General features: G+C 38.7%; 1 protein-coding gene and 1 long non-coding RNA gene across 4 annotated transcripts; one reads left to right on the top strand and one right to left on the bottom strand.

Moving 5' to 3' along the window:
* Positions 1–17,213: 17,213 nt before the first annotated feature.
* Positions 17,214–41,282, bottom strand: LOC120304372. Of its 2 annotated transcripts, none has more exons than XR_005555713.1 (2): positions 40,790–41,282; positions 17,214–22,243 (listed from the first exon to the last, which is right to left on the bottom strand). It is a non-coding gene; the product is annotated as an uncharacterized LOC120304372 (long non-coding RNA). The 2 variants fall into 2 exon arrangements; XR_005555712.1 differs by lacking the exon at positions 40,790–41,282 and adding an exon at positions 25,687–26,987.
* Positions 41,283–41,440: 158 nt separating this feature from the next.
* On the top strand, positions 41,441–53,348 carry SMAD5 (SMAD family member 5). Of its 2 annotated transcripts, none has more exons than XM_039334852.1 (8): positions 41,441–41,543; positions 42,312–42,419; positions 43,659–44,181; positions 44,746–44,997; positions 45,609–45,728; positions 46,799–47,020; positions 48,166–48,422; positions 49,306–53,348. In XM_039334852.1, the coding sequence occupies exons 3-8, from the start codon at positions 43,779–43,781 to the stop codon at positions 49,447–49,449; spliced, it is 1,398 nt and encodes a 465-aa protein (XP_039190786.1). In that variant the 5' UTR covers positions 41,441–41,543; positions 42,312–42,419; positions 43,659–43,778; the 3' UTR covers positions 49,450–53,348. The 2 variants fall into 2 exon arrangements, with proteins under 2 accessions (XP_039190786.1, XP_039190788.1); XM_039334854.1 differs by lacking the exon at positions 41,441–41,543 and adding an exon at positions 41,608–41,886.
* The last annotated feature ends 18,741 nt before the right edge of the window (positions 53,349–72,089 follow it).

Genomic DNA, 72,089 nt, shown 5'->3' with positions numbered 1-72,089 from the left:
CTCTATTGCAGGCATGTCAAACTCGTGACACCACGTGACATATCGTAACTTTTCCCCCATTGCTGGCAATGGGGTGGGCGTGGTTTCAGTATGATGCATCTGGCCCGCGGGCCAGCAGTTTGACATGCCTGCTCTATTGGATTCCTGTCTCTCGCTTTGGCCATGTCATGCAGGGGAGTTCACTGGAGCAAGCAATTATGTTGGAAGAGTTACTGGTAAAAGAAAACCAGGCCATCAAAGAATATGGTGGCTGGATACCATCAAAGCTGACACCAGCCAGAGCATAGGACAATTCAAAGAAGCAGTGCAAAATCAGAAGATGCAGAGAGATCTACCCCATAGAATCGCCAAGAGTTTTACTCAACTGAATTGATAACATCATCATCATCTTCATGGAATTGCTGACACTCAGCATTTTTGACAACAAAAATTCATAGTAAAAGCAGCTAGAAATAATAGACAAAAACAGTATTAGGTGAACTCTTTTATTTAAAAATATTTATTTATTTATTATCAGTAACTTGCATTCATCTTTAATAAACATCCCAAAATAAATAATAATACAAAAAACAAGACAATAACAGAAAATAAAGCAGAAAAAATATTAGAAATATAAAGAAGAAAAATAAAATCCATATGGTCAAGATTTAATTTGCAATTTATTAATACTTGGTATCATTGCATCTTTAACTGTTCTAGTAGGTGCTCTCATTTTATGTTTAAATTGTTTTTAAAGACTTTTTCCTTTAATGTTTGAATGTTGTTCTTTGTGAGCAAGTAAGAAGAAAAGACTGGAATCTCTCTTAATTGTAATTCCATGGACAATAAATCAGCTGTGAAGGGTAGGAACCTAACCAAAGGATAGAATTGTTTCCCTAGTTTGCAAAGCATCTTTGTATGATTTGACTGAGGCTCAAATTCAGTGATCACTTGAATGGAATAGCAACAATCTCCAGCAGATGCTTGGTGAATATGTACTTCGAGGTATCTTAGCCCTTGGTTACTAAACATGTAATTATAGGAGCAGTCAAATTCTTTAAAAAGACCACCCAGAGTAAAACAGTGGAAGGAAGGAAGGAAGGAAGGAAGGAAGGAAGGAAGGAAGGAAGGAAGGAAGGAAGGAAGGAAGGAAGGAAGGAAGGAAGGAGAAACAATCTCAAAATACAAAAGGTAAAGGTAAAACAAAGATAAAACTAGTCACATAGCTGAAAATAACATGGGTCTTCTACATGCCTAAAATATTATATTGATATTTGATTGTCAATAATCAGTGTATGATTGATGCCTTTTGATGAACAGCAGCTTTCTGGTGATAGAAATGGAGGCAGATAATGAGCATCTAGTTTCTGTAAAATGTCAAGCTTAGAGGAAAAGTGAGTGGTCACTTCAGGCCATTTCCGATCATCACACATTTCTAGTAAGGGGTCAGAACATCTGAGGTGTAACAAATGATTGTTAGGAAAAATAAATTATTGTTCCAAAAGATAACTATGTCCCCTTGGCACTTAACTGTACCCTTTAAGCTGAGAAGCTCATCTTCTGAATATTAAAAATAAAATATACAGAAATTATTCTTGAGTAGACAGTTCGTGGATATTTTTCATTATCTAGGGCAGCCAGTTCCCAACACAAGTTGATTTTAGACTATGACTGGTTCCTGAGATTATAATACTGCTTTTCTATAAGAACTGGAATTAAACTGGGGAATTCAGACAGTGTTTTATTATAGCATTATAAAAATACTCACTGTTACAGCAGATGGCAGCAGCTAGCTAAACTTGGAAAAGCTAAGTTGCATTGGACACGTTTTTAAATAAAAGACCCACCTAAAAAGTTCACAGCTGTAGGCCAGCTTGGGAAGTCACAAAAAATGCCATAGCAAGGATAATGAATTATTGTTTCCATATGGCTGCCAAGAAAATAACATGGGTTCCATTTATTCATCTGGAATCAAGCTTAGTTTTTGGGAGCCTTTACCTTTATAATATTCTGTAAATGTTCTTTGCTTTGGTCAGTCATATTTACTTCATCAACCATTGTGGGTAGTGACAAATCTTTCCATCTTTGTCCATACAATAATCTTGCTGCAGTTTTCATGTACAAAAACAAAGTTCCAGGACTTTTTTGCCTATCTCTTCACCAATCCCAAAGGAAAAACCATTGGTCTCAATTGTATATTAATGTTTAAAATACTCTGAATCAGTGTGTACATTTGAATTCAGAATTTCATAGCTTTTTTACTCATCCACAAGCATGATAAAATGTCCCTTCTTGTTGTTCACATTTTCTACATCAATTTGAAGTACCTTTATACATTCTAGATAATTTCTATGATAACAGATTATTGGGGGCAATGTGCTGACATTTGTAAACTGCTCAGAGAGTGCTGTAAAGCACTTTGGAGCAGTATATATGTCTAAGTCCTATTGCTATATATACCAATCATACATTATCATATAAACAGTCTCTTTAAGTTTATAACATAGCGTAAATTTCAATCATTTCAATGACATATTTTCCCATTGTTCCATCTGTTTATTAAAATCAAATGCCCACTTTATCATATATTCTTTCAAATGTCAATAAAAGTGGATATATTTTAGTTCTTTCTTATGGTACAGAGTCATAAAAAGGGAGGGTTTTTTTATGATTCCAAGAATTTGGGAGACACCTGCCTGAGCCACCTCTGAATGTTACCTCATAGCACTCGACTTAAAATATGCTTCAACTCCTTTTGCCTACGTAACGGTTTCTGCATATTTCTACCGAGGTCATCCTCCTTAGTCTGAACAATCAGTTTTGTTGACTGTTTTGTAGAGAAAGCTGCTTAAACCATGAACCTGGTTCTGTTTTTACCATGGCTGGATAATAGGCATTCTTTAGGTTTTGCTGAAGTCCACCCCTCATCAGCCTAGCTGACATGTCCAGAGATCTACAGTAGTAAGAGCTCGTGTTCAAACACTGAGGTAAGACTAGCCATCCTTGCAATGGATTGTAAAAATTTATAATCTACCCAAGAAATAGCAATGTTTTGTGGAGGATCTTATTCAACATAGAAGAAAAAACTATCTAGGGTTCACAGTTCACTGTTTTATACTCAGAGCAATGGCAGAATCCACAATTAGATCCAAGAACAAAATATGAACAAAGTCATAATAAATTTAAAATTCTTGGCAGAGGAATTGACCCTCCTCCTACAAACCATTTGTTTACTAAGCCCTCTTTAGTAAATTGTCGCAGTGGACAAGAGGATAAAAGTTTATTTTCAGGAATGAAAGCAACTACTTTCGTGTACTGGCCAGCACTAATTTATGGCACTGGTGGTTAGAGATTTATTATACAAAATACTTTTATTTCTATGCAAAAACATCAAAACTGGATTTCCAAAAGAAAGTACATATAATGTTGCTACTAAGAAAAATATGTGCAAAATAAATAGGTAGTTTAGTCTTTTGAAAGAAAAAGAAATCAAGATTATTTCAAGTAAATCAGGTGCTTATAAATGCCAGTAAATAGTGCTCCCAAGTGCCTTTGAATAGACATTATTGGTATATGACAAAAAGTGCATTCAGAGCTCTTGGTGTTTACCGCAGTGGAATCTGGTTAACAGATGTTAGCTCAGTTAAAGCCTGATAATTTATTAACATAGAAAGTAGGGTAGCTGGATGTCGGGTTTTGTAACATCTCATTAAGAGTAATGAGATAAGTTCATAGCAGCTTATGGCACCTTCCATCTCTGAACCTGAACAGATGCCTTTGTTGTCTCCTCTACTGCTTCTGACTCCTCTACTGAAATATTATATCTTTAATGTTAAAAAAATTATAGCTCTTCAGAATAAAGTAAATTGATTACAAAAACTCTGTCATGGTTCCAGTAGATGAGACCAATTAAAAGAACTTCAAGGAAAGGAATTCTTCCTCAAAGAACATTTTTATTTGGTTACAAAATAACAGCACATACAAAGGTGAACCCAAGATTAAATTCCCCTCCCCTTGGTTACAAAGTTGCAAGTTGCAATTCCCACCCCAATTTGCTGTGATAAATCACATTCACCAATTGTTAGAAAACGTGGGCACCCCTGCCAGCTCTCCAGCCCGCCAAAACGTTATCAGCAATGACCTTGGTTCCCATACATTTGAATTGTTTTGGCTAACTGAGAACTATACCCCCCTTCCTTCTTCTAAACTAAATATGTGGCAACGAAGACAAAATGAAAATGGCTTCAGTTCGGTTTGTCACAGCATTGACATTCGGCTTCCCTTAAAAGAAAGGAGAAATCCTGCAAATTAAACAAGAATAAAAGTTAAGAACCCCCTCTTGGTTTACTTGGATGTTTATCATAGAATTTGCATATAAGTCTATCAGCTTTCACATCAGTACTCTTCACCCAGGTGGCTTCTGATAATGGATATCTCTTCCACTGCACTAAACTAAATATGTGGCAACGAAGACAAAGTGAAAATATCTTCAATTCAATTTGTCATAGTGTTGACAAACTCATCTTCACCGCTTATTAACTCTTTTCATGAATTTCAGCTGAACATTTCTCTAGGTCAGCGGTTCTCAACCTATGGGTCGCGACCCCATTTGGGGTCGATCGACCATTTTTCAGGGGTCGCCAAAGGTGGCGATCCGCCATTTTCTCCCCTCCGGGGGCGGCGCCACGCATATGCGCTGCGCATGCACGCGCCGCCGCACATGCGTGCCACGCATGGGGGCGCCGCCATGCATGCGCACCACGCATGGGGGCCATGCATGCGCGCCACACCGCACATGTGCATAACGTTTGTGTGATGGGGGTCACTGTCACACAAACGTTGAGAACCGCTGCTTTAGGTCTTTCAGAATTTAAAATAATGAAATGGCGATTCAACTAGAAAGTTGCAAGTGACTGTGAGCAGACCTTTCAGAATGCTTTCTGATGCTTTTGTTTTTATTTTGGAATCAATCACACTCTGCTGGACTTGAATGAATTTTGTGTGGAGTGCAAGGACCCATGGTCTTGGAGGGCAGGTCTTCACCAAACCATTTTAAGGCCATTTAAAAGTCTGAATAAATTGAATATTTTATTCATTTCACCTTTCGCCCAGCTTCAAAACTATTTTGGATGATAAATAAGCACCAAATACTGGGGTGGAGGGTGGTGGGGGAGGCTAGTTTTGGAAAAACTAAGTCCTGAATGTATATACATTTTTCTGGTTTCAGAGTACACGATAGAGTTGAACTGCTAAGGAGATATTCCTGGAGTGTTTCAGAGACTTCCTTGCCCCTATTTTATGAATTTCTGGAACTGATTTGTATGCCTCAGAAAAATGTAATTCAAATCTTGATCTAAGCACAAATTTCTGGTTTATTCCATTAATTTAGTTTATTTGTTTGATGTTATTTATCATGAGATTTTGTATGCAACATGGATTATTAATCCACATAAACAGATGTTCAACCACAAGGTTAGTATATGGCCATTTTAAAAGACTCTTGAACTTTTAATGGCTCCATCTCTCTTCCTTTATTTTAAATATTTAATTGTGGAGGACTTTGCTAAAACATGCTTGTTTAAACTAGTGTCTAAGAGAGGCCTACTGAGTTTATTAAAATCTATCCATTATTATAGGGGTACTTTTTCATCAGAGCTCGGCTTAGTAATTTTAGAAACAATTTCCTCCTATTTACTACAAATCAAAGATTTTGTTCTCTTTTGGGCTTTCCTTTGCAGTTTGTTCCCATTTGCAATTTTTTTTTAAAAAAATGTGGTCACTATTTCTTGAATTTATTTCCTGAACAAGGGATGTTTCATATTAAGGTAAAAAAACCCAACAACAACAACCTTGAACACTCTTAATTCTAAAACTGGCACAACTTTGACTCAGAAGCTATCAGCTCAATCTCACCCGTTCCCTTTGGGAATCATTGCTGTAATTTGTATACAACATCAAGAAGTGACACAGGTCAGCAGTATTGCACATTATGTTCAGTTCTGAGAAACTATTTTTTCCACCTTGGAAACTAGCACACGTGTGAGTAATTCTTGAGTAAATATTTATTTTTTCTTATTGTTGGAAAAAAAAGGTTGAAAGCTGGGAAAACTAAGCACAATGGTTTCTGGAATTTTGAGTCTAGCTGCAGTAGGAATTCTGAGTGGCCCATTTTGGTTTTGTCCTGACAGTGTTTACAGAAATAAGGGGACAACATGTAAGTTTAACATTTGAATTCTACTCTTCCTTAATGATAACACAAGAGAGTAACAATGACATTGATTAGGGTAAAAAAAGGATGGCTAGCTGAAAGTCACCCAATGAGTTTTATGTCATACTAGATTTAAATTAGTGTCTCCCTAATCCATTTTAATGTCAGCTCATCACAGTTAATAATAATAAACCCTTTATTATCAAAGTATAACATGTATACAGTGAAATTGGCTGAGCCTCCCTCTGTGCCCCCCTCACCACAAACTCATGGTGACTACAGCCCAACTTATTTCACTCTGTAAACTAATTGCACATCACGCCGGCCTCACGCCGGCCTCTGTCATGCATAAAGTTATAAAGTTATGTCCCATTCATAAGCCTGACGGCCCATGGATAAAAGCTGTTCTTCAGCCTGTTGGTACGGCTGGCTATGTTTCTATATCTCCTACCCGATGGTAGGAGAGTAAAAAGGTACCAACCAGGGTGTGAGTCATCCCTGAGAATTTTCCTCACTCTGCCAAGGCAACGGGCCCTGGTGATGTCATCCAGTGGAGTCAGGGAACAGTCCACGATGTCTTGTGCCGTGCTCACCACCCTCTGCAATACCTTCCTGTCTGCAGCTGTCGGGCCAGCATAAACCACAATACAATATGTGAGAACGCTTTCAATAGTAGACCGGTAGAAGAAGGTCATGAGTCGTCGTTCTACCCTGTTCTTCCGCAAAACCCTGAGGAAGTGGAGTCTCTGTTGGGCCTTTCTGGCCACCTGGGCTGTATTAGTTTTCCAGGTAAGATCTTCACAGAGGTAGATTCCCAGGAATTTGAAGGAAGAAACTCTCTCCACACAGTCCCCTCTGATGTAAAGTGGGGCAGGTTCCTCTCTTTCCCTCCGGAAGTCCAGCACCATCTTCTTCAGGTGCAGGTTGTTCTCTGGGCACCATGAGGATTGTTTTTGTACTTCCCCCCTGTATGCTGTCTCATCTCCACCTGTAATGAGACCCACCACAGTGGTGTCATCTGCGAACTTGATGATCGCAGTGAATGGGTCGGATGATACACAATCATATGTGTACAATGAGTACAGGTAGGGGCTAAGCATGCAGTCCTGTGGCAAGCCAGTGCCAAGCTTCAGGGGGGTAGATAAGACAGATCCAACCCTCACTGTTTGTAGCCGGTCCCTCAGGAAGTCATTAATCCAATCACAGATAGAGGGATGAAACTTCAAGTCAGTCAGCTTTTCAATAAGAATAGCTGACAGAATAGTATTAAAAGCCGAACTATAATCAATGAAAAGCATCCTGACATAACTTCCAGGTTTCTCCAGATGACTTGCTACCAAATGTAAAGTGGTAGCTATGGCATCATCTGTCCACCTACTTCCCCTGTAGGCAAACTGGTGTTTATCAAAATCCGGTGGGAGGCATGTCCTAAGATTTTGGAGAATCAATCTCTCAAAGCACTTCATCACTACAGACGTTAGTGCAAATAGGTCTGTAGTCATTTAGGCAACTGATTGCTGTTTTCTTTGGAATTGGGACTATGGTAGCTGCTTTCAAGCATGATGGTACACAGGCTGTTTGCAGGCAGACGTTAAAGATCCTTGTCAGGACTAATTGGTCAGCACAATTCTTTACCACAGTCCCCAGTACCCCATCTGGGCCTGCAGCTTTGCTGGGGTTCACAGCCTTCAATACAGCTCTCACCTGATGTTTGTACAAGGTGAGTGGCTGAGAATCAGAAGGCCGGCCAGCAAGGGCTACGTTGTCTGGTTCATTCACCTCATAACGAGCAAAGATGTTCAGCTGTGGCACTTTGAAATAATCTCATGGATCTCAATGAGAATTTCTTTTGCATGTAAAGTTCAAAGCTCTCTGCAGTATATCTGCTCTCATAAATTACTAGCTAGATGTACATTGATTCATAATGTTCCTTGAAACCATGTTTTGTTGAAGAAACCTAGATGGTTGACTTAGTAAGCAGAGCCAAACAAATAATATGATGTGGTGTGTTGATAAGGTAAAAAGGCAGTGATGTACCAGACTACCCAATGACGCCATGGTTGAATAAGAATTTGAGTTCATTCTAAATTAGGAATGGGAAATATTTTGCTCTCCAGGTTAATGGTAATCTCCAAATCACAACTGTCGCTTTTACTAGACTGACTAGGGTTGCTGGAAGTTCGGTTGTTTCTGGAGGTGGGTTTCTCACTAACATTTAAATCCATCTGATTAAAAGTATTTGGACTAAGTGGTGACCTGTTGAACAAATGGCAGTCTCATCAATAAAGCAACTGCAGATCATGAATTCACTCAGGTTGTCCAGGATTGCCATTTTGAATAGACTGATTGGCATGCCTGATGAAGCCTATCCAGCTTTTGACTTATATCTTTGTATCTTTGGTCCTGCCTGTGACTTGTTCTTAACCTTTCTTTGTTCTTTGGCTTTGGACAGTTAACTTGCCACAGCTTTCTACAGTTGCTGCTAATGAGCTACTGTCTGGTCATTAAATTATGTTTGACTTAATTAACATCTTTAGAAGAAACCTTGCTTTTTACATACCTTCTGTGTGAGATCTATTGTAAAGATTGACTATGTTGTTTCAAAAGTGTTAATGTAGAATGGGGATACACAGCTGGTGGGGAGGCAAGGCTATGGTATCTGTGCTTTTATGTTTCTGTTTTATGTTTATATTGATTATGCCCTAATCCAGTGAGACTGTTTCTTTTCAGATTCTTTACCTGGTTAATTTAGATTGGAACTGTAAAGGGTGGTTGTTGTTTTGGTTTTTTTATGAAATACAAGCAGTTCAAAGCTGCCTGGGAAGAAAATTTGGAGGAAGTCATTCTTCGTCAAGTTTCTGTGACGATCAAAATATAACATTTCTCAGATAAAGGGCAGTCAGGAACCAAGAGCTATTCCTGCAATATATATTGATGGGGAAACCATTCAGATTCTTGATTTAAAGGCAACTTTCTCACCATCATTCAGGCAAGAAATATGCATGAAGGCCAACTGAACAGAAGGGTCAAATATAATTTACTTTACAGTAAGTTTGATCACTCATTTGTTCCATGGCTGGAAGTTTCCATGGCTGCTTCACAAGTAGAAGCAGTGGCATGAGTACAGCTGAGTCACACTCTTTCCATTGTTGAACAACACCTCGGCAGCTCTTTTGCTGAAGAAAGGCCCCTGGAACAAGCATTCACACAAGATTCTTAACTTGTTGAACAGAATCCCCTGTTCTGATATCTAAGTCACCCTGCTAGCTTTCATGGCTAAGGCAGGACTACAATCTCCCAATTTCTAGCCTGGTGCTTGCCTTTGGAAAGTATCTATATCTTCAGAATGTTCATATAAAACTATCTTAAATAATAGAAGGCAGGTTTTGGTTGAATGCCAGGAAAAACTTCTAATAGTAAAAGCCATTCTACAGTGAAATGAGTTACCCCATAAAGTTGGTAGGTTCTGCTTGGTTGTATGTTATCAAGCAGAGGCTAGACAGACATTTGTCTGGGATGCTGTGATTTCAATTCCTGCACCAAGCAGGGTGCTGGACATGATAGCCTAAATGGTTTCTTCTAACTCTGATTTTATATCTCAATTTTCAAGCTGCATGCTGCACTGCAGTCTGTATTTTAAAAGAAAAAAAGAAAAACTTTATACAAGGCCTAGAAACGTATTTATCTAAAAAAAAAAAAAAAAGCTGTGGTAATCACAGGGCTAAAAATCCATGTTCCTGCAAAAACAATCAGTCAAAATAAAGTTCATAATAAATTCTATATTGAATGTTCTAAATGCAATTGCAGGTTGTTTCTCATAGATGTTCCCAAGAAATAACAAAAGTACCTCCAGTTTCAACCACAAACCAATTGTATCACAAACACAATCTGATTTTAGACATAGTAGCTAGCATTTGTTTTAATGAGAAAAATAAGTCCCACTTACAAATTTTAAAATATCAACATTTTAGTCTCTAACTCCTTCAATATATCTTTGTATTATTTACCCTCATCTGGAAATACCTTATGGGCTGGAGCAGTGCTGAGACTCAGTGCTGAATCTAAACTTACCATTTGAATGGAATAAATGTCAAAGCTTTAAATCAGAAAGCCACAAGGCTACAGTATTTTTGTGTGGTTTTTGCTGGGCAAAACTTTCACTTATCCTCTTACAACTCATGAAGTTGGCTGGATTGGTTTGAGCAAGCTGCTCTCTCAAACCCCAGAAGTAGTGTGCAGACAACACTGAAGTATCCTTTCTGTTTTACTACAGTCTTCATAAGGAAAGTGTTTATGAACACATTAAATATATTTTTATGGTAGTATGAACATATAAACGCCTAAGCAACAATATTAAAACCCTGATGCTTTGCCATCAGTTAGGACCTATGTGGGCAGTGTATACACACGTTCCTTCTTCCTTTATTGACCCAACAACTCTGTCAAATTATGCAGTTAATTGACCGAGGTGGCGCAGCAGTTAGGGTGCAGTACTGCAGGCCACTTTAGCTGACTGTGTTCAGCAGGTCAGCGGTTCAAATCTCACCGGCTCAAGGTTGACTCAGCCTTCCATCCTTCCGGGTAGGTAAAATGAGGACCCAGATTGTTGGGGGCAATGTAAATATATATATATACATTGCTTACTGGTGTACACCGCTTAGAGAGTGCTTGCACTTAAAGCGGTATATAAGTCTCATAAATAAATAAATAAATAAATTCAATACAAAAGTAATACACAAATTAATAATCAGACAATCTGCATATAACAATAAAGCTATGTAGGAGTCAATAATCAAATGTACCGTAATGTTTGACTGATTAGGTGCCATCGAGACATTTTCACTTCTAGTGACCACCTTAATTTTCTCCATAATCTGTCCCTAACCTGGTCTTTTAGGTCTTTCAACAGTGCATTTATCACCACTGTAATTGAGGCCATTTACCTTGCTTCCGTTTGTCTTCTCTTTCCTTCCATCTTTTTCCAGTATTAGAGCCTTTTCCAGAGAGCTGGGTCTTCACACAATGTGTCTGAAGTAGGATGATTTGAATCTGGTTATTCGTGTCTCACATGAGAGCTCTGGGTTGATTTATTCAATTATAAATGTAAATGTGCACACTTTTTTTTTTAAAAAAAAGCTAAATCATAAAATAGCCTGGAATGGTAGCCACCCTGAGTAAACTAAAGACAAGATGGTGGCAAATAAATTTAACAAATAAGAGGAGAAATTTAAGTGCTGCACTTAAAAGACATTAAAGGATGCCATCCTTTTTTCACACTAAGCTTCTGCAATTGGGTTAGGCCTCTGAATCTCTTTTCTGACCAGTTAAGGACATAGTGGAGGAGGATCACTAGAGATGTTGTCAGGTTTTACAGATGTTTATTGGGCCAGAAATTGGCTACATATATGTCCACATATATAGGATTTTTCTTCTTTAAAAAACAGAGGTTTTTTTTTTTTTAAATTATGGAGCATGTTAAACAAACATCAGTTTAAGCTCTATGGGCAAGATCTCCACCAGTTAAATAGCTTTTCTTACCATCTTCATTGATCAGCCTCTAAGAGCAGCTCTTTCAATATCAGTAGTTCTTGAATTATGACCACTCACTTAGCAACCAGTTGAAATTATGACCTACTTGAAAAAGCGGACTTATGATCCAGATCTGACATTCTGATAGTCACCCCACCCCATGGTTATGTGACTGCCCTTTGGACATTCAGCAATACAGTCACTTATGGCCATTTGCAGTGTCCCGCAGTCATGTGACTGCATTTTACATTGGTTTGCTGAAAACTGGCACTTCCAATATTCAGCAAAACTGTACCATAGTGAGCAATGGGTTCACTTAATGACCACAACTTTCACTTAATGTCCGCTGCAAAAAAAGTCACAAAAATGGGTTGATCATGTGACTGACCCTGTTTACAACTGTTGCAGCTTACAACAGAGAATGAGGTGGCTGGATGGAGTCACTGAAGCAGTAGGCGTGAGCTCAAATGGACTCCAGAAGATGGTAGAGGCCAGGAAGGCCTGGAGGAATGTTGTCCATGGGATCGCGATGGGCCGGACACGACTTTGCAACTAATAACAAACTTATAACCATAATGGACGGTTTGCATTACGGTTGGAACTTGAGGTCTATCTATATTCTAATGACATGAATAAGAATAGGACTTAAGAGGGTATCAAAACTAGACATTGCAACTTTTTACTTTGGTTTCTACCCTCTCCTTTTTTGACAAAATAGCTCCAGAAGGAGATGTAAAGGAACACAAGACTGTCAATAGATGGGTATAAGAAGGGATGTCAATATCTGATCATGAGAAGAGGAAAAGAACGGTAACCTGGACAACCATTGCTCTTTTTTCCAGATAACTTTCTGGAACAGTAGGACTTCACAGATAATGTATTACAGGTATACCTCAACTTATGTCCATAGTTAGGCTTGGAACTTCACTACTAAACAATGAGGTCATTAAGTGAATTGCTCCCAATTTCACAACCTTTGTGCTGCAATTCTAAGTGAATCACATAGTTGCTAAGCAAATCCAACTCCTCCCATTAACTTTGCTTGGATGGGAAGATCATAAATGGTGATCAACTAATCCCAGGATACTGCAACAATCATAAGTTGGTGGTAAGTCACTTTTTATTACATCACTGTAACTTCAAACAGTCACTAAATGAATGGTTGTAAGTTGAGGACTACTTGTATAAAAAAAATGCCTAGAATGTTGATACACAGTCAGTAGGATAAAGATAAAAGTAACATTAAAGTTAACTATCCAATTTAAAAATCTAAATCAGGCTGAACAGTAGATGACTAATGGAAGTCCTGGAGGAACTGCACAGTGAAGCAAACAAAAAATTATTTCCGTTTTTATCAAGCCATCTCCACATTCTCTGGCTGCATCTTATTTAGAATACAGAAAGACTGATTTGCATCACTCAGTCTTCATGCAGACATGCAACTACAGTAAGTAGATTATCACATAGAAAGGACTGGTATGGAGAACCACCCTTGCTTCATAGAGCAGTGCTGAAAGAAAGAAATACAATACATATTAGCAGCTGAGCCTTATAATGGGTAGAGAATTGTGCTCTCCTGGCATGGAAGATCATATTTTTGAATTTAGAAACAAAGTTAAAAACAACACATTATCATCTGAATTTGAAATACATTTATACAGTATACATGTTAAAGTGTTATAGTGTTAAAATAGTTAAACATAGATTTCCTGTTATTTATGAATATGGCTAGGAGTTTAGCTTACATTCTACTCTCTTAGATCAAAAGAGTAATTTACAGAGTAGCATATGTAACAGCCTACATCAATAATAGGAACAACAAGCAAACATCAAATTCTACTAAGCTACAAGGACTAAAACCATCTTTCAGGATCATGAGTTAGGAAAAAAGAAATTGCCATGCCTACCACAAGATTAAATTTGGGTGTAATTTTAAACTATTATTACATATGCCACTCTGTAATTTTTTTAATATATATTAAACCTAAAGTGTGCACAAATTTTTACTAATATTTGGGCCATTCCCTTGCAAAAACAATATAATGTAAGCACTGAAATAATGTTCTGATCTATAAAAATGGCTTCTTCCATTTCACAGACTCTCTTTTGAATACAATTTTTCACTCTTACATACTTTTTTCCACTGTGGCTTAGTGGATCATTTGCAACAGCATCTACAATGATTAGAAGGATGGATAATAAAACATACATATATATTCTGATTCTACTGAGTGTCATGGAAGCCAAATTGCTTCTAAATGCAACTAAACTGAGCACTCTTTTTAAATGTTTCTTAAAACATCTTAGAACAAGCATGTTAACCCATTCTTTTTATACCAGTGAGCACTTTTCAGACCCTACCTGGCAAAAAAGAAAAATGTGCCATTAAATCAAGCAGATACAGATATTCCCCAGATAAAATGAATTTCTTACTACCTTATTTTTGTATTTTCTACAGCAAAAACCAAGGAATCCATCTAGTGGTCACTGAAGGAATCACCATTACCAATACATTAGATCATTTCAACCTTTTCAGAGATTGTACCACTTTTAGGATATGGCAATATTCGAGATCCACCAGTTACCTAGCAGGTGGGAGTGGCCTGTTCCATGCCACTCACTGGACATAGCTGACTCAAGACAGCTTGGTCGGAACGGAACAAGTCGCACCATCTAACTTGATGTGGGGACAACTTGGTGCCCCACAAACTCCTCGCCTCCCCAAACAGCTAGCAGCCAGCAGGTATGCATGCACATGCACACACACAGGCGCGCACACACACACACGCACACACATCATTCCTTTTATTCACTGAGGACGGAGAGGACCTTCTCCCCAAGCCAGGCATGATTGCCAATTTGCTAGCTCAGATGTGGATAGAAGTCTCCAAGTTTGGAATATGTGTGTGTGTGTGTTTGTGTGTAGCACACTAAAGAGATCTTCTTTTCCCAATCCCAGACATTGTTGGTGTTTCCCTGTCCAGTGCCCCCTCCTGGCAAAGCAGAAGGTGGAGGATGTTTACAGGAATGAGTTTCCTCCGAGAAAGAGAGGTGGCAGGGGAGCAGAGCTCCTGGGTCCGCAATAGGGAGGCTGGCCCTTCTCAAAAGGGAATTCCCATTTCCAATCATGCTTGGGTACGATGCTGGCTTGTTGGGGCAGCCTTCCCTCACGCAGCTCCCCTGCCACCCCCTCCTCCTCTCCAGAGACCTGCAGGGGAGACAGAGACCTGGAGGGCAAGGTGCAGTCTCCATATTGGCTATTTCTACCACTCCAAGCCCTCCACAATTAAACTTACATTATATATAAATTGAAACATAGCCAAAAAAACCCTTAGTTAAATCACTAATTACAGCTTTTCACATATTTTCTGGAAAAACCACCTTTATTGACATTAGGAAGGTCAATATTAACCTTATTAAGGAACTCTTAACAGGAAGGTCTCGTTTTTTCTAATCTACCTTCCGTTTGAGCCTTTAGTTCTCATTATTTTATTATTATCTATTTAAGAAGAAGATCAAAGGCCTCCATAGCTCGGAATACTCACCTTAAAATCAGAACCCAGAAAAATTTAGTTAATCCACCATACCACCCTATGAAGAATGAAGATAATCTTTGGGCCCTGAGAGCAAGCAGGTGTCAAGTAAGAATATTAGTGGCACACCTGTCAGCAACTGGAAGTGCATTAGTCCATGTACTTCCCTTTCCTGTCTCACAACTCAATCCATACATCCTTTAATTTTCAGACAAAACAGCTGTGTGTCTGCCGGAGCCGTGAGTACAGGGGCCGGGCTCCTCGTCTGACTGTGAGTCTTGGAGCTCCTCAGAGCCTTCCTCTGACTCCAATGTCACTCCAGGCCCCTCCTCCTCATCTGAATCCTCAGACTCAGCTGCCAGATCCACTGGCTGGTGAGGGATCACAACAGCTGCTGCCCCCTTCCTTGGCAGGGCGAGGCTGGAGCGCTTGGCCTTTAGTTGGGGCTGCCAGCATGGCGGCGGGTGGGAGCACTGGGTGAGCATCACTTTGCAGGATGAAGCAGACAGAGGTACTTGCAAGGTGTCTGGCTCAGGGGCCAAGGAGAAGGAACTAGAGGGGCATAGTGGCTGGGCTGCCTTCTGGCCTGTTGGATTCGGGTTTTTCCTTTGATTGCAGGTTGAGATGGGCCAGCCTCTTGCTGTCTCCAGGGCAGTCCTGGCCAAATGTAAACACCCCACAGGCATGTCTATTTTATATCCTCTCCTCTCTTCCCCTCCTCCTTTTGTCTTCGGTGTAGCAGCAACTGACTCCTTTCCCCAGGCTGCACGCAGCTTCCAGAAGCACCAGTCAATTGGAGCCTGGCATGGATACTGGGTGCTCAGCAGAGCCCTGGCAACACCACGGCTCCAGCTGACTCTCCCACAGGCCTGAGCTGCGTTGCCGCCACTTTAATTCATCCCCACGCTACACTTTTACACTTTTTTTACACTTTTTTTACAGTGCTTTTCAACCCATCGTAAGCATACCACCTGCCAGGTGCCGGCATACCACCGATTGAAAAGCCCTGCATTAGATTACCAATAGAATAGATTAACCAATGTAAACTATATCAGAGTGAGAAATCAGATCAAAGGGGCAAGGTTTTCTTTTGGAATAGTCATATGATCTGAAGGAAATGTGGAATATATATACATAGCCATTACATTATTCTTATATAAAATTATGTTTTGTATTTTTTAAAAAAATTAATCTTAACATTTTTCATTTTTTTAATATTTTATTATATTGATTAAATTACTCACCACCCAGAGCCCGTTGATGAGGGAGATGGGCAGTTAAGAAGTTTGATGTACCACCTGCCACACTTGTAAGTTCATTGAAGCCTGGCACTCTGCTAGCAATTCCATCAATAGACACATTGATTTACTACCAGCCTACGAACCCCTCAGAATCCAAATCAACTGCACAGCCAACAAGAGACAGCACCGAGCCCCAACCAACCCACACAAGCCTCTCCCCCCCCAGAAGTTCACCTCCCAATGACCCTGACCTGATGTAATCTCCCCATCACAAGACCCATCACCAACTTCTCACTGATGACTCACTCCTGATCCACTGATAATTCACACCATCCAAGGACCCTGACCTGAAGTAACCTCCCCACCACAAGACCCATCACAAGCCTCTCTCTGATGACTCATCACAAGATCCTCACTTGACACACCCACACCTGAAGCCCTTATAAACAGATGAGCACTGACACAGACATCCCCTAAACGCTGCTGAAGATGTTACCTAGCCAGGTAAGGAAATGTTCGGAAACCAGCCCACAAGCTTGGAGAACAAACCCTCACCCTCAGTTTGATATATAAATTAATTAAATAGACAAGAAAAAAATAAAAGAAAATATAGCTAAATCTAATTTATATAAATAGCAGCCTTATCTTTCTATACTTTTGCAACAGCTTCATTCACCAATTCAAATACATTTTCTTTTGTTCCTTAAACTTTTCATCTCTTTCTTTTTTATGATTTCATCTAGCCCTTCCAATCACAATTTGTTTTTCAGCTTTTCCCTTCCTCTGGATCCCATTTACTTTTCCTTCATGTAATGTTTTGTTTCCTGATTCAATTCTTTCCATTCGCTCTAAAAGACCAAATCATTTCAACATGCTTCTTTCCTAACTGCAAATCATTCAGATTTTTAACCAACAACACAACTTCATCAGGGCATTAAAAGACACAGACATTAGCCTCCCCAAACCAACAGTTCTATTGCAACCACATGCGTTCCTTATGCATTTAAGAATATATGTAGAAATATGTACACATCTGTATGTGATGTGTGTAACAAATAAACAAGTGTAATGTAACTAGAAGCTGCAACAAACAACTTTTGCATAATTTTTCTTCTGCTTTTTTGAGAGCTAAAGTGTGTATGGATCAGTGTGGGTGTGTGCATGAGCATATAAGGGTGGGAGGGAGAGAGAGAGCAGAAAGCAATGCTAATACCTTTATTATTTGTTGCACATGTGGTGGTAGTAGCTTTAAACTTAAAGTAGCAAAACGAAATGCATAAACAGAAAACAGACTAGGTCAAAAGTAGAAACCATGCATTTATTACTTTAAATAGCAACAAAGAGTCCAACACTAACAATTAAGCATCTGAAAAAGAGCAGTGGTCAATATTTTTTTCACTCCAGGGAGAAGGCAAATAAAATGTTTCCTGGACTCACTACAGAAAACATGAGCTCCTTGCCGTAACCTCCTTGTATGGTTTACGCTTTCTTCTTGTGCCTCCACCCACAGGCAGCATCTTGGCAACTACAAGTGGGAAAGCCAGCCCCAGGCTTTTGGGTGGGAACACGATACTTCGAGGCAGTGAGAATGCGAGGCTGTCCAAGCATTGGAAGCGGCCAAGGTCAGCTATTGTTCAAGAGGGTATAAATAGTCTTCTGCTGGTAATCACCAGCCCCTACCTACTTTTTTTTCCTTTTTAATGAGCAACAGTTGTCACTCTCCTGAGATAAGGAAAGTGAAACAAAAAAACAAAACAAAACAAAATGCAAAGGAGAACTATGTGGCAGTCTACAGCAATCTCTTGTATTCCAAGGAGAACACCATGCACATTTCCCATTTGGTATCATAACTGACACCGAGTACAAGATGACAGGGAGTTTCTGCAAATAGGGAGAAAATACTAAAATGCCATCTAGCTTGCATCACATCCTAAGTTTTTCTTCTCAGGGACCAAGGGACAGCAAATTAAGATACTCATTGTTCTCCTCTGTTTCCAAAGCCTTATTTATCAGGACACTTGTTTGAAAAATATTGTTAGGACAAAAAGCAATATATTCATAAATATTGTTGGATTGGTGCTTCTGTTGACACTGCAGCTTCCAATCCTATTTGCAAGCTTCTTCTTTGGTGCATTTTTCCAAATGTTTCCAAAAGATAAATAATTGATATTCCTGCTAATGATTAAATGCAGGGAGATGTCTTTCCGCTTATATCTAGCCAGTGGCCTATGGCAGTAATAAAGTTGACCGGGTCTACATCTAGCTCTCATATTTAAACAAGATCTCATATTACTTTTTATAATGTGTTTGATCTTGGCAAGTTGATGGGTTTTGTGAATGCTGAAAAATGAACATGCAAACTTTAACATGCTAATGCCCATTATATGCTCAAACTGAAACCTGAAACCCATCATGTTGCAAACAGATAAGTGAAAAGTGAGTGGCATTCTTCCATTGCAACTTCCAAACCGAAGCTCTGAGATTGGACAAAGCTGGAATCAGGCATGTGGACATTCCACGTTGGTGCTTCCAATTTAAGTCTGACATAGCCTATATTACAATTCCAGATTGGTTCTGATTAAGCGGTCCCTACCAGGTGTTACCCTCATATTCTCTTACACCACTCCATCAACCACCACCTGGCCTGCCACCTCATCTTCACTGCAGTTCTTCTGGGGAAAGGAATGTTTTGGAAGAAGTTCAAAAGCAATACTTGGTTGCCTGCTACCATGTTTTCCTGAAAATAAGACCTGGTCTTATAATTTGTTTGGCTCCAAGAGACGTATAAGGACTTATTTTTGGGGAAACATGGTATCAGGATGACACAAGAGGCGGCGAGCGTGCAGGGGCTGATGGTGGCCGGCAGCAGCCACAGCCTGCGGACCCCTTAGTGCAGCACAGGTAAGTCTGAGCATGGAGACAGAGGCTGGGGTAGGCAGGTAATCTGAACACACTGTATGGCCACTTGGCTTGCGGGAGGCTCACGTGGCAGCAACAGGTGGGCACGGAGGCATGGGAGGGAGGCAGGTGATCCAGATGCACTGCGCAGTCACTTGGCTTGTGGGAGGCTCATAGGGGGCCTGCACAGTAGCACTGGCAGTGAGCAAAGGCAGAGGCATGGGGGGAAGCCAGGTATCTGGATCTCCTCCCCATGCCTCTGCCTGCTGCCAGTGCCACCGTACAAGCCCCCTGCAAGCCACGCGGCCGCACAGCGCATCCAGATTACCTACCTTCCCGTCTCTGCCTCCGGGCTCCATCTTACCTGTGCTGCATGGGCTGCAGCGACTGACAGACACCATCAGTCCCTGCATGCTCGCTGCCTCTTGTGCTGGCCACGCCCACCCCTCCTGGGTTTATTTTTGGGGTAGGGCTTATGTTAGGAGCACGCTAAAAGAAAAATCAGGCTAGTAGGGCTTATTTTCTGGGTGGGTCTTATTTGGCGGGAAACAAGGTATGTGTTAGTTTGTCTGAAATTCAATCCTTGAAAATGTTATCAGGCTCTGCATTTGTGGAAATTAAAATGGAAACAGTAGTCATCCAGCAATGTCAAATACTGTTTGAAAAGGTTTCCTGCTCATCACAGTGTGGTTGCTATGGATGAATTGCAGAAGATGGGCACTACTGGTTCAAACATTGGAAACTTACTTTGAATTCCAATACAATGTAAACAATTTTACCACCAAATTGCTAGTGATAAATCAATACTACTGTAAACATTTGAAGGCATTTTTTTGAAAATATTTATTTGCTTATGTTTTAGTTTAAGAAAGCTTAATCAGAAATATTACTGAATCAAGACCTCCAAAGTATAACTTTTTTTAAAAAAAGATCACATTACTAGTAAGGGAACAAATCATGAAATTCTAAAAAAACACCTTTTCACACAAAACTTAAATAAAGACAGGAGGAAAAGAAAGTTAACATAACTTAAACAATTCATTTTTCTTAAAGTTGATGGTGATATTAATTCACTTTACACATAAAACTATATTGCACTCTTAATTTTCTCTATTATTTGAAAGAGAATACTTTACTTATCCACATTAATATAATATCAGTGAACATCAAGAGAATTGGAGTTGAAATGAGCCATTGAGATGAGAGAGCAGCACTGCAGCACTGCAGAAAATGTACTGTTAATCCATCCTTTTCCAAAAAGTTCCATAATGTTTGAGCAACATCAGTTTAAAAAATGTTGAATTGGTGGGGAAAAAAGTGGGTGTATTAGGGAAAAAAAACCCAGAGCATTTTGGAGAAAACCAAACCTGGAACTATAAAAAGGAGATAAAGTGGAAAAGTACATTGTAAGTCTCCCCTTCCCTTCTTATTGATAGTCACAATATACATTGCTTTGCTTTTATGTTTTAATAAAAAAAGTAAAATGTATTATCTAAACATTTTCTTTCTAGACTAAAATTCTGCTAGCATATGCCACGCTTCATAAACCTAAGCTTAGTGGAATTCAGCTTAAACATTTAATTGCCTAATTCCATTGCTGAGAGCAGTTGGGGTGAACAGGGCATTTAATGGCTGCTCCCCTTGATCATATGTTTCCCAAATGCTACAGAAACATCTTTGGGCCCCAGACTCCTAATTACAATGAAAATTGTTTTAAAACCCGTAACTGCATCAATTAGAGCATTAGCTGTTATTACAACTTCAGCGTGCACTTTAGATGGTGGTGTGCCTCTCACAGCTTGCCAACTCACTAGAGAAATAATTACAATGCATCCTTACCTTTTAAGCTTCCTGATGAGATGAGATGAGGTTCTGCCTGGAATCAATGCCTGCCAAGATGCCTGCTGAAATTTCCTCAGGAAGTAGTTAAGGAGTGCTATAAAATGGGACTAATTTAGAAGGCAAAAGAAATCTTGCTCTAATTTCCAGGAACAAATGGCATCAAAGAAGAACAAACAGCTGGATTCCCCCAAATATTCTGCCATCACAACCCCCACGGGAGCAGGCAGGGTGTGGTCTGCTCATATAATCAGAGGCATGTGCTGTACTCTTCAACACCAGTGTAAAGCAGGGAGAGAGAAAAGGATAAGAAAAACAGGGATCAGAACTAGGGCACTATGTATTAAATCCTTCCATCGGAGGATTTTATTTGAATTATCTTTATATCTCCCAGGGTTTCAGGGCACTGTGCCACAGCTGGGAATATTAAAAACTAAAGATAATGAGCCAGCTTGAAATTAAGTCACTCAGCATTCAAAGTGAGTTCACATTTTAAAATATTTACAAGTGGTTTTTAACGTGTGCTCCATGAGTCCACGTGGAATGTGGCATATAAATAATTTTTATTTTATTTATTTCTTAAATAAATGCATATGGCCTTCCACCTCAATCATGTTGATTCCAGGGCAATTTACAGAAATACAACTCCAAACATAAATCCCTGTAACACCCCCCCCTCCCTGGTGACATCAATCAAACCAAACCACTTGATGGGCTCCCTGTCACCCTGGGGTCCCTAGGCCTGCTGGCACGGCTTTTTGAAAGAACATCAAAGTGGGAGGCCAATCTTATTTCTGCAGGGATGATATTCCACAGGCTAGGAGCCACTATGGAGAAGTGGGAGGGGACCCATAACCCACCTGTCTCCCTGCTTTGGTGGGTTGGTAGATGTAACTGGGAAAAGATGGTCCTTCAAATAGCCTGCTTCCCTGGGAAGTCTTCTCTACAAAGCATTCCAAAGCTATGACATCACCGCAGAGAATGTGGTGCCCAGTTAGATGACTTTCAGGAACATCCTGTCATAAATACAACAGCATATAGTCTTGCTGCACCTTATCTGTGTTCTCTCACCTGCTTCTATGAGCTAGCATAACTTTCATCCATCTAGTACTGTTAAATCGCTTAGATCCACAAAAAGCTCACACAATAAATTAATTTTTAATAAGTGCCTGAGCAGTCTTTGGGGTTTTGGTGCAGCAGACTAACAACATGATAACCTTGGAACGGATGCTACTACTGTTACATGGATCAAGAGTAGGTTAAGAATTGTACCCATGAATACTTACTGTATACAATCTATGTGATTCTGTATCAAACTAACAAGACTTGTTGAGTATAAATTTATATTCCTGGATCCTATTTTTATATGTCTGTAAATGAGTTACTTTTTTTTTTTATCTGCAGAGGCTATAAAATAGCAGGTAGAAGAAAGACTCAAGATTCAAAAAAGATCCTCAACAATATGACATTTGGTAATGTCTGGCATTCAGTTCCAAAAATCAAAGACCTAAGAAGTCAACAAAAGAAACCAGGTTTGGGAACAGAAAATTTTATTTATTTATTATATTTGTATGCTGCCCAATCTGGAGAGGCTGTAGGTGCTAAACAATCTTATAAAACAAAATATCAATAAAAAGGAAAAGGAAAAAAGAAAGACATATATAACGATTAGTCAAAAGATCAAAACATAAAATTAAAGATGTGACAAAAATCTAACGTCTTCATATATTACAAGATGACGATGAACAGGAAGCAGACAATAGTTATTTACAGTATGAATGCATTTAGGCTGCATTCACTGAAGTAAGTAAGTAAGACAGGCCACAGGCCACAACACTAGTTTTTTCAGTTGTGGGCAGCACATTTTAAGAGAGACATTGCAAAAACTGAAGCATGTTCAAAGAAGAGCATGCAGAACAGAACAGAAATTAAGGATTCTTTCCCACAGTAGCTATGAGAAGAATCTTGGTGTCCTAGTGGGCCACCACTTAAGTATGAGCCAGCAGTGTGCTGCAATTGCCAAAAAAGCCAATGCAATCCTAGGCTGCCTCAACAGTATCAAGATCATGTGAATGGGGAGATTGGGAGAGAAAGATGCTTTCAAATTTGCAAAATTCTGTTAATGTAACCTTATAATAAAGTAGAGCTAGCACATCTGGGCATGCTTCTTGTCTGGATTGCCTCACAAGTACATTTCTCTCACATCAACTTTACAGCCCAAGAAACTAGGAAGGGACCCTTCTGAGACATTTGCTACACCCCCATTCCTTCTGTGGACTCTCCCAAAGTAATTCCCACATACTATTTTACACACATACACACACACACACACACACAATAAATTCCATACAGATAGTCCTTGTCTTACAACAGTTCATTTAGTGATCATTCAAAGTTACAAAAGCACCGAAAAAAGTGACTTAATACTGTTTTTCACACTTATGATCGTTGCAGCATTCCCATGGTCACATGATCAAAATTCAGACACTTAGCAACTGACTTGTATTTATGACAGTTGCAGTGTCCCAGGGTCCTATGATCACCTTTTGCAAACTTCTTACAAGCAAAGTCAATGGGGAAACCAGAAAACAAGCATTTTACTAACTTAACAACTGCAGTTATTCTCTTAACAACTGTGGCAAGAAAGGTTGTTAAATGGGGCAAAATTCACTTAACAAATGTTTCACTTAGCAACAGAATTTTTGGACTCAATTGTGATCATAAGTTGACCTGTTACCTGCACTGGTAACACACTTTTGGTCCAGTTTTGGTCACCATGATACAAAAAAAGAGATTTTAGAAAGAGTGCAGAGAAGAGCAACAAAAATGATTAGGGGACTGGAAGCTAAGCCATATGATGAACGCTTGCAGAAACTGGAAATATCTAATCTAATGAAGAGAAGGACTAGGGGTGACATGATAGCAATCTTCCAATATTTGAGGGCTGTCACAGAGAGGAGTGGGTCCACCTATTCTCCAAAGCACCTGAGGGCAAGACAAGAAGTAACAGATGAAAGTTTAACAAATAGAGATACAGCCTAGAATAAGGAGAAATTTCATATCAGTGAGAACAATTAATCAGTAGAATAGCTCGAGGGTGCTCCATCACTGGAGGTTTTTAAGAGGAGACTGGTCAGCATTTGTCTGGAATGGTATAGGGTCTCCCACCTGAGCAGAGGGTTGGACTAGAAGATCTCTAAGGTCCATTCCAACTCTGTTATTCTGTATTCCTCCGTCCCCGAGTTGGCTGAAAAGTACATTGATATAAATCGTGCTGTCACCAAGGCCAAGCTTTAATGGGCCTCAGCAATAAGGCTGATAAGTGATGCTGCCTGTATAGATTTAATGTGTGACAATTCCATGCCAGTGATAGCAATGCAAAACCAAGCCTTGGGAATGGAAAGAGATGAATAAATTATTAAGGAGGAGGAGGTTCAGAAAAAAATTATTCAGGCCTGGGGAAAAAAATAAAGCACTAGAAAGAAAGAAACTTGACTTTGTTTAGATTCAGATGGAGGGGAGAGAAACAGCTGCTTCAAAACTGACAGGCTGCTGTTATTATTGTCATGCCAAGCTCAGACTCAGACTCAGAGACTGCTCTAGAGGACTTGGAGGCACTTGAGGTGGGGCCATCCAGGAATCAACAGGAGTAGCTGCTTTTCAGTTTTCGAAGATGAAGAGTCTGAGCTGCTGTCTCCACCCAGCAAAAGGGCAGAGAAAAGAGCAGGGCAAAGGTGGTCTGCTAGGAGCCGGGCCTCCTGTAATAAGCAACACCTCCACTGGTTCTAGTTAAGTACAGCAGCAAAAATGAGGAGGAGGAGAGCTCAATTACAGCATCAAAGACATACAGAGCCAGGTACCTACCTACAGAACAGATCATGAACTGTTGATGTGAAAGCTCCACGTTAAGCTTAAGAAGAAAGCGAACCAGTTTCCATGACATGATCTTGAACATATAACTCCCATTTTCAAGGAGAAATCGGAAATTGCTTTGAAATCTCTCCCCATCACATTCCTGCTCCCCGATCTGGCAGGAAGGATCAGATCCCATTGTTCCAAGTCCCATCCTTAGTTTAGAAAGTGCCATCTTGTGGGATCACTGTGACCTTTCCTGCTACAGTGCCTGTTCTCTGATACACCAAGCCATTGATATTAGATTACCTCTAACCCCGTTAACCTTTGAAAAGCCATTCTGACCTAGATTATTTTCCCAGCTATGGGTGTGAGAACTTAGTTACGTTCAAGGTGGTTGTTTGCTAGTTTCCTTGATTGCTGTTGTTGCTTTGTTATTAGTTTTTCTTTTATGTCACTATCTGTACAGCTTTTACATTTTGTTAGCCGCCCAGAATTATCTTTGAGATATGGCCATTTTAGAAATCAGTTGAAATAAAGACACCCAGAGCCACCTTTCAGGGGAGATGGGTGCCATTTAATCAATTAAATAAATTGAAATAAATACCTCATTGTATGATCAACTTGCCAAATTTTGCCCAGAAACAGGTTCCCAAAGATATGATTATTCCTGTTTTTAAAAATAGGAATTAGTTAGAATTAGTTAGAAAAACAAATCTAATTCTGACGTATGTGCAATTTCTCTAGTTATATTCTGTAAATGAGTGTTTTAGTATGGATTGGGGCTACTCTGGGAACCACTTTGCCTAGGCCATAATTGGGCTTCACACTAGAGCTCCAGACACTTAATCCATCTGGGCTTGACTTGGCAGAAAATTCAGACATGACCAACCAGATTAGAATCTTTATTGGAAATAAAACTAAAGTCCTAAACGCAACAGTTGATTGCCTACTACGAAGTAGAGACAGCATTACATAATGGTTCTTCCTAGCATGGGAACTTCTTTGCCAGTTTCAATTTTTATAGCAACCCTCACCCCTTCCAATGTCCAATTCCCACTACATTTTTCCATGACGTAAAATACAATCACTTGTCCAAACTGCTTGCTGATTCTAGTTTAACATGTTCTATGTGATATTTCTTCTTTTCTTTTATTTTTTTTACCATCTTCCCCCGGAGTGCACTTCTGGAGGTTGTAATTTTGAAGTTTTTCATAAAAAGTTCTGCCCCTCTTCTCCACTTCTTCTTATCATTCCTAGAGGTATCACATGCAAGCAACAGTTTAATGCTCCCTTCTCATTTGACTCTAAAGAGGCTATCCAGACTAAGCTGGATAACTGTTAATTGTAAGCTAAGAGGAGGTGAAGAAATAGGAACATTGTTTACACTTGTTGTGATAAGGGTGGGAGGTTGCTTTCGTAGGTTTTTTTTTCCTCTTTTTTCCTCTTTCTATTTTTTCTTCTTTTTTGCTTTCTTGAGTTTTCTATTCCATTTTTACTCTGTACTTTTATTATTTCAGTTAAGGCTGTTCATAAAAAAAGAGTAGGGAATGAAATAATTTGAAAAATGGGGTTAATAGGCTAGATTCTTCAAGTGGGACAGACTTGCTGATCAGAGAAATATAAACAAAATATGGAGTTTGGCACTAAAACTACAATGTAGTTCATAATTAGATGGTATTGGCACCCAACCAAAGTTGAGCACATCACAACTAATCATAAAAGGAGAGCTGTTCAGCTCTTTGCCACACCCTGCACTAATCTCCATGAACACAAACATCAGAAATATTCTTCTGAGGGATTTGTGTTTTTTGGAAAGAAGGAATAGTTACTTACTTACCTTCTTCTGGAAGGAAGGAATTCAGGTAGTCCTCGACTTACAATCACAATTGAGCCCAACATTTCTGTTGTTAAATGAGACATTTGTTAAGTGTATTTTGCCCCATTTTACGACCATTCTTGCCACCGTTTTTAAATGAAATACTGCAATTGTTAAGTTAGTGACACTGTTGTTTAGTGAATCTGGCTTCCCCCATGGACTTTGCTTGTCAGAAGGTCACAAATATGATCACATGACCCCAGGACACTGCAACCGTCATAAATATAAGCCAGTTGCCAAGAGGTTGAATTTTGATTATGTGACCTTGAGGATGCTGCAATGGTTGAAAGTGTGCATAACGGCCATAAGTCACTTTTTTCAGTGTTATTGTAACTTTGAACGGTCACTAAATGAACTGTGGTAAGTCAAGGACTACCTGTACTTACTTCTAGCTCTCTATTCAGAATTTTCAAGATTGTCCCACCATTCAGCTATTCGGGCACGCTTTGTGTCTATATCCTCCACTCAAAATCTCTACTGAATTGTCCAAGGGGTGGGTTTTTTTAGGCCTTCCTTCATCCATTTTTTTCATGCTCTGGTTAAGTAATAAATCTCGACAGGCTGAGAAACTATTGCTCCGGAATAAGTTAATTTCTTGAGCAGAGTACAGGTATGACATAGCCAATCTTTGACCAAGTTGGTGGACTTACTGCAGGTCTGTGGTTGCAGACCTATGACCACCTTACTGAAGTTCAATACAATTCCAAGCATGTCTTCTTTGGTTATTCAGCAGCTGCTGATCCTGGAACCAGACCAACAGATTTTAGAGTGGGTAGGCTGTCATTCCATTAATGCTTGGGTGTGCATGCTGGCAAAGCTTCATAGAAGGTGTGTGTTTGCTTCAACCTTCCCTGTTATGCCATCTAGCTCCATTCCAAAGCTGCATCTCTGAAAAACTGCAATGTGTAGGAAGAGGGATTTGGAGAAGGAAAGAAACGTCTTGGTTTCAAAATGAATGGCAAAATATTTCACAAAAGGGGGGGGGGGAGAGAGAGAGATGGAGATGGAGAGGGAGAGGGAGAGGAAGGAAGGAAGGAAGGAAGGAAGAAAAAAAGAAAGAAAGAAAGAAAGAAAGAAAGAAAGAAAGAAAGAAAGAAAGAAAGAAAGAAAGAAAGAAAGAAAGAAAGAAAGAAAGGGCAGTTCTTATAATCAAACTACTCATCTTTTTCAAGTGTGGTCATTCTTCCTGATTCCATAAGCCCCATCTTTGAGCAAAACACAGACTAAAGGACACTACTCAAAGGAATTCAGAAAATTTAGTTGTTGTTCGGATCAAAGCTAATGAGGATTGCTTAGCAAATTGCTGCCACAGGTATCAATAAAAAGAATCAAATATCACATGTTTGTCTGCAAGTATGAACAGCCAAACCCTACCTACATTCCAGTTTAGAACTGCTGAAGTGGCGCGTAGAGTGCTGCTACAATAATTATAGTTTATAACTCTTCTGAATATTAATATGGCCTCTTGGATTTCATCACTTGAAGTTTTGAAAGCTGTATTTTTCCCAAGGTGTTTGAAAACAATACAGCTCTGCTAAATGCACTAGGACTTTATTTTTATTCTTTGCTTTTTTGGGGGTGGGGAAAAGAGATTAGATAGCTTCCTTTCATGGATGGTTTAATTGCAGGGAATTAGGTTGGGTGATCCATGTGCCCTCAATTCTCCACTTCTATGATTTTATGATTTTTTTTTCTTGGAATATTGCACTTATCATTTATTAATTATTAATTAATTAATTAATTTAAATACACCAGCTTCCCAACCTGAGTGGACTCCGCACAACATCCCAGAGTAGGAAAAAAAAAAACTTCATGTAAAGGACTAAAAACATTAAATCAGATGGACAGCCTAGACTAAAATGATCTAATATAAAGAAACAAAGCAGGGTCTTTAAAAAGATAATAAACATCACCCCTCAGGTCAGGTTTTCAGAACCTTAGGAGAGAGGATGCCATCTTTATCTTGGGAGGGGAATGTTGTTGTTGTTGTAATTGCTGGGGTGTAAATTAGTTGTTTTTCTCATTCAACTGCAATCAGCTAATTCAGGTAGTCCTTGCTTAACAACCATTCATTCAATGACCATTCGAAGTTACTACGGCATTGAGCAAATGGTCCCAAAATGCTTTTTCAAGAGGCAACTGGACTTTCTTGTTTTTCTTCTCATCCAAGAAGCTTCTTCGGCTCTGACTGGTTTTATACTCCTTGCAGACAGCTGGTCATTTGCATTCTTTTAGAGAGTCGTTGAGGCCACCTGGAGGTTTATCTGTGTCTTCAAGGTCACCTGAGTGGTATGGAGCCTTCTTGGAACTGCTGAAAGGATTGTGTTATAGACTGGAGATATATGATGTTGTATCCTGCCCTTCTATTGAGAGAGGGCTATTCTATTTCAGAGCTGAAGAAGCTTCTTGGATGAGAAGCAAAATGTCTTCAAAGAAAAACAAGAAAGCCCAGTTGCCTTTTAAAAAAGCACCTTTGGGACAACTATGACCTGGATGACTGAGAATCTCCATAGACATATTGACATTAATAATTATGACTGGTCCTCAAAGTTAGTAACTGCATTGCCTGTACATGATATGATAAATTGTGGCGCTTGGCAGTCTACCCATATTTATGACCTCAGGGAGTGCTTCAACTCCCTCTTCCACTTATTTCCCCTCCATCTCTGCCATTTTGACTGCCTTGCTTCTTGCCATCTCTGCTGTCTGCCCTGTACTGGGCCTGCCCTCCTGCCCTCTATTGCCTATGCTGCCCCCTGGTGCCCTCAACTGACCCTTGCCACTTTCTTCCTTATTTGTTTGTTTTTTTGTTTGAATTCTATAGCTGCCCGTGACAGCAAACGATTCTGGGTGGCTCACAATTCAAAACATGTGTCCCAAATGTGCTTTTTCCAAAGACAACTGGACTTTCTTAGTTTTTGCTTGAAGACGTTTCACTTCTCATCCAAGAAGCATCTTCAGTTCTAAATGAACTGCCTTTTGAAAAGGGACAACCATGACCTGGATAATTGAGAATCTCCACAGACATTCAGGACATACATTACAATTAAAACAATTTTTTAAAAAAACAATAAAAACAACAAAAAACATTAAAACATCTAATTCAAGTACATATAACAGAAAGATAATCTGGCCTGTTGACAGTAGAGCCAGGAGGCCGGGCCTTTGGTGCATGTAGTGCCCTAGGCTCAGAAGCATGGCCAGGTTTTTAGAGCTTCACAAAAGGCTAACAGGGTAGGGGCCTGGTCAGCTAAGAAGGGTGGGAAGTGGCAGGGACAGAAAAGTGCAAGTCAGTGGAGTTCAAGGAAGAGTGTTGGTTCAAGTGAAAGGCAGCAGGGGTGGCAGAGTGCCAGGCGTCCAAAAGGGCAGAGATGGGAGGAAATAGGTGGGTGGGGAAGAGTTGAAAAAGAAGCCAGCACAGCAAAGTAGGAGAAATGTGAAGTCCTCACCTAAGGACAGTGCGATCCTGGTCTATCAACTGTAACTCGGACTACTTGAACTGGTGTCACTAAGCAATGCAATAATGTGATTCCCCCCCCCCTTCCACAACCACTTTGCTTGGCAATCAAAATTCTGGTCCCAATTAGGTTCATTAAGTGAACACTCATATATTTCTTTACTACATTGTTATATTATGTCACAACTCTTTTAACTCTGGATGCAAACAAGTGGGACACAATTCTATATAATGGAATCATGTAATGATGATCAAGCTTAAAAACTTGGGTTATCAAGTAACAAGATTTTTCTTTATAACCCAATCCTTTAATAATCCCTTTGCTCTTTTAGTCATTTGCACTGCAATTTTTGTATTTATTTGGTATGTCCATGACCGTTGTTTTGCTATTATTGTTGCTATTATTATCTCTTCTTGGATATATTACTATTATTTACTCTTGGATATTGATATTTTGAGGAATACTATATTTCAATTCAAGAGAAAATATGGCAAATTTAACAGTAATAAACAGTAACCATCTAATAAAACACCAAGAGAGAGAATTAAATTAAAAATGTTACTTAACAATAGAGCTCATTTGATGATTTTGACCAACCATTATCGTTCACTTCAAACATTGAACACCGTCTGTATGCAGTCAGGAACTAAGTGTGTGAGTTGGACAACCATATATATCTATTTAATAACAAACAATAAATAAACCACCTTACAGCTTGCAGTTGGGGAGAGAAATAAAATGACTTCAGAGTCATGCACTAACTAAATTCCTGGACAACACTTGTAAGGTGACCAACTGTCCTCCTTTAGGGAGGACAGTCCTCCTTTTGTATGTTCTGTCCTCCCTCAAAAAGTGTCCTCCTAAATGTCCTCCTTTTCGATATTTGAAGCCTAATCTGCAAGGCTTTTTTTTTTGCATAGAACGCTCAGAACGGCATTCCGGCACCTTTTTTTGATGGTTTTTTTTCAACTTTTGCTGAGCTGAGCTACTCCCCCTATTGACTTTCGAAAGCCAATAGGAATTGCTGCCGAGTGCGCCAAAACACCCAGCCAGCAAACGTTGCACATGTAAGTTGTCTGCAGTGAAGGTGAATTGGCAGGAACTTTGCACCCCTCCCTGCTACCCAACTACATCATCTCCTAGTTAGTCCCGAAGATACCTGGAGGAGACTAACTTCCATTTAGGAATAGAAAAATCAAAAAAGAGGAATTTTCAATGATAAATTGAATAAGGAATTTCCATTCATCACATCAAAGAAGGATAACATTGTTTTCTGCAATATTTGCAGTGGAAAATTTTGTATTGCAGTTGGGGGCAGAGCAGCTATTACGAAACACTTGACCACCAATTTTTTTTTCCAATTTTCCATTTCATAAGAAAATGTTTAAAAAGAATTCATTCATCTTTTACATGTATTACTCTCCTGCAAATCATATTAAGTTGTATGTTGCATATTATTTTATTTTGCATTCAAAAATATGCCCATGGGTCTACACAGAGAGACACATACAGATATTTTGAGTAGAATATTTCTCAGGGCAACCATTTCTACGTCCTGTTTCTAGAGAACTGATTTGCAAAATGTGGTTCACATCTAAAAATACTTGAGCCTTGTTTTACAGAATGCAGAATCAAGTAAATTCTCACTATGAACTAGATTGTTTTTAAAAGCCACGACAAGCTTCCTCTTGGCACAGGCTGATTTGAAGAAAGATGCTTGCTGAAGATTCAAATGCAGAAGACAGCCTTAAAAAGCCTCTGGAGTCTGGACCATAAATCACAGAGCAAATATAAATAAGGCTGGATGGGCTACTTATTCTTTGGCAAGATAACGTAGCACCTGAAGGAAAGGAAGGAGATGGAAATAATTCTTCAGAGGGGAATAATTCTTTGAGAAGATAAAACAGCACCTGGAGACACACACACAAACACACCCCATTAAAATAATACAGAGACCTTATGGCTGAACCCTGTTTGCCTGATTGTGGATCAATACAGAATTAATTAAATCAATTTCTAGCAAAGAGAAACACTGCAACGTTAGTCAACATTTTGAATTATGTTAGGCTAAAACATGTTACCTCTGCACAATATTCTTTGTTAATTTTTTGTTTTTAATTATACAGCTGGAGGGAATTTCTATAACTACCTACTTAACTACCTACTTGTCTGAGTTGCAATTTATAGTAGGCTTCCCCTTGAGGGGTGATTTGATTTTAAAATTAATTATTGCATCTTTTATTGTAATTGATCATTCAAGCAAATTATTATTAACCTATGCACATTTTATTTAGCAATTTGATGTTTCAAAATTTTTCTTTTTATACTTTTCTTTTTTTGTATTTCATTATTTTAATAACAATATTTTTTACTTTTTAATTCTAATGTTTTATTGTTTTAATTTTTATTTTTAAAGCTAAAAGTTTTCCTGTTACACATTCTTAAAAAATAAAAGACAGAGTTATGATGACAGAGGTTAACTAATGCCAAAAAAAAAAAAAAAATGGATACAAGAAATGTAAGCCTCTTAATTTCTCACACCCCCCCCAAAAAAGGTCAGGTTCTATCAAACAATTAATATAGTATTTACCTTTAACGGGGCTAAACATTTCTGATCTCAGTAATAAATAGAGCCTAAAATGATGTATGCCTACAGTCTGAAGGACAGCCATCAATCCCCATCTTGACTGCAGATGTCCCTGAAGGGAACAAAATTGGGCATTTTGCTCTGGAGAATTCCAAACAAAATGCAGATGGAATGAAATTCAGCTAGTATCCATTTCTTCCTCTCCAAACGTTTTTGGTGGGAACAATAAGGGAGTTGACTCACATAAGAAGCTGTGATCCACAGGCCCTTTTTAGAATATCCTCCCCCTTCTGTTTATATTTTCTGGAAACCTATTGGGACAGGTCTGTTGCACTAAATCAGGGGTGGGGAACTATGGCCGTTTTATGACTTGTAGACATCAATTCCCAGAATTCATAAGCCAGACAGACTCAGAAATTCTGGGCTGGCTCGGGAATTCTGGGAGTTGAAGCCCACAAGTCATAAAAGGGCCATACAGTAGTTCCCCACCCCTGCACTAAATGCAAGTCTGGTTTGCCCAGGTCCCTTTGGGGCAGTTTATTCAAATAAACATTTATAATTTACAGTCTTTGGTCCTGATGTCTTCATTGCTTCTGAAATTTCATATTTATTATTTACTCCAGAGGACATAAATGGAGATCCTAAGACTAATTTCATTTTAGAAGGTGAAGAAAACAAATGAAATTGGCCTTGCTTATTTACATGACCTTTAGAATGAAGAACTTGAATACGTGCTTCTACAAGCCAGTTATTGTTTTAATAACTATGAACTTAGTCTTCCCTTCCCCCCTTTATAATCCATTTAATCCTAAAAAATAAATCAGGATGAGCTGAGACAGCTGTGATTTGACTCCTTGTTTTATCAGCCAAGAGAATTATTGAGTTTATCAAGGTAAATTAATCTATGGGCAGAGAAATACTTCACATGTTAACTAAGGAGAGCATTTTTTTTCTGAATTCTAACAGGAAACAGTTAATAGTCTGCAGCTGAACCTTATCACTTGTTAGACAAACAGCAGGGTGCCAACAGCAAGGGACAACACACTATGAAAGAAAGCAGAGGGAATGAGGGTGTCCTATTCTGTTCAAACACTAAAAAGATATAACTGCCACCCTTTCTGCAGAAATCTAGAGGATGGCACATAGGACAGTTCACCTAGAAGAAGAGCTCAGAAGAGCAAGCACTACCAACCCTTCATAGGTCTTGCAGAAAGAAAGCAGCAGAAGAAAAAGGACTTGGGGGAAAAAAAGAGCTGGGCTGTCATTTTGCAGCTCTTCAATAGCATTTTTGCTTCATTGCTTGGAAAAATGATCCTGCAGATGGGCAGGTAGGGAAAAGATGAAATGGCTAATCCTTGGGGTAATATGTGCCTAGATAAACAGGAGCTAGAGAGGGAAAGTATAGAGAGTATAGCAGTCAGGAGGGTAGAAAGCAGGACCTTATATCTATTCATATATATGTGAGACAGGTGGTGGCTATTCCTTGCTTGGTCCCACCTTCCACCAGCAAGTCTGGTATCCATGCTGAGTTTTTTTTGTATCTGATAGTGCTCTTCAGTACTAGATTGGAATAAGACTATGTAATTATGGATGAGAGGCCTGATCTAGTATGCATTGCAAGTAGTCCTCAAGTTACAGCCATTCATTTAGTGACCCTTCAAAGTTACAACAGCACTGAAAAAAGTGACTTATGACCTTTTTCAATTTACAACAGGTGCGGCATCTCCATGGTCATGTGACCAAAATTTGGGCGTTTGGCAACTGGTATGTATTTATCATAGTTGCACTGTCCCGGAGTCACATGTACACCACTTGCAACCATCCCAGCAATGGGGGAAACCAGATTCACTTCATGACTGAATGACAATTGCAGTGATTCATTTAACAATTGTGAAAATAAAAGTTGTAAAAAGGAGCAAAGCTCACTTAACAGCTGTCTTGCTTAGGAATGGAAATTTTGGGCTCAATTGTGGTCTTAAATTGAGAACTACATGTACTGGGAACTAATTTACTGAATAGGATGGGAGAAGCAGAGAAGAGACCCAACTCATTTCTGCCCAGTCAGATTCTTAGCACATCACTATATTAGAAAAAGACAAGAAGTTTGGGGAAAATCCAGTGATAACTATCTCACTGTCACGATACAGAGCATAGACTTGTCAATACCAACAGATCAGAACATGGAGGACCTTAGTGAGCCTATCATTTCCTCAGATGTAGTAGCACTTCTCTGCCAGCAGGGGTGCTCTGTCTTATGTGGCAGATGATCCTGACCACCTCATGAGGCCTCTACAGCCTGCAAATGTAGATAACTCACAAGCAAGTGACTCATTACCTGGAAATGGCAGGCTGGCTACCTCATCATTGGTGCTGCAGCAGCAAATGGAACTGCACACTGTGTATACACAGCTGGAGGGGATTTCAACCCTGCCATTGCCACATCTCACTTGCTGAAGCAGCTTCAGTATATAGCTCTATGTTTCTTGCTCTAATTCCTGTTATACTCAACAAACACATTTTTTTTTCTTTGTGATCTCAACTTCTATTCAATCCTTAGCAAATCCAAAGACTTCGGTATACTCTCCAAACATCTCCTTGCTCTTCTTCAGTTCTCTGCACACATGATACTGTTCCTTCCCAATTATTTCATGTGAAAAGTTGCATTCCTGTTTCCTTGCCAAATACTCCCTGCCCTGGCTGCCTACGCATCCTCCTCATGGCCCTCTTGTCACCCAACTCCAATCCAAGGACAGTCTCAGTGTGTGCTTGACTCCATCTCCTCAGACACATAAATTGTACCTGCCTACCAAGTCCTCTGGAATTTTGTCCAAGTTTAATAATAATAATAATGATGATGATGATGATGATGATGTTGAAAGGGACCTTGGAGGTCATCAAGTCCAACCCTCTGCATGAAACTCACCAGAAAGTCAATTCATTTGGAAGATGACTGCAGAGTTTTAAAATCAATGCTGGTTGCAGAAAGGAATAAGGATTTTCTTGCTGTTGTATTATTAATCAGAGCTAGCAATACACCAAGGAGGCAATCTTTGGACTAAAACATGTATACACCCTATCTCCCACTCCACCCCCCTGTATTTTTGTAATAGAATACTTTAAAATTCATGGTACAATTGCCTATTCAACTTCACTATAAATGTAGGGCTGTATTGGAACATCTGAAGCCCAATTTCTATTGCAATGGATATTCTCAAAATAGTTTAGGGGAGAAGAAGTAAACAGAAGTTAGTAGGGTGAGGTTTTCTCTATTCCCATGGACAAACCACATCTTGTAGAGAGTTGCGCTGGGATGGATTGATAAGTCAGACTTTAAATCAAAGAACCAGCATGCAACAGATTCTAACCATGAAATTCAGGAATCAGCAGGCACTCAGCTAGGTGCAGATAAGAGTCAGAAGGAACAGGATCTATTGAGAGGATGAGCTTGCAGTTGTGGAGCAGTCAGGTGACCAGTCACCTGTTGCAGAAGCTGATTCAGAGCCTAAGCTGGAAAGATTCTTGGTCCTTGCATGTGTATAAAGATTAAATGAGTAGAACAACGTGTTCAATGAGGCCCCTCAGAAGGGGCATGACTTTGGAAAGTAGGCATGCCTGAACCAGTGCTCTAAAAGGTCTTGCATGCCAGACTTCTGATAGCAAACAACTTTTCAACCTTGCATCTACCTGAATCTAGGGGGGGGATTTTCATACCTGGATGACCCCTGAATTGGTAAAATGACTCTCAACCACAATTCTTGGCTTTGTCTACAAAGAACTTTACCTTTTGAAATAAGCTCATTTGTTTTCTCTGAACACCCACATGCTTGCATTGTTGTAAGGACCAAGATATTTTATCTAAGTCTAACCTTAATTGCTGGCATCAGACCAAATTGTCTGCCAACCACCATGAAAGAAATCCCACCTTACATCAGTAGGGAGTAGTTGCTAGCTGAAATTGAACAACAGAAGGATCAGCTAGCCCAACTGGCAATATATGCTACGATACCATGTCTTAAATGTCCTGCCTCAATAGTGTACTTGAGAAATTTGATGGTACTTTTGGCCAGAGTCCTGCTTTTTTTAAAAAAAAAATTCAGCCCAATCTATCTATGACAGTGGTTCTCAACCTTTTTATATGGCGACCCCTGGTCACGCGGACGCGCTGCGCATGCACGCACACCCCCATGTGCGGCGCTGCCCCCATGCGCGGCATGCATGCATGGCGCCGCCCCGAGGGGGAAAAATGGCGGATCGCGTTGTTTGGCGATCCCCGTAAAATGGTCATTCGACCCCAAATGGGGTCGCGACCCATAGGTTGAGAACCGCTGATCTATGAGTCATAACCCTGCAGTCTTTATAGCACGTTACTGGTTTTTGGCTCAAAGAATGGAACTAGCACAGACTGGCCAGTTTCAAGGGGCATGCAGATGGGATTTTTCACATTTTTAAACTGCCCATCTCCCTCAAAGAGGGACTCTTAGTGGTTGTACTATAAAACATTAAAATATAAAAGAGTATATAAAAAGTTAATATTTTAAAATTAAAAATTTACAAGGAAGCAAGGATAATTTAATGCTGTTAGAATTAGTTAAAAGTTGAAGGGAGGCTTCTCAGGATATCAGTCAGCCCCAAGGTTGTGTGTTCCTCTGCACTCCCCAAGCAAGGCCGCAGAGCCCTGTTTTAATTCCTTTTCAGAAGGCTAGCAGGGGGGGTGGAATGCCTCACTTCTGAGGCGTAAACTGTACCACAGGGCAGGGGCAATGGCAGAGATGGCTCTTTTCCTAGACCCCGCCATGGCTAAGCAAGATGGTTCTTAAGTGAGTTGTGCCAGATTTTATGTCCTTTTCTGCCACAGTTGTTAAGCAAATTACTGCAGTTATTAAGTGAATCATGCAGTCTTTCAGTGAATCCAGTTTCCCCCATTGACTTTGCTTGTCAGAAGCTCGTTGGGAAGGTCATATAGAGCAATGATATGACCCTGGGATGCTACAACCATCATTAATACATCATAAATACATGTAATACATGTACCCAAATTTTGATCACATGATTGTGGGGATGCTGCAACAATTGTAAGTTGAGGATTGGTTGTATCTAACTTTTTTTTAGGACCATTGTAACTTTGAATGTTTGCTAAATAAATGGTTGTAAATGGAGAACTGTTTCTATATGGCAATGGTAGTATGGAAGAGAGTTTACTTCTCCATCATCATTCCTTACGTCACAATGTATTTACTAGGGCTTCTTTTGTTAAATACTATATTTTTCTGTATATAAGACGCTATTTTTTCCTGCAAACACCCTGTTCAAAAATCAGATGTATCTTATACAAGCTGCGTCTTATACAAGTTCCGTCTTATACATGGAAAAATAATGATAACCTCCACAGCCCAGGGCATGCCTGTGTGGGTTGCCATGCCCACCTGGTGCAGGTGTGAAGCCCCTGTGCGCTTGCCACTACCGGGAGGGGGGAGGGGGCAAGATTGTCGGCCGGCCGAACTTCTGGATTTGCTGGCTTACCTGTTCGGTGCTCCGCTGAAGAGCTGATCAGCACGGAGAAACACATGCCAGAGCATCTTATACAAGGGGCGTCTTATAGATGGAAAAAATACGGCAATTTTCTAAAATTGAACTAGCTTAAATAAAAACATTTTACTGATTTTTTCTCTCTCATTGTAATGATGCATCCAAATCATTAGCTGCCAAAGTCTATCCTATTATTCCTACTACTGCAATTGTTTCTCTTCTGCAGATTCTAATCTTGAGGGGCAGATTTGCTTATGTAACTACCATCACCCAAGAGCAAGACGGATCATAGAAAACAGTTTGGAATTCTGGCTGCAAGGTGGCAGATTTGGCAGCCCATGGAGTTTCACCCAAAGTCATTGAGGGGTCAAGGTTATGTGTTGCTCTTCACAATTACCTCATTAGTACTGATACCATCAACCACACCAACAGCAAGATATGTGCTACCAAACTTTGTAGATACAGTTTCAATGTCAGGTAGGATATAGGAGGGAGAATGGAGAAAGCAGGTAGCAAATGACAACTGGCTTGTAACTTCTGGACATTGTCAAACACCAGAACATCATGTGCTGTTGCAGGAGTCTGCAGGAACCTGATGGAGTTTTTCCAGACTCCAGCAGAAAAGATGCCCTGGCTAGGATGCATTGTTGAGGTGCTGCCAACTGAAAAGTGTAAATGTAGCAAAGAACTGACCCGGCTTAAACTACACACCCAGACAACATAAATGTCATCAATAAGTTCTGTACAGAAGAAACTTGGTCAGTGTGTTATCTTGAATATCAACCAAGCTTTGCTGTATGTTTTATTACACGTAAAAGTATTAGCCTGACTTGTGGTTTTGTTAAAAAAAAGACCTATCAGGTAATTTAAGCAACAGTTGTAACAAGTAATAATAAAACATAATTCTAATTATTTACATTCCTTTTATAGCAGAGAACTTCACAAATACTCTATCACAGGCAGGCAAAAGTAGTTTATTTTGGCCTTCATTTGGTTCTATTATAATATATGGTATATGTAAAGCAGAATAATTTGAAACTGTCAGAAAAACTGAGTGAAAATTGAATTCAAAAACTTTTATACAAAATATATTTCTCAACAGTAAATGTGAGAGTTTTGAATTGTCAATGCAACATTTTTGAATTGTCAAAACTATTGCATCTGTAAGTGCAGTGAAGATTCTGGATTTTGTGGCTTACAGACATTCTGGCGGAAATTTCTGCAAAGAGTCTGCAACATCCAGTGCAAAAGTTATACATTTGTCAATATACGTCCTGCTATTGATGATGCTCACTTGGACATCACTGTAGTATAGATTTGAAGCTGCTGCCAGCGTAGGGTGGCAATGCTGTCCAGTATCTCGTCCCTCCCATCTTCTTCCTCATCTTTCTTGACTGAGGAACTAGTGCAGTGGTGGGGAACCTATGGAACGCATGCCAGAGGAGGCACTCAGAGCCCCCTCTGTGGGCACGTGCGCCGTTACCCCAGTAGAGTTCGCCAGAGTAGCATGTGGCGTTTGGAAGAGTAGCATGTGGTGTTTGGAAGCGACAGGGCAGGAAGTGAGTGAGCAAGTGGCGTTGGCCCCCCGGGGATGCCCCGGAGATGGCAAGGGATTGACCCCCGCTGCCCTGGCCCCAGCCATGCTCACCCAGTCTGCCATGACCACTGCAGCTACGCCCACCCAGTGGGCTACGCCTATCCCCCACCCACCCGAGGGCACCACAATGCTGATGCAGCCCTGGCACTTTGCAATAAATAAGTAGGTTTTGGGTTGCAGTTTGGGCACTTGGTCTCTAAAAGGTTAGCCATCACTGGACTAATGCCTTTATTGATGACACTATGGATGCACTGGCTGATGCTTCATCATCACAATTACTGCTATGCAGTGAGAAGACACTTAAGTCCCTGGACAGGAGGTGTGGTGTGGATGAGATTACCCCTGTATTCAAGTTTTGCTCTACAGGATCTGGAATGACATCCTCAAACTGCAATGATATAATTTGTATAAATGATTGTCTGAACAGATATATGATTACATGCATAGCCTTTCAACACACCAATGAAACTAGCATGAAGTTCACACTAGATTAAGAAAAAATAGATAATATGGTGCTGTTTACCTATGCATATCTGGGTCAGAACAGAAGTGATTATTGTTGATTCCAAAGCTCCATGTGTGGAAGGAGTATGTTGTGGGTCAAAAGACTATGTACCCAGTTTTTTACATATATAATAATGGTCTGGGGTATTGTTTTCCTACCTTAGGTGCAGCACAAGTTGAAATTGGTCTGGGTTCCCCGATGTTTTATAAATCCTTCCAGCCAGGACAGCATTACATACATATTGGGCAGAAATTGTCTATCCTCTGGGCCCAGGGTTCCTGCTCTTTGATTTCATTTTTTATTTTTAAGCTTGACAAACTTGTCTCCCAGTTGCTTCCACTTTTCTTTGCAGCTGTCTGGGTCTTCCTCCGAAGCTCTTCTAATTTCTCTCCCTGAAATTGCATTTACGTCCGAGTTTTTAATCCCTTGCTTACATCGTGCAAATTTTTATACCTCCTAACTTCGTTGGCAAGTCTCTCCCTTAGGGAGTAGAAGTATCTGAACCCGAGAAACATCTTGAGCCGCTAAGCCGCAATGAAATCACTGGAGGAAGCCGGGTAGCCGATTAGCCAGGCCAAAGGCTAGGAACAAAACGCAAGTTACGTAGCGAACGCAAGACGCTGCATAAGAGCAACCGATAGACCAGGCCTGCACTCCTCCTCTCCCCCTCCCATCCCCCAGAGCCCGAGCGCACGCTCCCTCCTACTTTCCTTCCTTCTGCAAATCACAGGCTTCGGGCGCTTGAGTGACGCCCAGGCTCAACCAGCCGCGTTTCGCCTTATGGCCTGTCACGTGAGCCCTCGGGTCGACTGGCATGCCTGACTCCGCCCCTTTCTCCCTCCTCGGCGGCTCTGTAGGTCCCCTGGCCGGGGTTGCCGCTTCCCTCTTCGGCCGCCAGCCGCGCGTCAGGCGGTAGGTAAACCGGTTGGAAAAGCCGGGGGGAGGGGGGGCAAAGGAGGAGGAGGAGGGCGCCCTTCGTGGCTTACTGGGTGAGGAAGTGGCGGCGGGAATCGTTCTCCGCCCGGCCCGCCTTTTGCAAGCCAGCGCCGCTGGGGGTAGAGCGAGCGTCCGCATCGCGCGAGGCGCTTCCTCGCTTCGCAAGCCAGGGTGGGGGGCTCTTCGTAGCAAAACTCCCCCCCCCGCCACGAAACTTTGCGGCGGGCCAGACTGGCCGCCAGGACTGGAGCCCGAGGTGTCCTGGTTTGGGCCTGGGCCACGCTTGCGGGCAATGTGACATGGATCGATATTGCAGAAGGTACTTTTAAAGCATTAGCCTTGCAAGGCCACGCAACCTGCCTTTTCTGGCCGATGGGGTAGGGTCTTTTGGCGGCTCAGTGGGGTTCTTATTCCAAAATACAAACGAGCTCAGCCTCCCCTTCTATCTGATTTGCCGTTAAGCAGGGAACTTCAGGCAGGTAATTATTTGTACTCTTGTACGTTTCGGACACGGATTAACCTGCCTTTCGGAGGAGAACAGCCCTTTATTGCCTCTTGGGCAGCACATACAGAACTAAACTTCTGAATGAGGAAATGCGCTTTGTCAGCTTAACCCTATTATGATAATGTAGAGTGTACCAAGTCAGCACCTGTGGCATCTTGATAGTTTCCTAGCAAGAGAAGTGAAGAAACGCCTGTGATGGCTGCTGTTGGATTGTTCTCTATGTGCTTTTTCTTGTTTAGTTCGGCCTTTCCTCACCCCTTCCAGAGAGATGATGAATGCAGATGGTAAAAAACTGTTGCCTGTCTTTGCTCCTGCGGCCTGCCGTCTTCGCGCAACTGAAAAAACAGGTAGCTGTGATTGCCAGGCACATTTTCCTACAACGTTATTAAGAAGCACCATCTTTTGAGAATTAGCAAGGCAAGGAAGCAGCTTTCCTGCCCTTTTAATACCTCATGTTTGATGGACTGAAAATGCAGTGGGGTGGGCTAGCTGTTTTGACTTGCTGTAATTTATCAGAAACCCCATAGACAATATTTGGCAGTTTCTGTAGCAGAAACGGAACTGACTTGTTATTGACATCCTTTCTCTTTGTTTAGTGCTGCTTTTTGCCAGCTGCCTATTGTCTATGTCTGTACTTGTTGAGTATTCTTCAGGGATTTTATGAGGTCTTATCAACATGTTGCCACAGCACATTAGTTCCGTTTGTCATCCTTACTCCTTTTTATTTTTTTAAAGAGAGTTGCAGATGGACCTTGTTAGTAATAAAAAAAGGGGCTGTTTGTAACTCATTCCTGTCCTGCAGCAATCTAGATTGACACTCTTGGGGTCTGAGCCATGTTCCCTAACAAGGGGCTTCACTGGTTCCTGGTTCCTTTGCCAGAGAATGCTCGCTTTTCTACTGCTGCTTGCACCATTGATCATTCACTGCTCTATTCCTTTAAATGAAATCCATACAGTTGTTGTCTCTTCAAAAGACATAGATTCTCTTTTTATGACAACACCAACTTCAGGGTGGGTTAACAGAAAGGAGTAGTAGGAATAAAACCTCAGAAACCTATAATGGCTTCTCAACACTGGAACTTTATTACAGAATCTCTTGTGTACAGAGTGCCTAATTGCTATCAGTTTTTAATCACCAGAGTGTTTTCAGTGCCTAATTGCTATCGTTTAGACAGCTCAGAAATCACCAGAGTATTTCTTTTGATGTCTTAATAGATGCACATCTTCTCTTAAGATATACCATTCATTTCAGTAACAGTTCATGTTAAAATAAACTTCATCTTTTCATGTATCTTTACAAAAAAAAAATCCAAGCTTTTCCCTCTGTTTAACCAAATGATTAGGCTTTGTGAATGATAGAAGGAGTTTGGCTCAAAGGACTTCCTTTGTTAATGCCACCAACTGTTTTCTCTTTTAAGTATTATCCCCATGGCATGAAAATTGGTTCAGATTAAAAGGCTGTTAATAATATGCATCATGTTTGATTTAAATTTAATGAGGTTTAAAATTATCCAATTATTCTCTGTGTTTGCCTTCATTTCTCTGGTTAACTGGCATCAACTGATGTTCTGTAATTTTTCTTATAGGTCTAAGAAAAATCACTTTCTTGGATTAAAAAAGAATTTAAGCACTGCTGCAGTTGCAGAGTTATTTTTGTGTTTGAGAATCAGCAGTTTTGTTCTAAAAATTGCTTTAAAACTTGTCAAATGACCTCAATGGCCAGTCTGTTCTCGTTTACTAGCCCAGCTGTAAAACGCTTGTTGGGCTGGAAACAAGGTGATGAAGAAGAAAAATGGGCAGAAAAAGCAGTTGATGCTTTAGTAAAAAAGCTAAAGAAGAAAAAAGGAGCCATGGAGGAACTGGAAAAGGCACTAAGTAGTCCTGGACAACCCAGCAAATGTGTTACAATTCCTCGTTCGTTAGATGGGCGACTTCAAGTATCACACCGCAAAGGCCTTCCCCACGTGATTTACTGCCGTGTGTGGCGTTGGCCTGATTTGCAGAGCCATCATGAGCTGAAGCCATTGGACATTTGTGAATTTCCTTTTGGATCTAAACAGAAAGAAGTTTGTATCAATCCATATCATTACAAAAGGGTGGAGAGTCCAGGTGTGTCTCAATGCCTTTACCCATGAAAAAATAGTTGACTTGTTGAGGAGCAGCAAATTGAAAATGGGAGGGAATTCGTACATGGGAATTGCATCTGGGAACATTGGTACTTTGTAGACCAGAATCACACATTACATCAACCCTTGGTTTGCTTTTACCATAATTTGTTGAGCATCCCTAATAGCCAGGTCCATAGATGATAGAGCTATCCTGTAAACCATAATCTACAAACCATGCTGATAACAGCCATTGCTTTAAACCAAAACATAACCCCATAATGGCATAATGAGATATATGAATCCTGCTTTTGATTGTTTCCTCCCTGAACTTTATGCTATTTGAAACTACTGTGTTTCTCTGAAAATAAGACCAAACCGGGAAATAAGCCCTAGCATGATTTTATGGCCTTGGCCATCAAGTTGTACATTCTAGTAGTAACTCTTCCAAGTGGAGAAACAATAAGTTTCCAGCATATGTTTCTTTGCACTTTTACTCTTCAAGAGCTAATTATGATCTGTCTAAATCTTCAACACTATTTTAATATGTCCTCTTTTTCTTTTTCAGTTTTACCTCCTGTCTTGGTGCCAAGGCACAGTGAATTTAACCCACAGCATAGCCTTTTGGTTCAGTTTAGAAACTTAACTCACAATGAACCTCATATGCCACACAATGCTACCTTTCCAGATTCATTCCAGCAGCCCAACAGCACTCCATTTCCCATGTCTCCAAATAGTCCATACCCACCATCTCCAGGCAGCAATACCTATCCAAATTCTCCAGCTAGTTCTGGACCATCGAGCCCATATCAGCTACCAGGTAAGAACTACTTGTATGGCAAACATTGAAAAGTAGAACTTGTATTATAAAACCAGAGGAAATTAGAATTACATTTAGGTTATGCTATATTTGTACTCATGTTGATTAAATAGACATTGATTGGGAGATAGAAACAAAGAGATATAAAGGAGAGGGAGAAAAGGTTGTAGAGGTTCCGAGAATAAATCGAAAGCAGAAAATAATAGCAATAACTATGCAGTAAAATAAGTTCAAAATTAGGACATCTTATAGCTAATCCTAAAATCACTTTGGGTTGGAGCTTAATATCAAGGAAATCGCTTCCAGGTTAATATATCAGTCAGAGAATCTGGTGGCGCTTCTTTCTAATTCCAGGAAAATGAAATGGAGCTTCAACTAGATGAAGCAAGATGGATTGCGACATAAATGACTGGCAGAGGAAGAGAATGAAAAAAAACCTCAATCGAGAATGAAGAGAACATTTTCATGATAGAAAATTATTAGATTCCAAAAATGGAAGAGGCAGAAGATGACAAAAAAGACAAATAGTGATTATAGTGGAAAAAAACCTGATAGTTCAAGGTAAATTTACTAGTACTGCTCAAATATTCATTCTTTTTTTTCATTTGTAGCTGATACACCACCACCTGCATATATGCCCCCTGAAGACCAAATGGGTCAAGATACTTCACAGTCTATGGATACAAGCAATAGTATAATTCCTCAGATAATGCCCACTATTTCAAGCAGAGGTGAGATAAACTTGTTAATATTTTGAAACTTTTTGATAATTTGCCAATTACAATCTGAAGGAAGAAGATAAATTATTGCCATGCCTTTTATTTAAATTTTGAAGTGCAGCACCTCACACTGTCTTGTCTATATGGGATGAGATTGTTAACATTTAAGAACTTGGTCATTAGAGATACAGAGAGTTTGTTAACTAGAAAGAGGAGCATAATGTCATCTGATCAGCATTTTACCCTTTCATCTGAGTCATGGGTTCAAAAAGGGTGAGGGAAATACAGACCTGAGGATATTTTGTTTTAAAATGCAAGTTGCAGTTAAATGTGTATTTAAATGAAAGTTAAGGGATACTTTTGAGGGTTATACGCTATTCTCATATATAAGCAGTTGAAACTGCATTCTAGGGCATATATTTCTGTGTTGCAAACTGTTGATAAGAGAAGGTTCAAGGTTATGCCAAGGAGAATAGTTGGAATTTGGAAAATGATAAGATAAAATAAATGTCTTTCATTTGCTGTAATAGTAATAGCATAAAATTATTTTCTGATAGAGATGGAACTTTTTTATAGGCTTCTTCTTCAAAAGAGTAGCTAACTTCTGTTGAATGATTCAACATACCGGCGTATAAGACGACTTTCTAAAGCATGCAAATCGTCTCCGAAGTCGGGGGTCGTCTTATACGCCGGAAAATACGGTATATTAAACATGCCAGCTGTGCAAAGTAACATTAATTCTGTATTTATTATTTGTATTTGTAAGTGAAAATCTTTAGAAAAAAATATTTCTTACACAATTTATTAGCTAAAGGTATAAGTTCTCTTAAAATGCTTTAAGAAGATTTACTGTTGTTCTTTCAATTAATGAATTTATAGCTCACTAATGAATTCAGGATCTTGGAGTAACATGGGTTTTTTTTACAGTCTATAGCCTGCTGTTGATGGTACTATCCGTTGGTAAGATTTTTGCAGGAATATAACTGAAGTTCTTCAGCAATAAGAAAAATGCATAAATGTTAAATACTGTAGTTAAGCTGTAGATGCTGGAATTATTACAGGTTTTTCATGTTTGTTTGTAGATGTTCATCCTGTGGCCTATGAAGAACCCAAACATTGGTGTTCAATAGTGTATTATGAATTAAACAATCGTGTTGGGGAGGCTTTTCATGCGTCTTCTACCAGTATCTTAGTGGATGGATTTACAGATCCTTCTAACAACAAAAACAGATTCTGCTTAGGCTTGCTCTCCAATGTTAATCGTAACTCAACAATTGAGAACACCCGGAGACACATTGGAAAAGGTAATCCTGACGTATGCTTATATGATTGTAAATAGGCTGTGTTTGCAGTTTGGATACATTAAATGTACTTTTACAGTTTTGAGTAATATTATGCCACATGGAAAAATGTTATAAATCTGAACAATTAAGTTTGAAAACAAATGCCAGCTTTATATTTTAGCAACTTTTTAAATGAAACCTTGCATCAAAAAATTTCTATTAAGTTTTGTCACTGAAGATTTAGTGGTAAACAAATAGTTAATTATTTTCTAATCTCTTGTACCTGGTGTACATATTTGAACTATTTGTACAGATATCCTGATTCTGTCATCACAAGTTGTACTGAAAATAAAACAAAAGTTAAGAGATGAAGGAGAGAGTGATAGCTAAACATGACAGGTTATCTTTCTGGTTTGAGTTTGGAAAAGTCAAATTAAGGAAAAAGTGGGTGATAGAATTGCACAGACCCTAAAATATCCTTGAATAGAATTGTGGTACAAAGAGTGATTTGGCAGAATATAGTCCAGTTCAAGGTACAGTGTCTTCTTGAAAAATCAGTTTGTAGTCTTTAGGTGCTTCTGGATTTAGCCTTGCATATAGAATTTTAGGAAGTAGCTTTGTTAATGTCAGCTGCTTTGTTACCTGCATCTGTTCCTGATGAGGGCAGACTTGCCATGGTGAGATACGGCTTGATTTTATATTGGATTTTATTGCAATGCACTTTCCTTGGGACTATCTCTAAAAAGCTTTTGAAATGTTGGATAGCAGTGAGCAATAATAGATGCTAACTGGCAGTACTCTATAAAGACTTGTTCTACAAGGCATGCAAGTTCTTTCCAGATACAATTCAGTGTTGGTGATGACTTAAAATCCTAAAGCCCATCTCCATACCAGCTTGCCCAATTGATGAGGCAAGAAAAAAGTAATATATCATTTATTTATTGAATAGTTCTATCATGTATTGAGTGAAGGAAGATGAGGACATCTAGTGGTTAAGATATTTGGTGTTTGAAATGATACGCTTGACATATTTAAACAACTGGAAACAGTTGGAATCCTTTCAAATAGAAATTTGGCTAGAGTTCCTAACAGCTGAGAGGAAGAGGCTGTAATCATTTTTGCAAGTTAACTGTGTTAAATATTTGGGATTTTTCTCCTTCCCCTAGGCGTTCATCTGTACTATGTTGGTGGGGAAGTCTATGCAGAATGCCTGAGCGACAGCAGCATATTTGTACAAAGTAGGAATTGTAATTATCATCACGGATTTCACCCTACAACTGTATGCAAGATTCCCAGTGGCTGTAGTCTTAAAATTTTTAACAATCAGGAATTTGCTCAGCTTCTAGCTCAATCGGTCAATCATGGATTTGAGGCAGTATATGAGCTCACCAAAATGTGCACAATTCGAATGAGTTTTGTAAAGGTAAGTTGTGGCATACTTGTTATTTACTGTATTGTATGTGTTTGGAATATGTCTGGAATGTATTAAGTTTGACTCCAATTTTAACATATAACAGATTTTGGATACTTTACTGTATTTAATTAGCAAATCTTCAGAGTTAATTTAGCATTTCAAATTTATTATTCTTTGTTTTTGTGAATAACTTATAAGGATGTATAGATAGTTGGATAGATGCCTTTCTACTTTATTCATTTGCAAGATGAAATAAGGATGAAGATTACCTTCTTCTTTCTATTGACCTAATAAATAGTAGTATTTCCTCTCCCACACAAGAAAAATGGGGTGGTAATCTGTACCTATTTAGGAGATGATTAATCACAATTCCAGTACTATTTGAGTGGTCAGTGTTGACTGGGGTTTCTGCCAAGTTATAGTTTTGCAACTCTATCATGTGCCTATCATAGGTAAAAAGTTTATAAATTCTAGTCCAACAAAACTAGAAGATATTAGATTAGGGATTGATGGTTTAAGTTGTTGGTTTTCACGCGCCCAGCGGGTCTCCCATGAGTGTAGAAGAACAGACACGAACACGTGGTTTCCTCGGGATGGGAGCCTCGAACAAAGCCGAAGCATCCCTTTTGTGTTATCAGAAGGCGGGTTTATATGCACCTGGGGACCACCTTACACCAACCACATTTGTTATAACACAGCATATTAGCATGTTACACGTGCTACAGCTTTGCTTTGCACACGCTCCTATAACATGTTTTTGTTGAATGGAATGAAATAAGCATAGGCTAACATTCTTCAAGCCAAATCCTTTTTTTAAAATAGAAAGTGTTGTATTAATTGTTTGTTTCAGTGTCTAATTCTAATCTAGTTAAATATGTATCATTCTTTATAGGGATGGGGAGCAGAATACCACCGACAAGATGTTACAAGCACCCCGTGTTGGATAGAAATCCATCTTCATGGGCCTCTTCAGTGGCTGGATAAAGTACTTACCCAAATGGGCTCCCCACTTAATCCTATTTCTTCTGTTTCATAGTGCCAAAGTATTTTTTCAGCACCCATAATTTTAGTGACCATTTTCTAATTTTCCAGAAGCTTCCAGCGTGGATTCATCATAAGTTAGCTTTCCTCTTCTACAAATGACCAATTCCATTGCTTTATCATCATTTTCCCTTTCATTTCCTATTAAGACTGTTCAATTTGGAGGAAAATTGAAAATACAGAGATGGTTTAATCCGAACTATACATATTCAAATAACTTTTGATTCCACTGGAAGTATTTTAACATGTTTTCTGAGGACACATTCTTGAGTGACTTTACAAAATGAATAACACAATCTCATTTGCTAAATCTATATAGCTCCAATTTACCACCAGTTTTTAATATTACTATATGGTTTTGTGGATGATAAAAATCCACAAAGAGCTAGCTTTATTATACCTAAGATTGCCTTTAGCTTAAATAATATGACCTCAGTATGTACATGTTGATAAGCATCTGTTACAGATATTGATAACAAAATGCATTAGAGCAGGCTCTGCTTTAATCAGTAGCAAAATTGCTTTCATCAGAGTTCAATGTTGCCTTCATAATATAGTCCTGTATGCAGATCAAAGTCCAGGAAGATTCAGATGAATGTGTGTAGGATTGGTGCTTAACAGATATTTTATCCAGGGTATGCACTTTTTGAGGCAGTCAACATTTATTTGAATACAGAACACTAAAAGTCATGTATATTACATTGCAAGAATGTGCATTGTGTTTTATATTTTATTTTGCATTTTGTAGAAAATAGTCCGGAGGCTTCCTAAAAATCTACATTTGTTAATTTTCAATATTATTTTTTTTCCTTTAAATATTCTGTTTTGGGGAAATTTGAATTTTACCTAGTAAAGTGTTGTAAAACACTTGTTTTTTTATTGCTGGGGAAGCTCATTCTCATGATAATGATTAATGAGAATATTGTCATGCGGGTGACTGGAAGTTGTATGATGTAAAATAAAAATTTTTTATTGGCAAGGGCTACATTATTTCAGGAGTAATCTCATGGAAGCTATACACTGATTTGTGGGTGACGTAGCAAATTGTTTCTTTTGCTATCGCTCTCCTCCTTTAATATCTTTAACTTTCCTGTCTTCCCTACCTTCCCTGTGCAAATGGGCTAATTCCTGCTAAAGGTATATATTGAATACATGAAGCACATTTTTAAAATTAGGATGTGTACCTCGAGTATACTGTTCATGAACCTTAATCATTCATGCACACAGAATCTCTTGTATAATTTAACAGAAGAGCTGGCAATCTGACATCTGGGTCATAAGAGGGCAGTTTGGAAATAAACTTCTGTTTGGTTATCAATGACAGATACAGAACTTTTATTATATGCATTAGAAAACTACAACGTTACATTACTTTTTGACATAATCGCCATTCAAATTGAGGCACTTGTCATAACGTCTTACAAGCTTTGAAATTCCTTCGTAGTAGTTGCTCGATGCCAAATCTGGGCTATGGGAGAGTGATCCAAAACATTCCAATAGAACTGCTTCAAAAGTTCTTGGGTGCGTCTAGCGGTGTGTGGGCAAGCATTATTGTGAACCAACACCATACCAGAAGTGATGCCATAGAAAATCCCACCAAATGTGAAGATGTCAGAGGAGTATTGCTAGTGTGGTTCGACCAATTCAGAAGTCTACTGTGAAATGTTACAAAAACTCAGATGAACCATCCATAACAAGTGTCGGGGCATTCTGATTTCCGGTGTGTTCATGATAATGGTTCATGATAATGCCCGCATATCGCTAGATGTACCTAAGAACTTTCGAAGCAGTTCCCTTGGGATGTTTTTGATCACCCTCCCCCCCCCATAGCCCAGATTTGGTGCTGAGCGACTACTACTAAGGAATTTCAAACCTTGTAAGACATTACGATAAGTGCCTCAATTTGAATGGCAATTATGTCAAAAAGTAATGTAGTCTTCTAGAGCATATAATAAAAGTTCTGTATCTGTGAGGGCCTATCACTGATAACCAGAGGTTTATTTCCTAATTGCCCTTGTATTTAGAATTGTTTTACTAAACCAGTGGAAAGGCTTAACAAGTACTGATGAATGGTTTGTCATGGGGATACAGGTGTTTTACCTATTAAGCATTATTTGTCTCCATTTAGAAATATTTTGATTCTTTGGACTAAAGAATATATTAAGAGTCAACAGTCATTACAAGTTAAAGTTTAATTTAAATTGAAATGGAAATGAATTTTTCCTAAATCTGATCCTCATCTATGCAGTCAGTAATTAATTGAAACTTTGGTTTTAAATATATAATCTTTCCTTGAAATTTCAGTTTTCAGTGGTAAATTGTTGGAAGCTTTCACTCCTCTAAAAATACTTACACTAATTTCCTTCCTAGGAAATGGAAGGCAGCTTGTCAGAAGTTGGTAATTTTTTAAAATTTTTATTTTGCCCCTTCAGTGCTAGCAATTAAAAGGGATCTTCTTACAACAAATTGTGAAATTTATTATGGATTCTATCCAAACCATCTGAGCTCTAAAAAGAATCTTAGCCATTGTGACTAAGCCAGTGACTGTTTTACACTCTGTAGGTGGTTGTATCCTTCAATCTTTAGCACATCATGTATTAAAATAATGAAGAACGTAAGCAGATCCATAGTATATGTTGGTACAATGGAGATATCCTTTACCCAGTTTTGATTGAGAGTTCTTACATGCTTATTTTAATATAATATTTGAATAAGTTTGGTAATCTTAAAATTTTGTACGGAGGAGAATGTCTTATAGAAGTAACTTATGATAGATTTAAAATGTATAAAATGAAGGAGAAGAAAGTAGGTTGGGAAGACCCATCCTGAGTCAAATCAAAGGTCTCTCCTCCTTGTATTCTTAAAACCACTTAACATTAAAAGGAAGGTTGTTCTTTTGTTTTGTTTTTACTTAAGATATCTAGTCACTACAATTAGTGCCATTGGTGGCCTTTTAGAATTTGTCTAAACTCCAACCAAATTACCAATTTATAATTGTGAATTTCATACTTTTATCTGCCTTTTATGTTGATCTTTTCTGATTCAACTTCAGTTCATGATTTCATATTCTATTAAGAAAAGGTTTGGTACAATGATCAGAAATGCTAGACAAAGTGGTAATATTAACATATTGGCAATTTAATTTTCTGTTCATTTTGTAATATGTCCAGGATGGAATTTTCTTTTTCAAAGTAGTGCACATTGAGTTGTCATTTTTTATTTGACATAGCCATTGCAATTCCAGGAGCCTTTTCCAGACTAATTATTCCCAACTCACAAGATGTGATAATTATTTCAAGGCACTTAAGTTAAATGAGTGTGCATTTAGAGTCTCTGAATTGAATACAAGTTCCTCAGTTTTTGAGAAATTTGTAGTTAATATGGGAAAATAGAAAATATGAGACTAAATTTGGCTTGTTTGCAATGTGAAAGAAAATTAAGTGGCCATGTGGCAAGCAGATTAGTACTGTTCCCATAGAGAAGGTACAATTTGTAATGCATGGTGGTTTTATCTTAAGAATGTAAGAATAGAGCACTGTAAAATTAAGGCCATCTATAGGAATCAATTAAATGATTGTATTAGTCGATAAACAGGATAGAGCAATTGCCCTTTGCTATAATTCTCTATTGTCTTATCATTTAGAGCTATGCTATATAAGTAACATGGTTAGCAACTGTTAATCTTGTATGTAATCTTTTTGTCTGATCTTTTTTAAAGCCATCTAAATTGCTGTATAAAAGGTTATCAATAGATTGTGATAGTGTGCTCCATGGTAACTCGGGTGAAAAAAATGTACCCTTCATATTTGGCCTTTGACTCATGTTGAGAGAGAAGTAGAATGACAAAGGTTCTTCAAGGATAAAGAATAAACTTGTGTATATGTTGTGAGAAAAGATGTTTTTGCAAACAGGTTAAAATTTGAAAATTCATCTTATAAAGCTCCATTACATGTGTTACTAGTTTCTGCTGAAGTTTTAAAAAGCAACAGCTTACTCCAGAGTTACCATATATGCCGGCGTATTAGGCGACCTGGCGTATAAGACGATCCCCGTCTTTATAGCCGGGCCGCATTCCTAGAACATCGTCTTATACGCCGGAAACTACCAGTATTTCCGGCGTATAAGACAACTCGGCGTATAAGACGACCCCATCTTTGGTGCCGATTTCAGCGCTTACGGAAGTTGTCTTATACGCCGGCATTTACGGTACTTGCTTTGAACGGGAAAAGTAGAGACACTGTTTTACTGTCTCTTATTTTAAGCAGCTGCTTTTATTGACTATCCTGTTAGTTAAGGTTAGAATTCCCTGGGAGTTTTGCGCATTTTTTCCTAGTTAAATGAATGGGAACTATAAAGAGTGATAGATAGATTATACTAGTTACACAACCTTTCCCAACCTCACAGCTTCTAACTAGAATTTGCAGAAACCCATGCTGGCTGGGAGTACTGGAATTTCTAAAAAATCAGATAGCTGAAGGTTGCAACAGTATATGAGTGAGAGACAACAACAGAGAAATCTGAAATATTTTTGGATTGCAGTTGATTTTACTATAAATCAGTAATCCAAGTACTAACATCTAATAACACCTTCTAGTAAAGAGATAAAAACTCATTTGTTTAGAATCTGGATAAAAAGCCCCCCTTTTTCTTTCTTTTTTCTTTTTTACTGCTGAAGCCATTTATATATCATAAGTTCCAGAAAAAATGGACTTTTTGATGTATTTTGAGTTGTGGGCATGCAATTTCAACCAATTATTGCCATCAGAATATATGTAGTATTCTTGTAGCAAATGTATATTTTTGGACTGTATTACAGCAATAAGTTAATATCTGATTTTCCCTTATTTCTCTGCTGGGACAAATGTATTAAACACTATTGCAACACTCTTGTCTTTTCTGATATATCTTACATTTCCCTTCCAGTGATTTAGAGTTTTATATACACAATTTGGGTTTTTCATTTTTTGTTGGTAGTTTTTGTTTAAACTATAGCTATAGTCAGAAGGCAATCAGTGTTAAATTTAGGCCTATAATCAGTGAAGATAAATTGCTTTACAATAAACCAGTAATTATTTTCTTTCCATTATAATACAGAATAGAATATTTGGCCAAGTGTGATTAGATACACAAGACATTTGTCTGTGGTGCAGAAGCTCTCAGTATATGTGCAAAGCAGCAGAGTAATAATAATACCAATATGAGGCATTAGTGAAGATAAGGATAATAGTAATACTAAGCTATAGAACAGTGATTCTCAACCTTTCTAATGCCGTGACCCCATAATACAGTTCCCCATGTTGTGGTGACCCCCAAGTGGGTGTGGCCACCAATAAGAGGGAGTAGGACAGTTAGGGAAAAGGGAAAAAATGGCGGACAGCATGGTTTGGTGACCCCCGTGAAATGGTCATTTGACCCCAAATGGGGTCCCGACCCACAGGTTGAGAACCACTGCTATAGAACATGGGCTCTATAAATAGATTAGACATATATAAGAATAAAACTAAATGTATGTTCAGATTTAATCCAAATCACAAACTTAACTGTTTAAGTTATTATTTGCTTTGAGTAAAACAGGTGGATACTTTCATTTCTTTTTGTACTGTGTAATATAGGAATCTATCAGCCATCTTTTATAAGAGATGAGGCAATTCTCCATCAGCAATTATCTGAGATGCACCTATGCTAAAGAGTTTTTATTTCATTTATTTCATGGTTATCAAAAGTGCACTAGGTACTTCCTCTGTAGATTCCATATTAGTTTAGTTTGCTGCAAAATTGAATTAACTAAATTGTAGATCAAGATCAATTGCAGTTGATATTGCTGCATCTGACTGAATTATAGGCCTGCTTAAAAGACCAAATGTGCCATAGAACATATTTTAAATACTTTTATTTCATTTTCCTAACACATTGTAAGTTCCACAATAGGCATGGCTGAATCAAGAATTTTAATTTAATTACTTTTGTCAATTACTTTTTTTTAAAGCTCAGCCTAACAATCTGTATAGAATGGTTGGCAAAACTATGTAACGAGTTGTCACTTGATTTATTTAACTATGATATGTTCCATAGTGTTACTGATGATTACTTACTTCTTGCCTCTTGTAGGCTCTATAACGGGTGTCAAACCTGCAAGGTCATGTGACATGTCGCGACTTTTTTTCCATTGCCGGCAATGGGATGGGGGTGGTTTCACCATGACACATCCGGCCCAGAGTCCGACAGTTTGACACCCTTGCTCTATAACTAAGCTATAACTATAGCTTAAGCTAGGTTACGGAATAAGAAAAACTTTGTTACCTGAATTATTGCCTAGTAACAACATATTTAAAAAATTTTTCAAACTATTGCATTAATAATTAATGTGACTTTCTGCGTTTTTTAAAATACTTTTGAGAAAGTGTAGTCTGGATTCATAGGGTGGTTTAATAAATTTCCCTCCCTCATCTAATTCATACTATTCTGATGTATATTGGTTTATATTATGGATGCAACTTCTGTTTACTTTGTAAGATACGTTATTCCAACCCGGGCAAAGGTAGAAATTTATTTCCTGAGGTAGCCACTATTTCCTGAGCCAAGTTTTTTGAATTGCCCTGGGAAGAGTGTGGGGGAAGAAAAAAATCAAATGTTTGAGAGAAGTCTAAACAATAAATCATAGATTTCTTGCTTTATTCCTAGAAATCCTTTTAGCTTGAGCCTGGGTTAAATGCTTTACTGAGCTAGTTTCTGCCATATAATACTTGGAGATCCCATTTTGTCATTCTTCCCGTCTTCTGGGATGTTGCAGTTGGCCTATTTGCCTCTGCACATCTGTGGGAAGCTTAGTTTGCTATGGAGGTAGTTATGATAATGTTTTGCTCTACTACCTAAATTGTTCTAGAAAGAAACTGATAATTTTCTGTCAATGTATCTCCTCAAGGGCACCTAAAGTGAAAAAGCTTATTATCACTTAATCCTTTTGAGTTCATTTCAAAAAAAGAATTCTCAATTATTTCAACCAAGAATGATAAAATACTAGATCATTTCAACTCAACAGACTTATTCTTTTTGTTTTTTAAGTAAAAATAATACAATTGGATACAAAATTGAGGTTATATTGTGTAAGTATTGTGAGTGTGCTTCATTTTGGACCTTTGGTTATTCTGAATTCAGGGGAAACTGATTTTTATAATTTACCTAAATCCTGTTTATTTCTTGCTTTTGTATCCCATTTTTAATCTGTATAATTATAATCCTCAAAACAAATTGCTTTATGAAGTAGTTTAGGGTGTGAGAGAGTGGCTGGATGAAAGTCACCAAATGAACCTGTAAGTTGCATGGAGATTTGACCGAAGTTGTCTTAACTCCACCACTTCAGCCATTACATTATACCAATTAATGCTTATTTAGGACTTCAGTTTCTAGTTCTAAAAAAACAGTAACATACAGTTTCATAAATAATTCCCCTTAGAAAACAATATGTGACAGAAATTGCCTTTGCAACTATACTGTAACTTTAATAGTCTTAATTGCTATTGCTTAGATTTAATAAAAAGAAAAAATTTCAAGTAGAGTTTGATTCCTAAGGACTGCATGAACACATCTACATAGCTTCTGGCAAGAATGTGGAAGTGTGTGGCAGTGCTGCCTTCTGGATTGGGCTTCTTGGTGGTCTCTCATCCACATAACTAGTTTGATTAACTATTTTGATTAGGGTGTTGCCTACCAGCTGTGTCTTAACTTTAACACAAAGTTGTCCAGAGTAATCTTCCCGTATTGGCATTCCTAATATGTGAAAGGCAAACAGCCACAATTGCTCAAACAGTAAAAAACTATAGTTCTTGAAACACATTATCTTAGGAAAAAAATATATTTAAATTTAGTCAAATGTAACTGCTCAGAATTTTTCCACTTTGGTACAAGAACAATTTGTTTTGAGAAGTGATTAAGTAGAATTGTAACCATTCTTATTCCCCAAACACTCTCCAGAAGAGCTCAGTCTTTAACTGCTTCAGGAGAGCCAGTACTCAGGGGGTCAATCTAATTGTAATCCGGAGGCTATGTTGACTTCAGTGGAGAAATAATGGTTACAGCTTTTACCCCTTCCTTTAAAATGTGAGGGATCATCAGGAGTTTCTTATAGTGTGTGTGATTGGATGGGTTGGTTGCTTCCTTGTTGATGGTACATTTGGGTACCGTAAATATCTCAATGCCAAGCTTTATATGGCTATGTAGTTTAAAGTCAACTCTGACTTTACACCCAGAATTCTACCCAATGCATGATATAACTCATGTTATAGGAATATGATAGTATATGGGCTACTGCATTTTGGACCCCATGCAATCTTGTGAGTTATTTGGCTCAAAAAGGATCTCTAGTCTTCAAGGAACAATATATACCAGAAAGGGAAATTTAAACTTCTGCTTTGTAAAGCTTTTTTTTTGGGGGGGGGGGGGAGTTTAGGGATCCAAAGTGCTCTATGCATCTATAGATTTCAGTCTCAGAGTTAGAAATGATTTAAGATTTTATAGATATAAAGGTACAGAGCTAGTGATTTGGCCTGGACATCAATCAGCGTTGTACCCCTTCAGCAGACAAAGGGAATGAATGCCCCTTTCAAATTTCTCCATACTTAACAAAATGAAAAAAAGGAAAAAGTTTCTTCCTGAGTATTGTTATGCTTCAATCACTTTCAGCTTCGAAAATGTAGAATTCAATGCAATTCCTTTCTCCTGTCTCTTATATCTTTCCAGCAATATGGTTGATTCTTCTACCACTTCATTTCTTAACCCCTTGTGCTACATATGCCAACCAAAACATTTTATAAATGAAGACTGGTCTCTTGAAGGAAAGATGTGCATATGATTCTATTCTATATTAAAGCAACTAAAAATTAGTTCAAGAATTTAGAAGAAATTCCAGAAACAAGAGTTCTGTGTTCCCATTTGAATGTGCCAGCTTTAAATACGACTTAACAAGGGATGGGAAAGAAAAATAAAAGGTCAGGCATTTTACACTTTTTCTTGTAAATTAATTCCTACATGTCAGTCATTGTTTCCCATTGCATTCACCAAAATTTTATTTCAAGAAAATATGCTGGTTTCATTTTAGTTCTTGGGAAGATTCCTTAGCTAATCAGCTTGCTTGAAAATCAGAATATTTTTAAGTTTTAAAAATAGCATGCTTATCTGTAGAACAAATATGTTGGCATATGCTCCTCAGAAACTGCTTGAATGAGTAATGATCAAGCAGTGCTCTACTTATAGCCCTGTATTGCTTAAGGAAGAAATACAAAATTATTTAGTCTCCTGTTTTTTCAATGCTAAATAAGGTGTTGTACGTGTTCATCAGCAAAAATAGAATCTTAAAAATCTTGAAACTGTTTAAACTGGAATTCCATTGCTAATATGAGTGAATGTTACATATTATGTAAGTGCATATTTTGAGATTCATCTACAAAATGAGTAATCAGTCAGATATAAAACAAAAATTTACAATGACCGTGTCGTTCCCTTCAGAGAAGATTTTCTTGGAAGATAAAAAAGTTAATCAATTAAATCACGTCCTTCCCTTCTTAAGAACTTGGGATCCATTGAGGACCAACAGTGGGAGTTCTGAAGTACACATGGTTTATGTAATCTAAAGGAGAATCACCTTGTTTTGAGCTAATTTGATAAACAGATGGGCCTCAACTTAGGAGCCTTTTTTAATGGCAGCTCAAATGCATGCGGCATATCTTCTTGGAGGCCGAAACTCCTGCTTGGATTTTTTGGGCAGGGAGGATTTTAAATTCCTTAGCAGGGAGACACTCTCATACGACCTGCACTGGGCCTCACCCACCCTCTGAGGCACCCCTGTGCTCCACTTAACCTTGCTTAATGATCACAACTGGGAATGCTGGGTTTGTGGCCACTGAACAAATCAGTAACGTGGGTATCTTGTTTGATGGCCATTTTGCTCAGTGACTGAGATTCCAGTCCCAATTGTCATATGTTGAGAACAGCCTGTACTGATTTTCTCTCAGCCTTAGGAAGGAGTCTACTGTTTCTGAAAAATCTTGCAAGAAAACTGCAGAAACAATGTCCAGGCAGTCTCCAAGAATTGGACACAATGTAAAAAGCCTGATTCAGTTTTTATTCAGTAAATTCATTCATAGATTGAAAACATATACGGGTAGTCCTTGACTTACAGCAATTCATTTAATGACTGTTCAAAGTTACAATGGCACTAAAAAAGTGACTTATGAACGTTTTTCACATTTACGACTATTGCAACATCCCAGTGGCCATTTGATCAAAATTCGTATGCAACTGACTCATATTTATGACCTTTGCAGTGCCTTGGGGGAGGCATGTAATCAGCTTCTGCAACGTTCTGACAAGCAAAGTCAATGGAGAAACCAGATTCACTTAACAACCGTGTTACTAACTTGGCAATTGCAGTGATTCCCCTAACAACTGTGGCAAGGAAGGTCATAAAATGGGGCAAAATTCGCTTAACAAAGGTTTCACTTAGCAACAGAAATTTTGGGCTCAATTGCGGTCGTAACTCAAGGACTATCTGTAATTGATTTTGATGAAACTCCATGATGCTCTGATAAGCAATCTGATTAGGTGTAGGTAGGATGGCATGATGTAAGTCAGGGGTAGTCAACCTTGGCTCTTTTATGACTCGTGGACTTCAACTCCCAGAAGTCCATGAGAAGCTGTGCTGGCTCAGGAATTCTGGGAGTTGAAGTCCACGAGTCATAAAAGAGCCAAGGTTGACTACCCCTGGTGTAAGTGGATACCTGGCTGAGTTGAAAAATCATACTCCAGAAATGTTCAACAGTGATTCCCCATCAAACCCACAAGGTTCAATCATTTTTTTATTAAAGAGGTGGATAAAGAACTGGAAAGAATGATTACCACATTTGCAGATGATACAAAATTGGAATATTTTCTAACCGTAAGAGCAATTTGACTCTAGAACAAATTATTTATAGAAATGGTGATGCCACCACTTCTCCCACAGATGTGTTTAAGGAGAAGCTGGATAGAATTTTTTTGTTGATTCTTTAATCTGGATTCCTGCACGGAACAGATAGTTAGGTTTGATGACTCACAGGCTCTTTCCAATCCTGATTCTATGCTGAAGAATGTAAGATTGGAATTAAACTAGAGCTACCATAACTGAATGTTGGGAAAATGATGCATAAATCTTTTATCTCTTGATGTTTGAAGCCCAGATACGGCATCCTCGATTAAAAATAGCAAATATGTTTTAATTTGAAATATTTTAGGATTTGCATTCAAAGAAACATATTAAAGTGGTGCTGGGAGCTCAATGAGATAAAGAATGACATGATCATGCTTTATCACTAATACTTTTCCTGTGCTATAACAAGAAAGAGACTATTTTAAAGGTTGCACAAAAGACGAATCGAGTGGGGGTCTGGAGTTTTATAGCCCATCCCTCATAGTCCTATTTAATTAAATCCAAAAGTTTAATTAAAAAGTTCTCTGATAGTGTATTAATGATGAATAGGAATAGGATAATAAAATGAGATTATTCAAAAAAACTTTCTATGGTTCTTGGTCAGCAAATAAGTTTAATGATGGAGAAGAATTTACATATCTGCACGTTCACCATGATAGCCAGTTTGGTGTAGTGGTTAAAGCATCAGGCTACAAATCAGGAGTTCTAGTTCTAGCCTTAGGCACAAAGGCAGCTAGATGACGTTGGGCCAGTCACTCTCTTTCAGTGTGGGAAGCAGGCAATAGCAGACCACTTCTGAAATTGTGCCAAGGAAACTGAAGGGACATGTCCAGGTAGTTAACAGGATTCAACGCTGAAGGCAATAATAATAAGAATAATATGCCAATACATTATGACATTCCAGGTTCTTGGGAAGAACTTGATGCATGTGAAAACCCACACCAACTAAGGAACTGAGTCCTGTGATTTCACATTGTTGTGAACATAATAATGATAATTTCAGCATGTAACAAGCAACAGCAAATGTTACCTTTGTGTAGACCAAAGGTTGAAAAAAAAAAAAACAAGATAATTTGATCAGTGGCTACAGTAAAATTTCATAAACTGACAGCAGGAAGCTTTCAACTCATAACCTTTCAGCAATCGTTCAAAATTACAACATTGCTGAATGAAGGGACTTAGGACCTATGACCAAAATTAGGAGTTGAACATCTTAATTTTAAAAGATGGAGTTTTACAAAATCCACCTTGCTTGGAATTTATTATTTTATTTATTTTATTATTTGTTTATTTAAAGAACTGTAGTGGTGCAGTGGTTAGAAGGCAGTATTGCAGCTAATTCTGCCCACTGCCAGCAGTTCGATTCTCACTGGCTCGAAGTTGACTCAGCCTTCTATCCTTCTGAGGTTGGTAAAATGAGATTGCTGGGGCTGAGATTACTGACTCTGTAAACTGCTTCGAGAGGGCTGTAAATGAAGCGGTATATAAGTCTGTGCTATTGCTAAGTGCTTTTCAATGTCTATAGCCGCCCAACTCAACTGAGTGATTCTGAATTGCCAGCATCCTTTGACACTATTTTTATAATACTTGGGTTCTTAGTTAGGACTCGAACTAAGCTTTTACCAGTCTTAGACTGTGAATCTAATATTATTATCATAATCAAAAATTCAAAGTTTACAGAAATAATTGAGAATTGTAATAGAATTGTATTCAAAGTATAATTTAGCTTATTAAGAATTATTAATTGAACATAAACTGTAACTGACCATATAAATAGCTATTAATTAATATTAAATAGACCCCACTGGAAATATTGTTTTTTTTATATATTTACATGGATTATAATTGCAGTGGTCCTTAAAAGCACAAAGCCCTATGCTGCCTAAGGAAAATTACTTCTTTTTTTCAGGCATGTGTTCTGACAAGACAGCAAAATTATGCCTGTCTGTGAGAGATAAAAATAATGAGGGTGAAGGTTCATTCTCTGAGCTTGTGGGTTGGTTTCTGAACATTTTGTTACCAGGCTAGGTAACATCATCAGTGACGTTTAGGGGATGTCTGTTTCAGTGCTTTTATGCTTATAAGGGCTTCAGGTGTGCGTGTGTCAAATGAGGTTCTTGTGAGGTTCTTGTGAAGGCTGGTGATGGGTCTTGTATGATGGGGAGATTACATCAGGTCAGGGTCATTGGAAGGAGAACTGGGGGAGGGGGGCTTGTGTGGCTTGGTTAGGGGCTGGTGCTGCTTCTAGTTGGCTGTGTGGTTGATTTGGATTCTGAGGGGTTCATAGGCTGGTTGTAGGTCAATGTGTTTGTTGATGGAATTGCTTGTGGAGTGCCAGGCTTTGATGAACTCCCAAGCGTGGCTGATGATTTTAGTGTTGCTCTAATCAAACTGGTGCTGTTTTGTGTCAGCGTGGGTAGAGATGAAGGATTTGTAATCATGGTGCTTGACTGCTAGCCTGTGTTCCTGGATCCTGGTTTTTATTTGACATGATGTTTGTCCCATGTAGAAGTGGTCGCAATCGTTACAGTTGATTTTGTAGATACATTGTTTCTTTCATTCTCCTGTGTCTTGTCTTTAGTTCTGAATAATTTCTGGCAGAGTGTGACTGGGTTTGTGGGTTATCATTGTTCCTAGGGGTTGGAGAATTCTGGCTGTCATTTCTGACATCCATTTTGTGTATGGTAGGGTTAGTTTTTGCGTGGTGATTGGCTGTGTGGTGTGTTGTGGTTTGGGTGCTGTGTGTTGGAATATCAAGTTTGTTGGATAGCCATTACAGAGAAAAGTCATTTCTCTTCTGCTTTTCTTAGTGTTGTGGTGCTGCGGTGTGTCTTGGCCCTTTTGAAGAGGGTCTGGAAACAGCGATTCCATCAACAGACACATGGACCTACAACCAGTCTATGAACCCCTCAGAATCCAAATCAAGTGCACAGCCAACAGGAGACAGCACCAAGCCCCAATCAATTCACACAAGCCCCTCCCCCCAAGAAGTTCACCTCCCAATAATCTTGACCTGATGTAATCTCCCCATCACAAGATCCATCACCAGCCTCTCTCTGATGACTCACACCTGACCCTTCACAAGAACCTCAATTGACAGACCCACACCTGAAGCCCTTATAAACAGAAGAGCACTGATACAGACTTCCCCTAAATGCAGCTGACGATGTAACCTAGCCTGGTAATAAAACATTCGGAAACCAACCCACAAACTCTGAGACCGAACCCTCATCCTCATCCTACACCAGTGTTTCTCAACCTTGACAATTTTAAGGCATGTGGACTTCAACTCCCAGAATTCCACAGCCAGCATTGCTGGCTGTGGAATTCTGGGAATTGAAGTCCACATGCCTTAAAATTGTCAAGGTTGAGAAATACTGTCCTACACCAAGCTACAGATGTTCACCAGTATTGCAAAGATAAAAATGATACTAAAGAACTTGGTGTAACTAATCAAAAGGATTTCATTTCTCCTAAATATATTTCCCAACCTTCTGATCTTTAGATATGTTGGACCTTGACTCTTTTAATTTCCAGCCGATGTAGCTAAAATCTAACCAGTTCATTCATGGCTTAAAATACTGAGTGAATAGAAAAATAATTATCCAAAATAATAGGGAATGTAAAGACAAATAGGACAGGAATGAACAATAGTTTTAAATGGCAATGGGAAGAAATTCAAACAATATGAAGATCACATGTCCCAAAGTTCAGAGAGATAATGAAAAAAAGCAAACAGGACACATTTTTACTCCCCAAACCCTTGAAAACAGTTTGAAGGTGATTTGTGATTGCTTCCACTAATGCCAAGAACAAGAATCAGACATGGCTATTTCAAATTTCTGCAGATATTTGCAGAATAAAAATCCTTCACCCACATACTACTCAAAGAGTAAAGAAAGTATAGAGGATGGCACTTTGCACACTGGCCAAAGGGCCAACCTATTTATCAGTTTCATCCTTCCTGATATATCTAGGCTATTGCAGGATCTAGCATCTGAAGCTCCAGAGCTGCAAGCAATATGAGGTAAGTTTTTCTTCAGGTACGCTGATGTCACGGAGACAAGAAGACCGAGTTTCTTTGCAGCTGTGTATCCTGTGGAAATGCTTCACTCAAGAACCCAGGCTAAAAACATATCCAGATCAGGGTTTAAAGGGAACAGAAGACTTGGAACTTCAGTTTCCTTATTGCTTATAAGACTTATTTCCAGTCTTGTTATGTTTATTTTAAGCTTGCAGAAGCAGTTCTCTTTTTAACAGTAGAGAATTCTTCCTGACCTTGGAGAGGATAATCACATGGCCCATGGGATGCTGCTTTATAGGCAACAATTAGTTGAAGATAACCAGATAATTATTAGTTCAGTATGTAAAGGAGGTAAAGGAGAGTGTTCCTTTTCAGTGTTCAATTTCCATTATTAGCTTTTGACAATCATGCTTCTGAATTAACAGGACACATCCTAGTAAATCATAACTTGCATAGTCAGGACTTATGCTTATTACTTGTCCAATTCAGTGTTTTGGCAGTGGTGAAAATGTTTCAGTTGTGGAGGATTTTCGTATTGATAGAGTCATCAAACTAAATTTTCTTGTGACATTTTGTGTTTTGACTTATTGGTAGCTCCTTATCTTTCCATAGTATGGCTTTTGTGTCATTTAGTTTAGAAGCCCCAATTCAAACCAGATAATAGGACTTTTCTGGAGGGTTTCTTTCATTTATAAAAATCAGTGATTTACTGTTCTATTGTTAGGCTTCTCCCCATGCATAATGTGCATCAATTGGACTCTGAAGTTCTGAAATAGGTATTTGAATCGGTTTTGACTGAATTCTGAATTCAAAATTGAACAGATTTGGAAAGGTTAGAAAAAAATCCAAATCAAAGTGGGCTCCTCTGAAGTGTATCAGTATAACTTTCTGGGGCTTTGTTACTGATCTGTTGTTTCAGAGGGGTATATGCATATCCACAGAAAAGAATGTATTTCTCCAGATGGTTGCCAAATCAGGAAAATCTCAAGGAAAGCAGAGAAAAGGTGGTGTGTGTGTGTGTATGTGTATGTGTACTTTTCTTTGACTAATAGATTTTATCTGTTTAAATCATTGCACTGGAGGTAGCTATGTACAATGTTCAGTAAGAATTATGGACATTCCCAGTGGTGGGATTCAAATATGTGAATAACTGATTCTCTGTGTGGATGCTGCTTCTGGAAGTTCGTTCTAGGCCTAGGCAATAAAAAAATAGCTACCTGTTCTGCCGAAGTGGTGGAAACCTGCTAAATCCCACCACTGGACATTTCTTATACTGAAGCTCTTTAACCAGTTCTTTCTCCAAAAAGCAAGCATCTTAGAGGTTTTTAATAGAGGTTTTGAAGCTTTGAGTGTGTAGCCTTGGCTCATTGTTTGTAAAATATTTGTGTAACTTCTGTCTCTGTTGCAGCAGACTTCACTGTCCTTACCTGTCTATTTCCTATTGTATTTTCTGTGACCTTGGTGTCAGTGGAGCAGAACATAAAATTATCTTTTGTTACTTTTCATTTAATTTTAATTGCCTAATTTTTGCACGTGGTCTTGTGGATTTTTGAAGGTTCCTTGCCTAAGGACATCTCTATATTTAGTGCAATTTCAATATAATTTGACAACAAGAAAGTATAGAATATGAGAAGTGGAAGAGACCAAACAAATCATCCCAGCTCTTAAATTTGAATTCTTTCTTCCTTCCCCCTCTTTCTCCCTCCCTCTCTGCCTTCCCTTGCATTAATCCTTAAGCACTTTTATAGCTTTCTTGCCTGGGATCACTTTTATGTTAGATGTCAGTTGCTCACAAAAACAAGGATAACATTTAGGCAAGAAAAACCAAATTACTGGTATAGTATAGGGGGTACCTCGCTCAATAGTAGTAACTGTGAGAGGGATCTCAGAGTCCTAGTGGACAATCACTTAAATATGAGCCAGCAGTGTGCTGCAGCTGCCAAAAAGGCCAACACAGTGCTGGGCTGCATTAACAGAGGGATAGAATCAAGACCACATGAAGTATTAATACCACTTTACAATGCCTTGGTAAGGCCACACTTGGAATATTGCATCCAGTTTTGGTCACCACGATGTAAAAAAGATGCTGAGACTCTAGAAAGAGTACAGAGAAGAGCAACAAAGATCATTAGGGGACTGGAGGCTAAAACATATAAGGAACGGTTGCTGGAATTGGGTATGTCTAGTTTAATGAAACAAAGGACTAGGGGGGACATAATAGCAGTGTTCTAATATCTAAGGGGCTGCCACTAAGAAGACAGGAGACCAACCTATTCTCCAAAGCACCTGAAGGCAGGACAAGAAGCAACGGGTGGAAACTAAGCAAGGAGAGAAGCAACCTAGAACTAAGGAGAAACTTCCTGTCAGTTAGAACAATTAACCAGTGGAACAACCTGCCTTCAGAAACGGTGAATGCTCCAACACTGGAGGTTTTTAAGAAGAGACTGGACAGCCATTTGTCCGAAATGGTATAGGGTTTCCTGCCTGAGCAGGGGGTTGGACTAGATGACCTCCAAGGTCCCTTCCATCATCATCATCATCATCATCATCATCATCATTATTATTATTATTATTATTAATCACTGTTTCTAATTATATATGCCTTATACAAAAACTCTGACTCTGGCCTCTCAAAGGTTTCCTGCAGACTTCAACGAGCTATATTAAGAAATTTTAAATGTTGTCAGAAAATCCCTTTAAAAAGTCAAAATGTAATGTTTGTACCTTGACATTTGACAAGCTAGCACTTTTCGAAGGGGATGCCAAGCAGTTTTGCCAAACAGAAGAAAAGCAGACCTTTATTGGTTTCCTTGAAGACTGCTATGCCAAATCACAGGTTCTTGAAATCAGTCCCAGGCTTATCAAACTATCTTCTGAATCCTGTGGGCAGGAATCCTATTTATCTAGATTTAGAATCCTATTTATCTAGGTTTGGAATCCTATTTATCTAGGTTTTGGTTATGTCTGCTGGACCTTCAGCATATCTGTGAGTGTGAAATCTGAAAATGAGCAAGAAGTTCATCTTGTCTCTAAGACTGTTCTATAGAAATACAGTTAGAATTGCCTTTGGATATCTCGTCTGGGTACATACAACATAATAAATACTCAAGAATGCCAAAGCAACTTATTACTTCTCATGGATTCCCCCACCCATTCTAAATTTAATGGCAGTTTGTTGAATGGACTGTTTAGGGCTGCATGCTGACTTTAGAACATCACCTGTGCACCTCTTTTCTAAATTATTTATTTCTTCCCCAATGGTTCTTTTATGTTTATCAGTGTTCCTATCTTGTTCATTTTGCAAGTATTAACTTCTCCACTCTCCATATTTCTTTCTGTTACAACTATTAGAAATGTGATACAAGATGGACAAACTAACCAAAATATTTTCTCTTTATAAAAATGTTTGTGTATATTGATAGTATGTAACTTTGGACTTCATTCTGATTTTAGAAAAAGCTATTCTCCACACAATTGATGTGCAGTGCAAGTATTTGAGTATGCATGCTACACTTCCGGAAAACATTGCTTTGTTTCTCTCTCTGTACATATATACACATGCAACTTCATCTCTGTAGGTGAACAGCTTGTGTTGCTGTGAATAATATATCACAAACTTTGAAGAAGCTCACAGTTGGAAGCAAATTGTACTTTAGCACTTAGATCGTGACATGATACATGGAATTCATCCGAAGTGCAAGATGAAGATTTGGTAGTTTGGCTAAATCTAGTTTCAAAGGGTTCAAACAAAGTTCTGCCTTAGATTTCAATTTCAAAATGACAGAATTTTGCCTTAGATCCAAGAATGAACCTTGAACATGTTACTAATGTGTTTTTTTCTCTCATTAAAGGCTGACGTCTTTGAGGTTTTAAAGCATAAATAACTAGGTATCTAAATAGACTCACTTTTAACAGGATAATTAAAAGGAGGCTCTTCCCTTCATTGAAAAACAGCATCCAACTGAGCAATGTTGGATGCTGTAATGGAGAATATCTAAACTCCCCCTATGTTTCAGTGGGGCCACCCACTCCTATATAAATACCACATCCTACTGTACAATGTATCTCTGCAGGAAAGCGGAACTTTGCATCTGGTTCAGTCTCTCCAGCTGTTAGTAACTGAAATTTCCTTCTGAAGAATTTTGAAGGCTTACAAACATCTCCCATTTGTTTGTGGATTTTTGGTTTCTTTTTTGACAATTTGTATTTTAAACATTCATTGCAATATTTACAGAATTACTTTTCTAAAACCATTTTATCTTGAATAGGCATTAAACGAAGAGATAAATCAAAGATATCATGAAGTAGCCATGGTTTTCCTTGCATAAGATGGCATTATAGTTCCCAGCATCCAAGAATTCCTACATTAATGACTGGATAAAATTGTTCATTGAATTTGGTGAGAACAACCTTCCCAAATTGATGGCATCCAGATGTGTCGGGATAGCTATTTCTGGACTTCTCCAATTAGCATCACCAATGGCAGAGAACTAAGTTATAATCCCAAACCAACTAGAAGGCACAGAGCTGGGATATTTTATTTATTTATTTATTTATGAGACTTATATACCGCTTTAAGTGCAAGCACTCTCTAAGCGGTGTACACCAGTAAGCAATGTATATATATATTTACATTGCCCCCAACAATCTGGGTCCTCATTTTACCTACCCCGGAAGGATGGAAGGCTGAGTCAACCTTGAGCCGGTGAGATTTGAACCGCTGACCTGCTGAACACAGTCAGCTAAAGTGGCCCTAACCAGCACTTCATTCAAAGGAAAGTGTCTTTTCTAGTCTTGCTATCATAGCTGATTAACAGATAAGGCAAAGCAGCAAAGCATCTATCCTGCTACTAGTTTGGGTCCCAATAATTGCATTCTGGATAATTGAGAAATGAACGCATGTGACTTACCTACAAATCTACAATTGTTTTGTGATTGTATCCCATTCTTGTTCCATTACAGCATTAATATATATATATATATATATATATATATATATATATATATATATATTATTGAATCTAAAAGTAACATAACCACCACCTGGATTTTGAAAACCTGTGAAAATCTGCAGCTCTGATGGTGTGGAAGACACATAAATACTGCCTCTTAAATCGGGAAAATGATATTGTAGGACAACATGCTACATTCCTGATATTACCATCTACCTTCAAGTCCTGCCCTGCCCTGCCCTGCCCTGCCATGTATGGATTGCTAGTAACTACCTGAACAAGGCTGCTATTTTCTTGGCAAGATTTCAGAAGTGGTTTGCCATTGCCTGGCAAAATGCAGAATACACAGGCCAGCTGTACATTTGAACTTACTCCATCTGCATTTCTACTGATTCCATCAAAAGTGACATCCCTGCAGCAATGTGTTCTGATTTATGTTGTTAATTTCAATAATTCAATACAGATTCCTGCAATAATTATTTCATAGCATGAGCATTTGATATGGTTCATCCTTAGTGAGAAAGAGGTCTTTTCCATTCTTAATTTTTTCTCTTTTTGAAGTTTTATAGAAAAAAGAAATTATTAAAACAGGTTTTTTATAGATAAATTGGTCATCTACTTTGGAAAACCAAGGGTTACTATACAGAGAAAATGACTGATTTACCTCCATTTTTATCTGCAGTCACTGACATTTTAAGCGTGTTCTTTTGCATAGCAGTAAATACAGTACTTGCATCAGAAGCAACAGCAAAATTGGCTTTTGTAAATTTAAGCAAAAATATGTTTATAATACTGTTTTCATAAATCAAAGAACTGGAAGGAAGACAAATGAATGCTTGGATAATTTAGTCTCAGACTAGTGAATTAACAATGAGAGAATGTCACCTCCTGCAGTATGATCCATTGTGTTAGTGACATTACACCAGTCATAGCTAATGGGGAAATACCTGTATATGATCATTCAATTGTTAAACAAACATTCAATTCACTTGTTAAACAATCATAATTACAGTTATTGAATTGGACTTTGTTATATTAAGATTGCCAAAGGAATTATTCCAGCTTTCGGTGGGACTGATTGCAAACTCTGAATTTAGATGCATAACCAGATGCTGCCAATTTGAAGAAAATAGGATATATAATTCTATTGCATTTTACCTCCACAGACCAGTGAAAAGTTCTTTTACCATTCATGATTCATTTCCTCAATATTCCTAAATACTTAGCTTTTGTGAGGACTGTGCGTGTTTGCATTTTCCTGCAATCCACAAACTCTCTCTATTTTTTTTCAGAAAACACCTGTAGCTTTCCTAGATACTACATATTATTAATGCTAAATTCTTGGATGAGCATTTCCTTTGCAAGAAATCCTTATTTCTTTTGGATTGTGGAACATTCTACTACCTCTCAGCCTGCCTGGATTATTATTATCTTTATTTCATTCAGAGTAGCTTTCCCAGGATGGAAAATGTTAAAACACGTTTTAAAAATAGTAATATTTCTTGCACATGATAAGGTGAGAATGTAACCTAAAGGCAGGACAAGAAGCAATGGATCGAAACTAATCAAAAAGAGAAACAATGGATGGAAACTGATCAAGGGGAGAAACAACTTAGAACTAAGGAGAAACTTCCTGACCATTAGAACAATTAATCAGTGGAACAACCTGCCTCCAGAAGTTGTGAATGCTCCAACACTGGAAGTTTTTAAGAAGAAACTGGACAACCATTTGTCTGAAATGATATAGGGTTTCCTGCCTGAGCAGGGGATTGGACTAGAAGACCTCCAAGGTCCCTTCCTTATTATTATTATTATTATCAATCATCGCACAGTCAGCCAGATGTTCAGACTGGATTTGGCATTTTGTCTACCTATTGAGTCCTTACCCAGGACCTGGGATAGGCAGAAGTAGATGTTTGATGGTATTACAGGTATCGTCGCAGGATGGAAGCAGTTCCTAATAAGGCCGCCTTTTGCAATTGACTAATAGCAAATTTGTCAATGCCAATGGTGTTCAAGTGGTGCTCCAGTTGTTTTGGGATTGCACCCAAGGAGCCTATGACTATTGGTACTACCCTTGCTTGCTTTTGCCACAGTCTTTCTATTTCTATTTGTAGGTCTTTGTATTTTGTTATCTTCTCCAGTTCTTTCTCTTCTATTCTGCTGTCTCCAGGCACTGCCACGTCCACTATCCAGACTTTTTTGTCTTTCTTATCGACAATTGTTAAGTCTGGGGTGTTATGTTGCAGGTGCTTGTCTGTTTGAATTCTGAAGTCCCAGAGCAGTTTAATTTTATCATTTTCTATGACTTTCTCTATTTTATGATCCCACCAGTTTTTGCTTACAGGCAAATGATATTTTTTGCAGATCTTCCAATGCACCATTGTTGCTACTTTGTCATGCCGCTGCTTGTAATCAGTCTGTGCAATCTTCTTGCAACAGCTTACCAAGTGGTCCACTGTTTCTTCAGCTTCTTTGCATAGGCGGCACTTACTGTCTGTTGCTGTCTTCTCAATTTTGACTTTGTATGCATTTGTCCTTAAAGCTTGGTCTTGTGCAGCCAGAATTAGTCCCTCGGTCTCTTTCTTCAATTTTCCTGCTCTTAGCCATTGCCAGGTTTTATTATTATCTGCTTTCCCAGCTATTTTTTTAATGTATTGGCCATGTAGTGCTTTGTCTTCCCATGCCTCTATTCTGTT

This window comes from Crotalus tigris, unplaced genomic scaffold, assembly GCF_016545835.1.
Source record: "Crotalus tigris isolate CLP2741 ecotype Arizona unplaced genomic scaffold, ASM1654583v1 scf7180000017638.2057652, whole genome shotgun sequence".
Taxonomy (NCBI): domain Eukaryota; kingdom Metazoa; phylum Chordata; class Lepidosauria; order Squamata; family Viperidae; genus Crotalus; species Crotalus tigris.
The sequence above is the reverse complement of the archived record's forward strand: the minus strand, read 5'-3'. Positions and strand labels throughout refer to the sequence as shown.

Bases quoted from the DNA above. Each gene is read 5' to 3' on its own strand.
- SMAD5 (XM_039334852.1), top strand. From the start codon at position 43,779: ATGACCTCAATGGCCAGTCTGTTCTCGTTTACTAGCCCAGCTGTAAAA. The intron at 44,182-44,745 runs GTGTGTCTCAAT...TTTCTTTTTCAG, and splicing joins CAAAAGGGTGGAGAGTCCAG to TTTTACCTCCTGTCTTGGTG. The intron at 45,729-46,798 runs GTGAGATAAACT...GTTTGTTTGTAG, and splicing joins GCCCACTATTTCAAGCAGAG to ATGTTCATCCTGTGGCCTAT.